This window comes from Symphodus melops, assembly GCF_947650265.1.
Source record: "Symphodus melops genome assembly, chromosome: 20".
Taxonomy (NCBI): domain Eukaryota; kingdom Metazoa; phylum Chordata; class Actinopteri; order Labriformes; family Labridae; genus Symphodus; species Symphodus melops.
In genome coordinates this window covers 16,405,881-16,477,969 of record NC_136710.1, presented here as the reverse complement: position 1 = coordinate 16,477,969, position 72,089 = coordinate 16,405,881, and the positions used below count along the sequence as shown (strand labels likewise).

At 40.8% G+C, this 72,089-nt stretch overlaps 1 protein-coding gene across 1 annotated transcript; it reads right to left on the bottom strand.

The window, feature by feature from the left end:
- Window positions 1-34,219: 34,219 nt before the first annotated feature.
- Window positions 34,220-58,820, bottom strand: LOC306841671 (uncharacterized protein; the record flags this gene model as incomplete). Its single annotated transcript, XM_079371618.1, has 3 exons — window positions 34,220-34,500; window positions 57,686-57,811; window positions 58,268-58,820. The coding sequence occupies 3 exons, from the start codon at window positions 58,818-58,820 to the stop codon at window positions 34,220-34,222; spliced, it is 960 nt and encodes a 319-aa protein (XP_079227744.1).
- Between the last annotated feature and the right edge of the window lie 13,269 nt (window positions 58,821-72,089).

Below are 72,089 nucleotides of genomic sequence, written 5' to 3'. Positions count from 1 at the left end.
GAGTCAGTGACCACAGAAATAATAAACATTGCCTACGACAGCAGTAGATGAGGTGGGGGAATTCAACGAACAAAATGAAAGACGTCGACTTCATGAACTGCGCCACCGTGACTATGCAACATCTGTCTATGGATCTGCAGCTTCCTTGATGAGTCGCAGCACATCCAATCACCACTCCATTGCTTCATCAATAGCAGCCAAGCATGTAGATGCAGCAGCTGATCTTGCAGTGAAAGAAGCAAATTACATGATGCTGCTTGAGGAAGAAAGACAACGGGAATCAATACGGGAGTTGGAGGAACAACAATGGAAAGCCATAGAAGCGCAAAAGCGTGAGTTAAACCGGTTGCAGTGTGTTCGTGCACACATGCTGCAACCGCTCTAACAGTCTAGGGCAGCTCAAGCTAAGCTGAAGGTATACGAGAATGAAACGGAACGCGAAGCTGCTAACTTTGTCAAAAATGAAAGGAGCGAGGAAACAAAAAATGTCCCTGTCACTGCAGTCCCTCTATCGAATGTCACATCTTCCTCTAATGCAGACATCTCTCTCGCCCAAGTCCTTCAAGACAGCCTTACCTTAAATAGACTGCCTGTTCCTGCGCCCTTCGTCTTCAATGGTGATTCTATACGATTCATTGAATGGAAGTTATTGTTTACCTCGCTCATTGACCAACGGGCAATCACTGCAGCTGAAAATCTCTTCTATCTGAAGAAATATGTTGGTGGCCCAGCACGCCAGGTTTTAGACGGTACCTTCTACCGAAATGATAATGAAGCTTACCAAGATGCCTGGAACAAGCTGAATCGTCGCTTTGGCCAGCCTTTCACCATTCAGAGGGCATTCAGAGAGAAGCTCACCAATTGGCCAAGGATTCAACCTAAGGATGCCGAAGGACTCAGAAACTTCTCTGACTTTCTCAATGCCTGTCTCGATGCCATGCCTCATGTCAAGGGTCTCGACATATTAAATGACTGTGAAGAGAACCAGAGCTGTTGACAGATGAAATTCCAAAGTTAACGATCGGAGATCCAGAGGTCTGAAGTGCCCTAACACTTTGCACAAGAGCTGCAGAACGAGTGAGCCTTGTTGATCGTTTGTCTAAACTCTCATCCTGGTCACTGGCTACTCGAGCTGTTGCACGCATTCTAAGGCGCATCAGCAAGAACAAGTCCAACAGCCTTGCCACGGTAACGGAACGAGAAGACGCAGAACACTGCATCATCAAAAACCTGCAGAAAGACGTACAGTATATCAAGACCAACTGAAGCTGTTGAGCAAAGGGATCCCTCTACCATCCCACGATTCACTGTACTCCCTTGATGCCTTTCTCGGCAAAGACGGTGTCCTCAGGGTGGGAGGAAGACTGCACAACTCCTCTCTTCCTGACCCTGTCAAGCACCCTGCAATCATCCCCAAAGATCATCACATCTCAAAGATGTTGATTGCAGGGGCGCCGATAGCTCAGCGGCAGCGACAGCGCGCGTACCATGTTGCGAGGCCTCGCTCCTCGCGCGGGCGGCCCGGGTTCGCGTCCGGCCTGTGGCCACTTTCCCGCATGTCTCTCCCCACTCTCTCCCCCTTTCCGACTCTATCCACTGTCCTCTATCAATAAAGGCAAAAAGGCCAAAAATAAATCTTAAAAAAAAAAAAAAAGATGTTGATTGCACATCACGAAAGGATGAAACATCAAGGTAAAGGTCTCACCATCAATGCGATCAGGTCCAGTGGCTACTGGATACCAGGAATAAACCGGGCAGTAGCATCCTACATTCGTCAATGTGTTACCTGCAGACGGCACCGGAAACCAACGGAAGAGCAAAGGATGGCTGATCTACCCTCTGAACGTGTGGAACCATCGCCCCCTTCACCTTCTGCGGTATGGCCTGCTTCGGCCCGTTCATTACAAAGCAAGGGAGAAAGGAGAACAAGAGGTACGGTCTTCAAAGAGTCTGATGACATTTTCTTTTCCATTCAGCAGCATTTGAACACCACTTTGTCCAAAAACGGCCTGTTATGTGTTGACTTCATGTGACCAGGCCTTTTAGCTTAGGAGTGATTTAGAAACATTCTTAGATCAGCTCTGAGAGAGGAAGAGACACAAACTTTTATTTTTGAGAGGAGGCTTGGTTGACTCCGTTGCGAGGTATAGTAAATTATTTCATAAGCTGTGATTGGTTAATCCCCAAAAATAGAAAAAAAGTGATCTCTTAGTAAGGATGGGAATAGACGGACAGTAAAATCCATTTGACCCAATCACAGAATCGAATCAGACATTGTGTAATTATAGACATAAGTATAACATCTGTGTGATACAAAAAAAAAAAAAAAAGTTTCTGGGCTACAAAATGTTTTAAATTATATGCTCACGAGTGACATTCGGAATAACTCTTTTTTTTTTAAATATCAAAACAAATGTAAAAATAATTTTGTGACATTAAAGGCACGCCATTCAGACAGTTTTCATATTTGGAAAAAGGCTGTAAGAAAGTTTATTTCTGTAGTGAAAACAGACATTGCTGACATGGGTGTGTATGTGACTTCATGGGCTCCTGCAGCCAGCCTCAAGTGGAAACTCGAGGAACTGCAGGTTTTTGCAGTTCTGCATGAGGTTCTAATTCAACACTGAAGGTTGCCACTCATGTCCAGGAGGCCTTGTCCAAGCACAGCCAGGCTCTACAGTGGACCGAGCTCCCCCAACCTTCAGCGAGGTGATCTGGCTTTACTACCTCCCAAGCCACCCAGCCACCACCATCAGTCCCCACAACCACCGCCGTTCTAATACATGCACAGCCTGCTCCAACCTCCACCTCAGCGACAAAGAATTGTGGACAACAGGAACACGAGGAATACAAAGAGAGAATGCATTAAAGCCCCAAAATGTATCTAATTATCTTGATAATGAGATACCAAAAAAATTAGGTAAGTACAGAATAACCCCTATCTTAAAGCATGTACCATTTTTTACATAAAAGAAAAAAAGAAAAATAACTACGCATATTTAAAAAAAACCCTAAACATTCAAAGACATTTGATTCACAAAGTATACCGTAAATTCCGTACTATTGAGCGCACCTGGATATAAGCCGCACCGGCTAAAAATAAGTAAATAAATGTATTTGTACATATATAAGCCGCACTTGATTATAAGCCGCAGGTGTCCACGCTATAACAAGAGCTATTTACACAGACGTAGGCTACCGGTAACATCCGCAAATACTGTAGCGTCCGTACGGACGTTAAAGGACGACGAGAGCGTTCAAATAATAACTTTTAATAACCCGATCACTGTCGGCCGTGACCACGCCGTTTACAGCAGAGAGCAACACATAACTTGCCATAACAATCCAACTCTCTCCCCAGCGTTCTCTCATACAGCCACTCAACGCGTTCTCGCTGGTGCATTCACTGACTCTCCACATAATCGGAATTATGAACACATTATCAACTACTGACTTTACAACATGAACCGTTACAATACGAAGCCTAGCCGACGGTGTCTGTAACACGGCTGATGAAAAAGATGACCGTAATATATTTCACAAGAAAAAGTCCATCCATTCACTGCCTCAGAATGACTTCATTACTCACTTCCTCAGTCTCTGTTGTCGCTGTCAGTGTCATCTTAACGTGCAGCAGCTCCGTTAGCTTCTTTGACAGCCAGGTCAATCGCCTTTAACTTGAAAGCTGCATCATATGTATTTCTCCGTGTGTTTTCCATCATGAGGGTGCGTGCATGAAGCGCAAAATGACTGATATTAAGATCCGACGTGACGAAGTCAAATGTTTTTGCGGCACAAGCTCATTGTCCCCCATAAAAAATCCATGCATTAGCCGCACCGGAGTAGAAGCCGCAGTGCTCGAAGTGTGAGAAAAAAGTAGCGGCTTATAGTCCGGAATTTACGGTACATGTCTTCAAAAATAAAAAACTGAAGGTCAAGCTGAAGACATAATGAAATAATTGACTTCTACTGCCGTACACTGGAGTACACACACTCGTCTTTGGGTGTGTTTCTCTGTCTTCTTGATGTGTTGGGAAGATTAATGTTAAGAGGGGCATAGAAGAGTCCATCTGCATCTCTGTGACCCTGTAGAAATATGGACAATCTGTCACTGCGATGTCAAGAGATGCAAGAAAAATAATTTTGAAAGGTAATTCAACATGCAAAAAACCTCATGGTTTCTGATGGAAGGAGAGGAAAATCTTTGCTGAGCCTCTGATTGTGAAACACAGAAAAACAGTCATAAAGAAAAAATAATATTTAGTAGACACAGAAAGATGTAAGCCATGTGAGCTACCTTACCTTGAGATAGGAGACGGTTTCTTTTGTTCATCTTGTACAGTAAGAAGGCCATGACGACTATCAGGACGGTCGCAAATATCAAAGTGCCATTCAAGAAATACACAATGTTCACCTCATCTGTCAGTAAATCAGACATAACAAACAGACCTTTGAGTTTTATATCAGTGTTCATGTTTGGTTTGATTAGACAGTTATCATGAATCAAATGAAATATAAAACTGGTGGTTAGTTTGCATCACATGTACGGAGGCTGTGTTCCTCTATAGGTGGACAGCCCGAGCTCGAGTCCGACCTGTGGCTCCTTTATCGCATTCCATTCCCCAATCTCTCTCCCATGAGTTCCTACTATATCAACTGTCCTATTGAATAAAGGCAATAAGACCCCCTGATAAAACTAAATAAAAAAAAAAAAAGATTTTGGGCGATCAGTATTGTAATCACTGATCCTGGATAGATGTTAGTCAATAACTACATGAGAACATTGACAACTTTCAACACAGTCATTGAACATTATTGTACTTCCTGGTCACTTTTTAAATTAACTTTTTTTCTATACATTGTATCAAGCAGTATATACTTCTATTTTCTCTAGTACTTGTAGCATTTTACAATGTAGTTTTTTTAACGTTGTGTTGTCAGTTGTGCTTTTTGTTGAGTGTGGTTTTATTGTGCAGGGTGTCTAGCTTCACTTTTATTTCAGACTACAGATGGAAATCTGCGACTTGCTAAATCTGGGTCAACTATCTTTTCTTTGTATAAATGTTCAATATCGTTGCACACTGTTCCCCTGATTAATAAAGCAAATGATGCATCAATTTATCACCTTTTTTACAGATAATACGACTTGTGATAAAGAGAAACATACCTTCAAAGTCCAGCTTGGTCCCTTTTCCAAACAGAATGTGTCCACATGAGGCGACAGCGCAGTAGTACGTCCCAACATGAGAAACATTCAGGTTCTTCATTGTCAAGTTGTAGGCACAGGTGTGTGTTTGTGAGTCAGGTTTCCTCACACACTGATCATTCCTGCCTCCATGGGTGTAAATGAGTCCTGGATGAGATTCATCAAAGTCTCTGAACCAGTAAACCCTGTGTTCTCCATCACAGGTCCCAGTGTGAACTGTACAGTTCAGAGTCACAGAGCCTCCTGGCTGGATGGTCTCAGATTCTGACTGATGGATCACAGCTGGGATGGTCGATCCTGGACCTTCTACACTGACAATCACAGTTTCCAGAATTTCTAGTGAGCAGACACTGCAACTTATGCAGTAATAGGTAGCTGAGTCTGACGTGTTCAAATCTGAAATGGTTAGGTGATTTATATCATTTTCAGCCTCCAGTGTGAAGCGTGGATTGTTTATAAATTCATCATGAAAAGGATCCTCTACTTTGTGTTTGTAGAATTCAGAGACAAGCCTTAGTTTCTCTCCAATTGTTTGCTTGTACCAATAAACTCGTTGAACAAAAGGACCTTTGACGAAACATGTTAAAGTCAAGCTCTCTCCAACTTCCCGTCTCTCGTGACGAACTGTTGGAGACAACTTTGGAGAAACCGTCAATGCTGAAATGAAATGAGAAAAGATGCAATGATGTAATAAAAATATATTGAATTTCACATTGAACTCATTATATGTAAGAAAGAAAAAAAACATTTCAAATGAAAATTCAACTCACCCATTTCCCCCAGGATCAAACATGTCAGGTAGACAACTGTTGGAGATGTCATCTTGATCAAACTGTCGTTCTGAATGAAAGAGTACTGACAGTTTCTCCCCTCTTCACAGACCACGCTGCGTTTGATTGGCCGGAAAGAAACATCTTACGATAAAGGAAATATACTCACATGCTCACTGGTTGTTGTGTGTTCGCTCTCTCTCTCTTTTCTATGTGCAGCCAAATGCTGCCCCCTCACCCAGTGATGGCAGCTGATAGAGCTTGCCTGTTTAAATGCCAAACAAGGGTGAGAGAGTATATAAAAATATATAATATATATGGCAACACAAAAGTGCGATACAATGAACTTAATTGAAAGGTACTATATTAGTAACATCAACAACTAATAGTGACATTATGTAACACGGATGACAGTGGACAGAAGACACAGTTGACACTGTCCCCACTCCGTTTCTTCAACATTTCCTCAGATATAAAAGTGGTAGACTTGTTTACATTCAGTTTTAAAGTTTATTCAGAAATGAAACTTGTTGACAGCTACTGTCAGAGACAGGTTTGTCATGTTGTAGTGGTCATGACACATCCTACACATGTGGATAACTGCAGATTTGGTTCATCAGTTCGTCACCTTTGTGGTCCCTGCTGCTGTGTTAAACCTGTCACATATCCTTGGCGTCAATCCTGTCTACTGTTCATGTGAATCTTTAAAATGGCTAGCTTGTTGACTTCAGGTGCACAGGCCTGGTTCAAAAACAAGATGGCATAGGCAGCATCTCAAACTGGCAGCAATGCAATAGCGTGGGTGTAATGGGTCCTGCATGTGGTCCCTGTTGAACAGACAGGTTACATGCATGTGTCCTGTTAACAAGGATTATGGATGTACAAAACACAACCTGATTCACCTCTAAAACCTTGATCAGTTCATGAAAACAAAATGATAAATGTTTTTCATCCTTTCAATTGAGGGTGCATCATTTTGCACCCTGAACTTCTGTTTTGTTATTTCTCTGTCCTGGTTTTAAGTTTTTACTTTACTTGTCCACGCTCATAACTTTTAATCCTCCCATTTTGCTCCACCCACAGTCTGTGATTAGAGCTACGTCGCTAACAACCATCTGCTTTTCTTATACCTTCTTCTACAATTCACGAAGCAGATGCTTTTTTAAAGCAAAAGTTATATTTAAATCAAATGTACTGCAATCACCGGTCACCCAGTTAGCTGTCAGTATTTCAAATAGACAAAAGGAGAAAAATAAATGTACACTTTGTTTCCATCTTAGACATCAAAATCACACAAATTCAACTTATTTAAGAAAAAAAAAATTGTGTCCACCTTTAATGTCAAAATTCAGGAAACGCTTTCATAGTTGCCAGGGAAACAACACAAAAAAATCGTGTTATGCAAAAATATCCTCTAAAAGGGAAAAAGGTATCCACTGCTGAGGCACTCACTGGTCCTGCAGCATAGATCCTCTCCTTACCTTAAAATACTGGATTGTCCCTCTCCCATGGTCTCCCACGGTCTCCCACAGTCTCCCATGGTCTCCCACGGTCTCTCACGGTCCTCTGAAACAGATGCATTTTGGTCATGTGGAGAAGAAAACACTGCACAAAAGAAGACAAGCTCCTCCATTCTCCTCCAGGTATCTTTGAATCCAATTCTCCTCCGGCCTCTTTTCCAGTCCAACCAAAAAAACATTCTCACAAACATTTCCCCATCTTCCTTTGTTCTCTCCAGGCCACGCCCCCTACACACCTGTGTCTACCTTGCTGAGCAGGTCACATGACCGGGCTGAATGCAGAAAAACACATGACCACAGGGTAACACATAATATATACATACAGAGACATTACAAAGGGAATTAACCTCCTTAAAGACTGTGGCCATGTCACATGTTTCTGGACAGGAACTCGTGAAACTTGATTAAAGACTGTGTCATTCTTTATGATGATTTATCCAGAGATCTAATTAATTAACCAATTGGAATAGAGTATTTAACACAGTGGTTATAATCCTAGCTTTCTTGCCAATTACCAACGTCAATCAAAATTCTGTATAATGCTTCTTACTTTACAATCTTATTTTGCATGCTGTATTTTTGCAGATTCTGTGCATTATGGGATGGCTAAATTAGGGCCCTAAACAGAATCCCCCCCCCATTACAAAATGACTGTATCATGAGGCAGGATCAACAAGTTGTGCAGATAAAGTAGTGAGAGTAGCATCTGAAGTTTAAGAGTTTTGCTTGAGGGCCTTGGTGAAATATGGGCACTGCCTAACAAACTTTAGCATTGACCCTGTTGTGACAAGAAATGCATCATACAAGCAGACATGTTGTACTGAGGTTTCATATTGCTACACTGCTGCTTTAATTTTCTCTATTATGGGTCAAATAAAGGATTATGTTAATTAAATTCATTATCTAATTTCATCTGATCTTATATAACTGTTGTGAATTTAATTCACCAAGTGATGGCGAAATTTTACCTCCATAAAAATAACCTTAAACATCTATTGATAGCATGGATTGATGGGCTAAAATCATGTCAATGTCAATGATTGGATGTGTTTTTCTATTGTTTTGATTTATTGACGGTGGTGAATCAGAATTTTAGGCCAAGACCATCCTTTCCTCTGGGGACAATAAAGTTTATCGTATAGTAATTTGGGCAGTGCGAACATTCACTGCCACCTAAGTCCAATCAGTGAGATGATTCACAGGAGGAGAAAGAAGACAACAGTATTGTGGCAGTGAGAAATTACCTGAACATAGTTGTGTTTTTTCACATCATTTTTTACACACAGCAGGATTTAGTTAAATGCATGGGTATAAGCCGGTTCCTCACTATCATTCGTAAATAGCTGAAGTCTAGAAAGCAGTATTTTATAATCACTCCACTCTAACACTCCATTGGAGACACAGAATCACTCTTGCTAACATTTGTCCATTTCTGACCTATTCACAGACTAAACTCGGCCGTGCAGGTCACCAAGTGGAGGTCTTTTAGCCTGACCTGAAGAGGCTCCATTTTGCACATGTTCATCTAGTCCAGCATTGTATGTTGACATTCAGTTAAACATGACTTACAAATGTAACTCTTCATTTCTCACATGTTGTATTAGTTGGGATGTTTAAGTTAAATCATATATATATATATATATATATATAATACTTACTCTTACCTTTTATATTTTGTACATCTATCTTCCATCACAAAGCTCTGTATTTTTTATTTTATTTTTTACACTTTTTATTTATTCATTTCTTGCAATAAACAACAACAACAACAAAAAATAAGCATGTGAGGTCTGGGGGGGGGAAAAATTACCGTAAGTCAAGGTAAGAGGGTACAGGTACAAGGCACATTTTTTAAATAGTATTACAGGTTTCACCAAGAGAACTAAAGACATGATTGTTAAGAGTCCAAATGGTTGTGGCAGTCCCATTTCTCCCAGTATTTCTCCCCCTTCTCTTTCTGGAGACGAAGTGAGAATGTCATCTTTTCCATTGAGCGAATGGAGTTGATTATATTTATAAGAAGGGCAGTGGTGGGGGGTGTCCTCTGAAGCCAGCACTTCGTTATCGCTTTCTTGCTTGCAGCCAAAAAGATCTTCAGGAGGTATTTGTCACTTTTACAGAGATCACTGGGGATTTTACCCAGGTAGAGGAAAGTAAAAGAAAAATCTAGTTCCTGGTCTAGAGTCTCTGATATTAAATGTCCCACTCCTCTCCAGAATGGCTGAATATGTGGGCATGACCAAAAGATATGAGCATGGTCCGCTGAAGTCAATCCACACTCCCTCCAGCAATAACACAGGGACCCAGTTGATTTGGATTTTTGGGAAGGAGTTATAAAAAAGCGGATCAGATTTTTCCAACAAAAATCTCTCCAAAAGAAGGAGTTAGTGGTGGAACACTGAGTTAACCATGCTTGATGCCACTCTTCTTCTGATAATACTATGTTAATATCTTTTTCCCAACGTTGTTTATGTAGACAGTTGAATTTTTGTTCATTGAAGTGAGACCCTTATATAGTTTGCCTACGATGACTTTAGAGTTTTCTGAATTATATGCTTCAATAAGTATCTGTGTTATTTTTGAGGGTTCAACTGAGTCTGTGCTCCCTATTTCCTGTAGAAAGAAGTGGCAAATCTGTAAGTACCGGTAAAAATCCTCCTTGCCTAACTCAAATGATTGGCATAAACCCTCAAAAGTATTACATTTTCCCTTTGTAGTCATTCGGCATAGGGATGTGATACCGCGTTGAGCCCATTGTTTAAATCTATGGTCCTGTGATGCTGGGAGGAAGTGTGGATCATACGCCGGCCAGCTCAACAACCTGATCTCCCTCTGCAGCCCAAATCTCTTTACCACCTGTAACCATGTCCTCACTGAGAAAACAACAAATTGATTATGTAATTGAAATACCTCATTCATTCTGTTAAGGCATCCCAGTACTGACTGTATAGGTATATCCATTAAAGATAGTTCAATGTCTTTCCATTTTACCACATAGGCTGGGTTGCACCAACATACCAGGGGTCTCAACTGGGCCGACAGGTAGTAGTCTCTAAAACAAGGCAGGGACACGCCCCCCCTCTCACCAGGCAGCTGTAGTGTTGAATATCTCACTCTGGGTCTTTTATTATTCCAAATGAATCTAGACAAGTGTTTATCCCAATTTCTAAATTGTTTAAGAGGCACCTCTACTGGGAGTGCAGTAAATAAGTATAATAGTCTGGGGAGAATATTCATTTTAATTGTCCTTATTCTGCTGCCTAGGTCAAGGGGGAGCAAGTCCCATCTATCCAGGTCCTCGTATATCTTCAAATTAATGTGCTTATAGTTGGCATCATACAACTGTGACGGGTCCTTTGTTAAAAAAACACCCAGGTACCTAATGTGTCGCTGAAGCCAGTCAAATTTATGCTTATCCATAAGTTCCTGCGAGGGGGCGTAATTAAAAGTTAAAACTTGGGTTTTCTGGACATTAACTGCATAACCAGAGTATCTTCCATACATCTCCAAAATGTTCATAAGCAGTGGGACACCAGATTCAGGCTTTTGGAGTGTTATCAATACGTCGTCCGCATATAGGCAAATTTTGTTCTCTACGCTTCCTATATGTATGCCCTCTAGGGCATTATCTTCTCTAATAGTTTGGGCCAGTTGTTCTATGAAAAGATTGAAAAGTGATGGGCTGAGTGGACAGCCCTGTCTACATCCTCGTTGCAATCTTATTGGATTTGTAAGGCTTCCATTAATTTTAATCCTTACTGTTGGGGAGGAATAGATTGTTCTTATACTTTGTATGAATGGTTTACAAAATCCAAATCTGGTCATTACTTGAAATAAGAAATCCCAGCCGACCAAATCAAATGCCTTCTCAGCATCAAGGCTGAGAAGGACCGCACCAATTTTCTCTTTAGAGATATAGTCAATTATATGGAGGGCTCTTCTTATATTATCATGTGTCTGCCTGTTCCTTGTAAAGCCAGTCTGGTCTTCGTCTATCAGGGAGGGCATTACTGTTTCCAGTCGCTTAGCTAATATGGCTGCGTATATTTTGTAATCAGTGTTTAGGACGCTAATTGGCCTGTAGCTTTTACAGTCCATTCTATCTTTGCCCTCCTTGGGTATCACTGAAATAAACGCCTCTTTCCATGATGGTGGGGGGGCCCCATCTTTCAGGGTATAATTGAATGAGGCTTTCAGTAAAGGGAGTAATGGTTCTCTCAAGTTCTTATACCATTCAGAGGGGAATCCATCACAACCTGTGGATTTGTTTGTTCTGAGACCTGAAATTACATTGTCTATTTCCTCTGTTGAGATTTCAGATATAAGTTTTTCATTTTGATTTTTACCAATACAAGGGAGGTCTAATGAGTCAAGAAAGTCTTGGATTGTTAGATCATCTGCCTTATCTGGTTGTGTATATAATGATTTGTAGTACGATACAAAGGCTTCCTGGATTCCTTCCAGTCTGGCAGTTATCTTATTTGTTAAAGGGTCTCTAATTTTATGAATAGAAGATTCGGCTTGTTGTTTCCTAAGTCTCCATGCAAGTAATTTGGATGCTTTGGGTCCTGCTTCATAATACCTCTGTTTCATATGTCTAAGTTGTTTTTCAATTTCTTCACTATAGATTTTGTCAAGCTCCTGTTTGACTGGTCTCATTTGTTCAAGTATAGTAGGGTCGCTATTAATGCTATGAGCTTGCTCCAGTTTCTTTAGTTGTTCTTGCAAATCTAGCAGCTTTTTAGCTTTTATCTTTTTCAAACTTGCGGATTTGGCTATGATTTCCCCTCTAAGGTATGCCTTGGCCGCATCCCATAGGATGGCAGGACTGACTTCTCCATTATCATTGTATTCCAAATATATTTTCAGTTTGTCCCTCATTTCTTTTTTAAACGTGTCACTGTTCAGTAGACCTGTGTTCAATCTCCAGAGTGTAATTTTTGGTCTCCCCTCCAGATGTAATTTCAGGTTTATTCCAGAATGATCAGAGATGTCCCTCTGTCCAATTTTGCAGCCCTTCACTTTATGATAATCTTTTTTAAACATGAGGAAATAATCAATTCTTGAGTGAATATTATGTCTTGCAGAGTAAAAAGTGAATTCTCTATCAGATCGGTGAAAATGCCGCCATATGTCTATTAGTCCTAATTCCTCCAGTAGCCTATTTACTTGTTTTTCAAGAGGATTCCCCTTTCTCAGTCTGTTAGTTGAGTCTAGTTTAGAGTTCAAAAGTATGTTAAGGTCCCCTGCACATATAAGGGTACCATAAGTTTCAGTGGCAATCAAACTGAATATTTTCCTAAAAAAGGTAAAATTGCTGCCTGGGGGGGCGTATATGTTGCATAGAGTGACCTCTTTGTGTTCTAATTTCCCCTTTACTAACACATATCTACCCTCTTTGTCTTTGTGTTCAGAAATAAGTTCAAAACAAACAGAATTTGAGATCAAAATAGCAGTTCCTCTTTTCTTTCCTGTTCTATCAGAAGAGAAAAAGGAATTTCTAAAGCCCATTTTCTTCAACTTCTCATGTTCTGCACTGGACAAATGTGTTTCTTGCCAGAAGGCCACATTTATTTTTTCCCGTTTCAGCTTGGCAATTAGCTTACTTCTTTTAATGGGACTGTTAACACCATTGACATTCAATGACTGTATATTATAGTTCTGCATATGTAATACATTTTTTGAGCATTTCTCCCTGTACCAATAAAATCAAAAAACCCAGACCTCAGATAACAAAAACAACAGGACAGAACTTTCACAGAGCCTAGAACAAGAACAACAAGAAAACATAACAGAGCTTCCAGATCAGAGAGTTCCCTGTAACCTCTCTGTGTGGAGGGGGAGATAGCCACAAGGTGGGGCCCCTCAGTAGTCCAAAAGAAAAAAATGAAAAAAGAGGTGGTAGATTGTTAGCATCGGCTCGTTATTGTATCAGTATATGGGGGGGAGTAGGGGTCTTATGGTGAGCCATTATGTTTATGTTAAGTCAGAAAAGAGGAAAGCAATGACAGATTCCCATAAGTACGGGAGATGAAAAACACTACTCATCCATCACTCTGCGTCCTCTCCGGTGGGCCTCTGGAATCCTCGGAGCTTCTCCCGAATGCTTTCCTGGTAGTCGTGCGCGTTCCCGGTGCGTCGCTTACTCACTGTGTTCCAAGGCAGGAGTTTGTTGATGGTTTCCACGGTGATGTCTTTGGATCTGCTCGCCGGTACGGGTCCCACGGTGAAGCCCCGCTTCTTTAAATCTGCCGCTGCTTCCTCTGGGCTGTTGTACGTGACTGTACCCGAGTCGAAGTGCACGCGCATTCGGGTCAGAGGGGTCTGAAAGCGGATCCCTTTTCCTTTAAGTGCTTGTTTAATCGGAATATATTCCTTTCTCTTCCGCTGTACAGCTTCAGCATAGTCGTGATCAAAAAACACTCGCCTCTCCTGAACGTGGATCTTTTTCTTCCAAGCTGCTTGCAGGATTTTCTCTTTAACTGTAAACCGTGAGAACCGTACCACCGTCGAGCGCGGGGGGGCACCGGGAGGTGGCGGTGGGGCCAGGGCCCTATGTGCTCTCTCAATTCCCAGGCTCTTCTCCGCGCTAGAACTCAAAATGTCCCCCAGCTCTGACTGGATCAAGTTTTCCACAAAGCACAACATGGAGGTGCCCTCCGCGTTTTCCGGGATACCATAAATCCGTATGTTGTTTCGTCGGGAGCGCCCTTCCAAATCGGTGACCTTGGCCTGAAGTGACTTTTGGTTATTAAGCAGCTGGATGAGAGTGTCCCTCACTCCATTATCCCATTTCTCTCTCCCTGCCATGCTCTCCTCCACTCCTCCCAAACGTTCGGCGACCTCTTCTATCTTGTCCGTGGCGACTTTGACTTTTTGGTTGATTTCGTTAGTTAGCTCATCCATGTGGGCTTTCATGTCATCTCGTAAACTGAGTCGAACCTGCGCCAGTTCTTTTTTCATTTCTAATTTAAGGTCCAGCATACTCTCAGCCATTACCTCACCCACCACCTGGCGAAGAGAGGCGAGAGAAGCAAGCGAAGGTCCATCCATTGCGCCGTCGCCATTTTCACCCGTGCTAGCTTTAGTCGGGTCGCCGTCTTTTTGTGTTTCTGGCTCCTCATTACTCCGAGACAAGACTTTTGTCTTCTTTTTTATTTTATCCCCGCTCATTATAAGTTGTCTCAATCACTTTCACCGTGTTAAGAAGTCGAGTTAAAGAATTTTATTTCTGCCGATGCGGGAGCAACTTTCTATGCTGCCATCTTGGTCGCCGAGCCACCGGAAGCCCCCAAAAGCTCTGTATTTTTAAAGCTCAAAACCAATTCTCCCAATCATTCTTAGATCAGTCGTTCACGTAATTACTCTTCATGTGTTTGTGGGATCACTTGCATGCTAATTGACTTTTAATTGTTTTATTCCTATTTTTTTAACCTCTGTGTAAAGCATATTGAGCATACCTGTAATGGAATGTGTCTAATAAATAAAATGTATATTGCTATTATGAACTGCATTGAAAAGCCACATCTTCATAAATAGATGCATCATAAAGATAATTATGTAATGTACATATCTATACACAGCATTCTGTTGTCCTGATTACCAAACACCCATCCTTTTAAGTTCAGTAGCATGATAGAACAAGTCACTCACAAATTACTGCATAAACAGACAACAAACAGACTTCAAATCTTTACATTTTTTAGACATTATTTTGAATATTTTTTCTTCCTTTGTGGATTTTTTTAAATGGGATTGGCTGAATTATAATTAGTACTGATGAGCTGATGAAAAAATTGTGTTATCAAAACCCAACTGCTGGATTAAATATGCACAAAAATATAGAAAATTCACAGTGATTTAGTTTTGATCAATTTTATTGAATGATTGAAGAAATAACTTATATACAAACAAATACGAATAATAGAGAAAACTGGAAATATTACACTCACAGTAATTATTTTCTAGATTGTATAAACCAGATTGTATAATCCGTCGTATAAACCAAACATGATTTATACGACGGAGGATGAGGGCCACGTGAAAAGAACATTTTGAGATAATAGTTGTACATGTCCGAGAATGAAGTCATACATTTACAGGAATAATGTTATTTAAGTCTGAGCAGCAGCCGCCTGCTCTAAAATGAGAAAAACGGAACAACTTGTTTTACTTCAGTAAAAGTTTCACAAAGAAGGAAGTCGACTACTTCCTGTCTGTAAAAAACTCTTAAACATTTAAAATAGTTGTGTTGGGTATTTACTTATGCAGATATTATAAAACAAATACCTTTGGCACATCATCATCATCATCACATTGTCATAAAATATCAGGACCCTGAAAAGATACGGCAATAAAACTGTGTTTTTTCCGAAGACAGAAGCGTGCGGACTTGCAGGAAAATCTGTATGCAGAGGAAAAAGCCTTAAAGAGTCTTTTTCATGCAGACTAGTCTCATAAATTTACGAGTTAAATCTTTTAATTTTTGTTTTGTTTACCCCTAAAGATTACCTTCAAACTCTATACACTGTTTGACCTGCTTCATTTCAGAACAATCGACAACATTTCACACAGATCTATATTTACAGTAAGTCTTCAAATGGGCGGTTAGAAAATCTGTCTCACTGTGGAGTTAAGCACAAATGTAACAGGTGCAGTTTTTTACTTTCTAAAGCCGTGGTACACACATTCAGTCCATGTTGGATCCCTCTGTCCTCTTGATCTTGTCAGGTTGACAGCAGCATAATAAAGGTGGTGTGTGTTTTGGTAACTCTAGTGACAAAACAGGGAACAATGCAACATGCAGTAAATGTTCAGCTGGAATTCAATAGTCATTTAAATGTGAGGTATTTTTGTTCACCTCTGATGGGACAGTGGATGAAGCTCGATCACTTTTTTTAGACTCTGGTCGGGGCACAAAGAAGATCGCGTCTTAGTGAAGAGATGTGCACAGACAACATGAGCTTTCAAAACTAAACAGTCCTACCTGGAGATTGGTTGCTGTTCCTCTTGATCATCATGCAGAGTGTGAAGGCCAGTAAAGCAGAGAGCATGGAAGTCAATGTCACAGCTCCCTTCCAGACGAAAGAAGAGTCTGCATAATCTGTACAGACAAGAGGAACAGAGATGTTGCATGTGTTCACTTTTCCTTGACAAGTTTTTTAAGGCACTAATAAAGAGTTCCTTTCATTTGCATTGCACACAGTCACGTAATAGGAAAATGAATTGTGCATCAAGTTATCACCACTCTTTTCAGATAATATGACTTGTGATAAAGAGTAACATACCTCCAAAGTCCAGCTTGGTCCCTTTTCCAAACAGAATGTGTCCACATGAAGCGACAGCGCAGTAGTACGTCCCAATATGAGAAACATCCAGGTTCTTCATTGTCAAGTTGTAGGCACAGGTGTGTGTTTGTGAGTTAGGTTTCCTCACACACTGATCATTCCTGCCTCCATGGGTGTAAATGAGTCCTGGATGAGAGTCATCAAAGTCTCTGAACCAGTAAACACTGTGTTCTCCATCACAGGTCCCAGTGTGGACTGTACAGTTCAGAGTCACAGAGCCTCCTGGCTGGATGGTCTCAGATTCTGACTGATGGATCACAGCTGGGATGGTCGATCCTGGACCTTCTACACTGACAATCACAGTTTCCAGAATTTCTAATGTGCAGCTTTTACAACTTATGCAGTGATAGGTAGCTGAGTCTGACATGGTCAAATCTGAGATGGTTAGGTGATTTTTACCATTTTGCGCCTCCAGTGTGAAGCGTGGATTATTTATAAATTCACCATGATTACTTTCAGGTAAATGTACGTAGAAGTCAGAAACAAGTCTTAGTTTCTCTCCGATTGTTTGCTTGTACCAATAAACTCGCGTAGCTCGCCGATCTTTGAAGAAACATGTTAAAGTCAAGCTCTCTCCAACTTCCCTTCTCTCGTGCTGAACTGTTGTAGACAACTTTGAAGAAAAGGTCCAGGCTGAAATGAAAAGACAAAAGTAGCCAGTTTAAAAAAAAATATTGAATTTTACATGAAGAATATAATACATTATATACAAGAAAAAAAACTATAAAACCTTAACTGACCCATTTCCCCCAGGATCAAACATGTCAGGTAGACAACTGTTGGAGATGTCATCTTGATCAAAATGTCGTTCTGAATGAAAGAGTACTGACAGCTTCTCCCCTCTTCACAGACCACGCTGCGTTTGATTGGCCAAACAGAAACATCTTACGAAAAAGGAAATATACTCACATGCTCACTGGTTGTTGTGATGTGTGTTCACTCTCTCTCTTTTTTATTAGCAGCCAGATGCTGCCCCCTCCCCCAGTGATGGCAGCTGATAGAGCTTATCTCTGTTTAATTGCCAACCAAGGGTGTGAAAGTATATACAAATATATTACATGCATGGAAACACAAAAGAGGGATACTTCAACATCAATAACTAACAGTGACATTACATAAGACGGGGTGACTGATGACTGTGGACAGAAATCATGGTTGATACTGTACCAACAGATGAAACAGTGGTAGACTTGTTTACATTCAGTTTTGCAGGCGTAATGTTGACAGCAGGTTTGCCACTTTGCAGTGGTAATGACACATCCTACACATGTAACTGCAGACTGGATCTATCAGTTCATCTTTCAAACTGTCTGTCTGCATATTTTAACTGTGCAGGGGTCTAAAGCTCACAATACATTATCCTGCTTATTACACCACTACTTACTACTACTTATTTATGAATAAATAATATGAACCCATTGATTTGGAATTTGATATGAGATTTAAAAGTGATTCATTTCTGCAGCTTAACAAATAGTCATGTGGAAACTGCATTGAAAGCTGCAGGAGTTAGACTTTTTAAATTTATTGATAAAGGGACTTGAGCTTGTAGAGCATTTTTTTCTAGTTCACCTGTTCACGAACACTCATTCACACACAGATGGCAGAGGCTTCCATGTAATGTGTATAGTTTCATTCATACACATTCATTCGTTGCTGCCAACGATGCAGCAGGAACAACTTGAGGTTCAGTGTCTTACCCAAGGACAGGATGAACTCAACATCTCTGTGATAAATTGGAAGATGGACTTTGAAAGTATTATGCTTTCAAAATGTTCAAAATCACATGCTCACTTGTGACATTATGAAAAACTTGTATGTTTCTACAATAAAAATGTAGGCTACAAGTCACATAAAGAATTGTGTGAAATTAAAAATAAGACAGGCTGTAAACATGCTTATTTCTGCAGTAAAAACAGACCTCATGGGCTCCAGCATCCAGCCTCAAGTGGAAACTTGATGAACAGCAGTTTTTTGCAGTTCAGCACTAATCCAACACTGAAGGTTGCTACTCATTGCCTAGGAGGCCTTGCCCTAGCAGCAGCAGCAACACCAAGCCACGACCATCGGACTACGACGTCCCAACCACCGAGAAGGGTCTGTCTGCAGGCTGCAAGAGGGGGGGCATGTGTGAAGAGAAAGGCGTAACTCATACCAGGCGAGGGGGCAAAACTCATCCCTGTCCAAATCTCAGAGAATTACACGAGATGTAAAATAACTGGGATTGATGATTTTTTCACTACCATTATGCTTCATTAATCTAATCAACGATTTTGACAAGCAAGCAAAATCGTAGCATAAGTTTTTTTATTCATCTAAGCAAGAGCACTAAAAAACATGACTAGACGCTGTAAGGAGGATTAGTGAGAGAGTTCCCGGCCTGATGACGTTTAATGTCCACGACAACCACTGTAGTCTCATTTAATTCAATTAAACTCTATTTTATTTCTATAGCAAAATTCATACAAATGTAAACCCAATGTACTTTATAGAAGACAAAGAAAAACACACAAACACAAAGTTAACTCGATCAAAATAATACACAAAACAAATCAAAACAGACAAAGATAAACTAGCAGCCAAAGGCCAAGGGAAAAAGCATGTTTTAAGACCCCTTTTTTAAAAATGTTAATTTACAGTCACTTTCTATGTTGATTTCAATATGTCAAATACTAGTTAAAAACAATGCTGCACCACATTGGTAAATGTATTAGGGGTCCAGGTCTGAGTCTTCTACACCCTGTACTGTTCTTACAGTGGGGATTAGGACCCCCTGGGGGCTTCAGAGACACTGAGGGGGGGTCGTGAGATGCTTTCCATCACCAAATACAAAAGTTTAAAGATCTAAAATTGCGTATCTTATCCATTATAGTGGAAAAAAAAACACTCAAACATAAATTGAATTTTATTTGATGGCAATAACTAGTGCTGTGGTTTGCTCTTTAACATGATTGGTACATATTTTGAAGGGCTAGGTGATTGTGTAATCGTTTGTAGACAACCTTTTCAAAAATGTTACCGATCACAGTAAGTTTGAGATGGGTCTATAGTTAGTGATGAGTGAAGGATTAAGTTTGATATTAGTAAAGGGTTAACAATTGCCTGTTTCAGATAATTGGGGAAAACTCCAGACTGAAGAGAAACATTTACAATATGAATTAAGTCATGTAACAGACAGTGAGCCCGAAAATGTACATGATAAACTTAATAACAAAGAGATACCAACAAACATGTACACAATGACCACAATCTTAACACATAAGCAATTCATACAAAACACAGTTCAGGGCAAACAGACTCAGAGTTATTTGATACACAAAGTTTCCGACTTCAAAAATTTCAAGTGAATCTGAAGAAGTAAAAATGAAACAATGAACTTCTACTGCCGTACACTGGAGTAGACACACTCGTCTTTGGGTGTGTTTCTCTGTCTTCTTGATGTGTTGGGCATATTAATGTTAAGAGGGGCATAGAAGAGTCCATCTGCATCTCTGTGACCCTGTAGAAATATGAACAATCTGTCACTGGGATGACAAGAGATGCAATAAAAATTATTTTGAAAGGTAATTCAACATGCAAAAAAAAAGTCACCTCATGGTTTCTTATGGAAGGAGAGGAAAATCTTTGCTGAGCCTCTGATTGTGAAACACAGAAAAACAGTCATAAAGAAAAAATATTTAGTGGACACAGAAAGATGTAAGCCATGTTAGCTACCTTACCTTGAGATAGGAAATGGTTTCTTTTGTTCATCTTGTACAGTAAGAAGGCCATGACGACTATCAGGATGGTCGCAAATATCAAAGTGCCACTCAAGAAATACACCAAGGCAGGAGAGTTCAGCTCATCTGTCAGTAAATCAGACAAAACAAACAGACCTTTGAATTCTATATCAGTGTTCATGTTAGTTTGATTAGACAGTTATCATGAATCAAATGATATTTGATATAAAACAATCTGGTGGTTTGTTTGCGTCACATGTACAGAGGCTGTGGTCCTCTATAGGTGGACAGCCCGAGCTCGAGTCCGGCCTGTGGCTCCTTTAACTTCCTACTATATCAACTGTCCTATTTAATAAAGGCAAACAGCCCGTCCAATAAAACTAAATTAAAAAAAGGTTTTGAGCGATCAGTATTGTCATCACTGATCCTGGATAGATGTTAGTCAATAACTACATGAGAACCTTGGCAACTTTAAATACAGTCATTAAACATTATTGTACTTCCTCGTCACTTTTTAAATGAACTTTTTTTCTATACATTGTATCAAGCAGGATATACTTCTATTTTCTCGAGTATTTGTAGCATTTTATAATGTAGTTTTTTGACGTCATGTTGTCAGTTGTGCTTTTTGTTGAGTGTAGTTTTATTGTACACGGTGTCTTGCTTCACTTTTATTTCAGACTACAGATGGAAATCTGCGACTTGCTAAATCTGGTGCAACAATCTTTTCTTTGTATAAATGTTTAATATTGTTGCACACTGTTCCCCTGATTAATAAAACAAATGATGCATAAAGTTATCACAACTTTTTGTCAGATAAAACGACTTCTGATAAAGAGTAACATACCTTCAAAGTCCAGCTTGGTCCCTTTTCCAAACAGAATGTGTCCACATGAAGCGACAGCGCAGTAGTACGTGCCAATATGAGAAACATCCAGGTTCTTCATTGTCAAGTTGTAGGTACAGGTGTGTGTTTGTGAGTTAGGTTTCCTCACACACTGATCATTCCTGCCTCCATGGGTGTAAATGAGTCCTGGATGAGATTGATCAAAGTCTCTGAACCAGTAAACACTGTGTTCTCCATCACAGGTCCCAGTGTGGACTGTACAGTTCAGAGTCACAGAGCCTCCTGGCTGGATGGTCTCAGATTCTGACTGATGGATCACAGCTGGGATGGTCGATCCTGGACCTTCTACACTGACAATCACAGTTTCCAGAATTTCTAATGAGCAGAGACTACAACTTATGCAGTAATAGGTAGCTGAGTCTGACATGGTCAAATCTGAGATGGTTAGGTGATTTATACCATTTTGCGCCTCCAGAGTGAAGCGTGGATTGTTTCTAAATTCATTATGAAAAGGATCGTCTACTTTGTGTTTGTGGAATTGAGAGACAAGCATTAGTTTCTCTCCGATTGTTTGCTTGTACCAATAAACTCTCTTAGCTGGCTCATCTTTGAAGAAACATGTTAAATTCAAGCTCTCCCCACCTTCCCGTCTCTCGTGCTGAACTGTTGGAGACAACTTTGAAGAAACTGTCCAGGCTGAAATGAAAAGACAAAAGTTGTCAGTTTAAAAAGATATATTGAATTTTACATGAATATAATACATTATATACAAGAAATAAAACAGTAAAACCTCAACTGACCCATTTCCCCCAGGATCAAACATGTCAAGTAGACAACTGTTGGAGATGTCATCTTGATCAAATTGTCGTTCTGAATGAGAGTACTGACAGTTTCTCCCCTCTTCACAGACCACGCTGCGTTTGATTGGCCAAACAGAAACAGCATCTTGAGATAAAGGAAATATAATCACATGCTCACTGGTTGTGTGTTCGCTCTCTCTCTTTTCTATGTGCAGCCAGATGCTGACCCCTCCCCCAGTGATGGCAGCTGATAGAGCTTATCTCTGTTTAATTGCCAACCAAGGGTGTGAAAGTATTTACACATATATTACATGCATGGAAACACAAAAGAGGGATACTTTGAGGATAACATCAATGACTAATAGTGACATAAAACGGGGTGACTGATGACTGTGGACAGAAATCATGGTTGATACTGTACCAACAGATGAAACAGTGGTAGACTTGTTTACATTCAGTTTTGCAGGCGTATTGTGTCATTACCACTTTGCAGTGGTATTGACACATCCTACACATGTAACTGCAGACTGGATCTATCAGTTCATCTTTCAAACTGTCTGTCTGCATATTTTAACTGTGCAGGGGTCTAAAGCTCACAATACATTATCCTGCTTATTACACCACTACTTACTGCTACTTGTTTATGAATAAATAATATGAACCCATTGATTTGGAATTTGATATGAGATTTAAAAGTGATTCATTTCTGCAGCTTAACAAACAGTCATTTGGAAACTACAGTTAAAGTTGAAGGAGTTAGACTTTTTAATTGTATTGATAAATGGACTTGAGCTTGTAGAGCATTTTTCTAGTCTTCTGACTACTCAAAGCACTTTTACACCTCATGTCGAACCTGTTCACGAACACTCATTTACACACAGATGGCAGAGGCTTCCATGTAAAGTGACCATCAGAAGTCACTAATTTCATTCATACACATTCATTCATCGCTGCCAACGATGCAGCAGGAACAACTTGAGGTTCAGTGTCTTACCCAAGGACAGGATTAACCAAACCTCTGTGATAAATTGTTATACAGACTTTGAAAGTATTATGCTTTCAAAATGTTCCAAATCACATGCTCACTTGTGATATTATGAAAAACTCTTGTTTGATAAAATCAAAACATACAAGTCACAAAAAGAATTGCGTGAAATTAAAAATAAGCCATTCAGACCAACAGGCTGTAAACATGCTTATTTTAGTAGTAAAAACAGACATTGTGGACATGTCACCTCATGGGCTCCTGCATCAGGCCTCAAGTGGAATCTTGAGGAACAGCAGTTTTTGTTGTTCACCACTGGCTCCTAATCCAACACTGAAGGTTGCTACTCATTGTCTAGGAGGCCGTCCCCTAGCAGCAGCAGCAGCATCCAGCTGTTCTCGAGTGGATGGAGCTCCCCCAACCATCAGCGAGGTGCTCTGGCTCTACTACCTTCCGACATCCCTGAGACCCAGCCACGACCATCGGACTAAGACGTCCCAACCACCGAGAAGGGTCTGTCTGCAGGCTGCAAGAGGGGGGGCAGGACTCATGTGTGAAGAGACAGGCGTAACTCATACCAAGCTAGGGGGCAAAACTCATCCCTGTCCAAATCTCACAGTCTTACACGAGATGTGCAAGCAAAATCTTAGCTTAATAAGTTTTTTTATTAAACATGTGTAAGAGCACTAAAAAAAGATGACTAGAGGCTGTAAGAATGATTAGTGAGAGTTCCCGGCCTGATGACGTTTAATGTCCCCGACAACCACTGTAGTCTCCTTTAATTCAATTAAACTCTATTTTATTTGGATTGCAAAATTCAAACAAACGTAAACCCAATCTGCTTTACAGAAGACAAAGAAAAACACAAACAGTTACTGTTCAATCAAAATGATACACACAACAAATCAAAACAGACAAAGATAAACTAGCAGCCAAATGCCAAGGGGGAAAGCACGTTTTAAGACCCCTTTTTAAAGAATTTAAAGTTTCCACAGACCTCAGATCAGCAGGTAGTTTATTTAATAAAACTGCCCCATGGTGACTAAATGCACCTTCACCAGATGTCGTCTTGGCTGTAGGTATATTCAGCAGACCCATACCTATTTTGTTTAGGATTGATGTTACATGTTCTATTTTCTTTGTCCCATCGAGCACTCTGGCTGCTGCGTTTTGGAATAGCCTTTTTTTTTTTTTATTGATTTTTTGGGAAGCCCAACATAGAGGGTGTAGGGACCTCCCACGGTGGCACCATTAAGTTGGGGTTTTCAGGAGTGAATACTTGACCAACAGTTAGGTTGGGTTTTGGAACGTAAAATTTGATTGTCAAAATAATTTTAATAAGTTTATTTTATTATTAATACAAATCAATAATTGTTATTAAACTGAGTTTAATAAGACCTCGGAGCACCACCCTGTACACAGGGAACAACCAAAATATTACAAATATCAGTCTCAAATTGATTATTTAAATACTAATATCATTAATAATTAATAATCTGTATTTAATTGAAGGTGTGAAATCCGAACACAAAGCCCTTTCACCCAGTCTAAGTCACAATGCAGATACACAGTAATCACAAACAACTGCTCTTTAAATTATAACAGGATTTATTTAACAAAGAAACATCAAGATAATCAATGAAACTCAATCAAACAAACAACTATTTTAAACTAAACTACAGGTAACAAACATAAACAAACAAGCATGGCACGTGTGTGTGAGTGTTTCTCTGAGAGTGAGTGAGAGAGAGAGAGAGAGAAAGAAAGATCAAAATGGCAGCGTGACCACGCAGACACAGAACACAGGTCTCCTAACCTGGTCTATTGTCTAGAGACGGAGTCAAACTCTGTCTCTACCTGATCTACGTTTCTGCAGCGTCTGGAAAGCCACAGATATCTATGTGTGTGCTTCTGCCGAAAGGTGCGTGTGTGAGTGCGTAAAAGGTGGGGAGAGAGAGAGAAAAGAGCACACCTCAGAAGCTCAATCGCAGCCTGGAACTCACGCACAACTCAGAGCATAGTTAACTTCACTACCAGAAGCCAGTGGCCGGATTTGTATCAGACGGCGTTCACACTAGTCTTTCTGATAATGAGTCTATTACCCGGTTATGACGTGAGAGTTCACAGAGAAACACACGGGACGCAGCAGCACAAATAAAGAAAACAAAAGAGGTTTTACTCTGGTAAAACCCAAGACACAGTGGTCAAACACCAAGCAAATATTATCACCGTTTCACAATAATAACTCAGTTATTAAACACACTCTCTATATCTAACTGCCCAGACCTAGCTAAGCCTCACTTGTAACCGTTTGTCCGCGGTTGATGAAGGAAGAAAAGGGGTCCTTGGAACGGCCTTTAGCCGTCTCCCTGCAGTTGTATGGTGATGGCGGCGCGTCCAAGGGGTTGAGCAGGGCCGTGGTGTCCTCCGTCGAGCGAGGTGATCTCCGTGGATGTCTTTTCTTTATAGGACGGAACAAGACGTAATCCTTACGATCTCTCTCAATACCGTTTTAATATGGGAGAAATAAGACGGTCTTCTTAGAGATGCGTTCAAATGGATGATCTGAGCTCGGAATTCAGGATGTCGGTATGCTTCAAGGTCTTGGTTTAGCTGCGCGCCAAAACCTTTAAAGAAAGAAAATCGTGCTGTGTAACAGGAAGCAGAGGGCTATCCTCGGACATCGCCAGACAACGTGTGAAAGAGCTTGAACAATGGGGCCAACCGGTTTTATCCCTCCCAAACTTCACACCTATATGTTAGGTGTGGCATAGCATTCTGGGAGTACCTGCAAGGTCTGCTGGGATAAAGAGTCTTTTGTCATGGTTCTCCAAAGGGACGCAGCTTGAACTTTGTCATCCTGGCTGGACCCAACAAGGGCATTACAATAATCTAGTCTGCTGGATATGAATGCATGGATCAATTGTTCGCAGTCGGATTGTGTCATGAAGCACCTGAGTTTGGATATGTTCTTAAGATGATAAAAGCTTGTCTTTGTAAAAGCTGTAAATGTACTTCTGAAAGTTTAGATCTGAATCAGTGATGACACCGAGGTTTTTTGACATTATCAGTGTACTGATGAGAAACAGATGAAGTGGATATGAGCTCCTGTCTTTGTCTTTCTGGACCTACAATCTGAATTTCTTTGTTAAGCTGTAGAGAAATGTATCAACCAGCAACTGATTTTTTTAATGCGTTTGGACATTTCATTTGTGGGGCCGTGGTTACCTGGGGAACGTGAAACATAGAGTTGTGTTTTATCAGCATAGGAGTGATAGGAGATATTGTGTTTCTGTTTAATGGAACCAAGAGGGAGCATGTAAAGACTAAATAGTATATGACTGAGAACTGAACCTTGTTGCACCCCATAGTGAATGCGGAAATTGTTTGATTAGTACGGGAATATTGCAAAAATCGGGAATACATTTTTTACCAATATATTTCTTCTCAGATATGTTCATGAAGGTGTCTTATAACACAAAAACATTTAAATCCAACTCCTGTAGGAAAGTCAGTGAAAGCGGCTCAAAGTCGGAGTAACTGGAATAGTTCCTTATTGGTATTGAACTGTATACTTCTTGGTGAAAGTGTGAAAATGTTAACCGTTGCTTTTGGCATCTTGTGAGAGGTCAAACTAAGGGTTCTTTACGATTCTAATTCCATTGCAAACATTTGTTTTGCAAAATATCAACTCTTTGGTGGAAAAATGGCCACGCCCACTTTTACATGTAAATTTGCAGTCACTATATGTGGATTTTAATATCTCAAATACTAGTTAAAAACGATGCTGCACCACATTGGTAAATGTATTAGGGGTCCAGGTCTGAGTCTTCTCCACACTGTACTGTTCTTAAAGTGGGGATTGGGACCCCCTGGGGGCTTCAGAGACACTGAGAGGGGGGGTCGTGAGATGCTTTCCATCACCAAATACAAAAGTTTAAAGATCTAAAATTGCGTATCTTATCCATTATAGTGAAAATAAAACCCATTCAAACATACGTTGAATTTTATCTAATGGCAATAACTAGTGCTGTGATTTGCTCTTTCACCTGATTGGTACAGATTTTGAAGGGTTAGGTGATTGTGTAATCGTTTGTAGACAACCTTTTCAAAAACATTACTGATCACATTAAGTTTGAGATGGGTTTATAGTTAGTGATGAGTGAAGGAATAAGTTTGATATTTATTGGTAAAGGGGTAACAATAGCATGTTTCAGATAATTGGGGAAAACTCCAGACTGAAGAGAAACATTTACAATATGAAGTAAGTCGTGTGAAAGACAGTGAGCCCGAAAATGTACATAATAAACTTAATAACAAAGAGATACCAACAAACATGTACACAATGACCACAATCTTAACACATAAGCAATGTATACAAAACACATACAGTTCAGGGCAAACAGACTCAGAGTTATTTGATTCACAAAGTTTCCGACCTCAAAAATTTCAAGTGAATCTTGAAGTAAAAATGAAACAATTAACTTCTACTGCCGAACACTGGAGTACACACACTGGTCTTTGGGTGTGTTTCTCTGTCTTCTTGATGTGTTGGGCAGATTAATGTTAAGAGGGGCATAGAAGAGTCCATCTGCATCTCTGTGACCCTGTAGAAATATGAACAATCTGTCACTGTCTTGAGAAAAGAAACCATGTGAAGAGATGCAATAAAAAAAGAATTTGAACTGTAATTTAACAGGTAAAAACTAAATTCTCACCTCCTGGTTTCTGATAGAAGAAGAGGACAATTTGGTTTGAGCCTCTGATTGTGAAATACAGAAAAACGATCATGAGAAACACGCAGACAGAGACAGATGTAAGCAGTGTTAGCTACCTTACCTTGAGATAGGAGACGGTTTCTTTTGTTCATCTTGTACAGTAAGAAGGCCATGACGACTATCAGGATGGTCGCAAATATCAAAGCTCCACTCAAGAAATACACCAAGGCAGGAGAGTTAACTTCATCTGTCAGTAAATCAGACATAACAAACAGAGCTTTGAGTCAGTGGAAATGTTTGCATTGATTACGCAGTTGTTTATTATATGAGATAACAATGAATAGAAAGATAATGTAAAGATAATGATTAAAATGTACGTTCATAATATAAAACAGTCTTTAGTTAGTTCGACTCCGGCCTTTTGAAACACTTCGTTCAATTATGTTCATAGTATCGCTCTTATGTGTTGCCATTTATATGATATATATATATATATATTTTGTGTTTTCTCGAGTGTTTGTAGCATTTTATAATGTAGTTTATTAAAGTTATGTTGTCGGTTGTGCTTTTTGTTGAGTGTGGTTTTATTGTACGAGGTGTCTTTTTTCATCATGCGGGACGACAGATGGAAATTAGCGACTTGCTAAATCTGGTGCAACTGTCTTTTCTTTGGATAAATGTTTAATGCCATTAGACACTGTCCGCCTGATTAATAAAACAAATGATGCATCAAGTTATCACAACTTTTTGTCAGATAAAACGACTTGTGTTAAAGAGTAACTTACCTTCAAAGTCCAGCTTGGTCCCTTTTCCAAACAGAATGTGTCCACATGAAGCGACAGCGCAGTAGTACGTCCCAACATGAGAAACATTCAGGTTCTTCATTGGTAAGTTGTAGGCACAGGTGTGTGTTTGTGAGTTAGGTTTCCTCACACACTGATCATTCCTGCCTCCATGGGTGTAAATGAGTCCTGGATGAGATTGATCAAAGTCTCTGAACCAGTAAACACTGTGTTCTCCATCACAGGTCCCAGTGTGGACTGTACAGTTCAGAGTCACAGAGCCTCCTGGCTGGATGGTCTCAGATTCTGACTGATGGATCACAGCTGGGATGGTCGATCCTGGACCTTCTACACTGACAATCACACTTTCCAGAAATTCTAATGAGCAGAGAATACAACTTATGCAGTGATAGGTAGCTGAGTCTGACATGTTCAAATCTGAGATGGTTAGGTGATTTTTACCATTTTGCGCCTCCAGAGTGAAGCGTGGATTGTTTCTAAATTCACCATGAAAAGGATCAGCTTCATTGTATTTGTAGAATTCAGAGACAAGCCTTAGTTTCTCTCCGATTGTTTGCTTGTACCAATTCTCAACTCAACTCAACTCAACTTTATTTATAAAGCGCTTTTAAACAGCCATGGCTGTGACAAAGTGCTGTACATACATGAGCACAAACATAAAACATAAGTAAAACACTAACAGGGTTAACACAATAAAAACAATAAAAACAATAAAACACTAAAACAAGAACAGAGTCTCATGCTGGGTTAAAAGCCAAAGAATAAAAATGTGTTTTAAGATGAGTTTTAAAAATGGACAGTGAGGGGGCGTGTCTTATATGGAGAGGGAGGTCGTTCCAGAGTTTGGGACCGGCAAAAGAAAAAGCCCTATCCCCTCTGAGCTTCCGCTTGCACCTCGGTACCTCCAGGAGCAGCTGGTCAGCTGACCTGAGGCACCGGGCAGGAGCGTAGGGATGGAGCAGCTCAGAGAGGTAAGGTGGGGCGAGGCCATTTAAAGATTTAAAAACAAATAAAAGAATCTTAAAATGAACTCTAAAATGCACAGGCAGCCAGTGGAGGGAGGCCAGAATTGGGGTAATGTGCTCCCTCTTTCGTGCTCCGGTTAGGAGGCGAGCAGCAGCATTCTGGACTAACTGGAGCCGAGCGAGGGAGGACTGGCTGACTCCGAAGTACAGTGCGTTGCAGTAATCCAGCCGAGATGTGACGAAGGCGTGGATTACCGTTTCAAAGTTCTTTTGTGAAATAAAAGGCTTCACCTTTGCCAGCCGCCTTAAGTGAAAGAAGCTGGACTTAACAGCTGCACCAATTTGCCGATCCAATTTAAAATCGTTGTCCATTTTAAAACCCAGGTTTGAGACCGTCGGCTTCAAAAAGTGTGCCAAAGGGCCCAAGTCAACAGTGGGGGTTTTAACAGAGCCACTCGGGCCAAACACCATCACTTCCGTTTTGTTGTCGTTAAATTTTAAAAAGTTCAACGACATCCAGGACTTGATGTCTTCAAGACATGACAGCGGATCCAGACAAAAGGCATCTTTCTTTTTCAGTGGCACATAAATCTGACTATCGTCAGCAAAACAATGAAAACAGATACCATGCTTTCTCAGGATGGAACCCAGGGGAAGCAGATACAAAGAGAAAAGCAGGGGTCCTAGAATTGAACCCTGTGGGACCCCATATGACAGCGGAGCAGAGCGGGACTCAGAAGCACCAAGGCTTACGCACATTGTTCTATCTGCAAGATAAGATTTAAACCAGTCCAGGGCGCTACCACAAACGCCCACTAGGTGCTGCAACCTGGACACTAAGATCTTGTGGTCCACAGTATCAAATGCCGCAGTTAGATCCAGCAAGACAAGGATCACATAGTCTCCGGAATCATTCGCCAAGAGGATGTCATTGAACACTTTTAATAAAGCTGACTCCGTGCTATGTCGTGTTTTAAAACCAGACTGAAAGACCTCCAGGACATCATGCTCATCCAGGAAGGACTTCAGCTGAGCATGGACAACTTTCTCCAGGATTTTGGAAATAAAAGGCAGCTTTGAGATAGGTCTGTAATTGGCTAAAACACTACGATCAAGGCCAGGTTTCTTAAGCAGGGGCTGCACCACAGCGTGTTTAAAACTTTGGGGGACAACACCAGAAGACAGACTGCTGTTAATAATGGTCAGAACCGACTGCCCTATACTAGGGAAAACCTCTTTAAAAAAGTGAGGCGGGACAGTGTCATCGGGAGAGCCTGATGGCTTAATCTGGCCAACCACATCCTCTAAAGCCTTCAGAGACACAGGCTCAAACAACTCAAACACAGCAGAGCAAGGAACAGGATCAGATGGGTCAGAAGCAGGAGGAGCAATGAGAGCCCTTGCAGTAGCAACCTTATCAATGAAAAAATAAAGGAAGTTATTGCACATTTCTGGGGTTTCCTCTGTGCACACAGGCTGAGGGGGATCAAGAACAGATTCAATGGTTTTAAATAACACACGTGGGTTGTGAGAATTTGACTCAATAATGTTAGACAGGTGCTCTCTTCTGGCCTCTTTAACAGTGCTCTGGTAGAAGTGCCAGCAGTCCTTTAGGATTTGATGAGAAACCTGCAGCCTGTCCTTCCTCCACCTGCGTTCAGCTTTGCGGCACTCCTGTCTAGCTGCGCGAGTTCTCACATTGAACCACGGCTCAGGTTTAGCTTTGGGCTGCACAGTTTTTAATGGAGCCACAGAGTCCAGTATGGTTCGGCAGGAGGAGTGAAACCAAGAACTGAGCTCATCCGTGTCTGCAGATGTCAAGGAAGAGGGGACACAGAGGTGGTTGAAGGCAGCAGAGAACTGACCGGCAGTGACAGGGTTAAAAATCCGACGGCTGCGAGCAGGAGCGCCAGATTTAACTGTAGTACAGGAGAAAGCAGCTTCAAACAAAACAGGCAAATGATCGGAAAACACATTGTCACAGATTTCCACGTTTGACACAGGCAAGCCATGACAGAGGAGGAGGTCTAACGTGTGTCCATGATCGTGTGTGGGACCAGACACGCACTGCTCCAAATTAAAAGAGTCAATAAGGCTTAAAAAGTCCTTCACCAACGGTTTATCAGGACAGCACACGTGAATATTAAAATCCCCCACAAGGAGGACATGGTCATACTTCGGCATAATTTCAGCCAGAAGATCGGAGAAGTCGCTTAAAAAGTCTTTATTGTATTTGGGCGGTCGGTAGATGACGGCACACAGCACCGGATCGGAACGACCCACCTCGAATAAATGTGCTTCAAAGCTGGAAGATGAGGATGAAACAGTGCGCTGCTTACATTTAAAGTCATTTTTATAAACAGTCGCCGTTCCTCCACCACGACCCGACGACCGCGGGGAGTTAAAATAAGAACAGCCGGGAGGGAGAAGTTCGATCAGAGGGCTGCACTCACCGGCACCGATCCAAGTCTCTGTCACACAGAGGAAATCCAGACCATTCGAGTTAAAGAAATCCTTTCCTATAGTTTTGTTCACCAGTGATCTGGCGTTCACCAGGCCAAACCTGGCGGGAGCCGGGGACTTAGATTCGGCGGATCGGGGAGCCCGTGGCAGCGTCTTCAGGAGCCGGGGGTTCACACCGCGCCTAGAGAGCCGGGGAGGGCACGGGCGGCGGGGCCGGAGTCCCTCAAACGAGCCAGCGACAGGTACAAGGCAGGCGTCAATGGGATCCAGGAAACGACGGGGCACAACGAAATGATCGATTAATCCACGTCCTGTCCGGGAAATGGATGAAGATCGTGCCAGCCGGACTTTCAGCTTCACCAGCCGGCCGCCGCGTTTGCCGCGGCGACGGGAACGCTTCCGCCGAGCAGGTGGAGCCAAGGCCCGGTACAGGTGAGTCGGGATCCCCGCCAGTAGCGGGGGCACAGTTCTCTGTCCACTATGCTCAAATGCACCTAAATCTCCGATATTATGTCGAAGATCCAAAAGAGACTGGCGATCATACACCAGCAGAGACTCTATCTGAGTAGTGCCGAGGGTTAGAAACAACAGAGACATCAAACATTGTAGGGGCAGCAGCAGCAGGCAGCCAGCAACACACAGCAGCGCCATACGGAAGTCCTACGTTAACTTCTTACGTTTCCTATCAAGCTGCAGTGTTTTAAATAAACTCTCTTAGCTGGCTCATCTTTGAAGAAACATGTTAAAGTCAAGCTCTCCCCAGCTTCCCGTCTCTTGTGCTGAACTGTTGGAGACAACTTTGAAGAAAAGGTACATGCTGAAATAAAAAGACAAAAGTTGCCAGTTAAAAAAAATACATGTTACATGAATATAATACATTATATACAAGAAAAAAAACAGTAAAACCTCAACTGACCCATTTCCCCCAGGATCAAACATGTCATGTAGACCACTGTTGGAGATGTCATCTTGATCAAATTGTCGTTCTGAATGGAAGAGTACTGACAGTTTCTCCCCTCTTCACAGACCACGCTGCGTTTGATTGGCCAAACAGAAACAACATCTTGCGATAAAGGAAATATACTCACATGCTCACTGGTTGTTGTGATGTGTGTTCACTCTCTCTCTCTCTTTCCCATGTGCAGCCAAATGCTGCCCCCTCACCCAGCTGATAGAGCTTATTTCTGATTAATTGCCAACCAAGGGTGAGAGTATATAAAAATATATTACATATCTGTCAACATATAACGGTTTACTATAAACTTAATTCAGAGCTAATATATTAGTTACATCAATAATTCATAGTGACGTTACATTAGACTGAACAGAAAACACGGTTGACGCTGTACCTACTCTGTTTCTTCAACATTTTCTCAGATGTGAGCTTTGTGGGTTCGTTGGACCTACGACCCTTCAAATAAAATAAATAAATAAACGTAGACAAGGAGCTTCTTCAGTCACAGCTTCCACTATATTTTTCCACACGAGGAGAGCCAAGTAGAATCACAACACTTTTTACCGCTTTACGGCAGCTATGGTAACTCACTAAGAATACTGCACTCTAAAGGCGATTGGATATACAATATAAATAACCACACAACAAATGTCCCCCCCTCAACTAGACATGTCTCCGTTCTAAACAGTGCAGATATACATGAACCACCTCAAAACAGTCCCTGAACAGAACTACACTTGAGAAAGAGGAGGGGGAAAAAAATGCCAACACCCAAACAGAGTTAACAGAGGAGACGTCGTCGGGCGTCTATTGGACCGCCGAGGAGACTGCATCAGGCATTGGCTGGACGGCCGAGGAGACGACGTGAGGTGTCGGCCAGACCGCCAAGGATGAGATGTCAGGTGTAAGCCGGACCACTGATGAGGCGTCGTGAGGTGTCGGCTGGACCACCGAGGAGAAGATGTCAGATGTCGGCTGGACCGCCGAGGAGACGTCAACTGGATGCAGACGGTGCTTTGTAGGACCAGAATCAGGAAACACTGAGTGCTCAGTGGGATCAGGATCAGGTACAGGAAGCAGGGGGCGCTCTGCAGAATCAGGAACAGGAAGCAGGGGGCGCTCTACGGGGTCAGGAACAGGTACAGGAAGTAGGGGGAGCTCTGCCAAAGCTGGTGGCAGACGGCGCTCTGCAGGAACGGGGACAGAAGGCAGACAGCGCTCTGCAGGATCAGGAACAGGTACAGGAAGCATGGGCTCCAATGCACCAGGAGGCCAAAGCCTGGACTGAGGCTTGAGCTGTACTTTGGGTTGAGGCCTTGGTTGAGGCCTGGACTGAGGCTTGAGTTGAGTATTGGGCGGAGGCCCAGACTGTTGTGGCCAACCCGACTTTGAGGCACAAACTCTGCCATTAAAAAAATGTTTGTCTAATCGGGAAGCATGTGCTTCAGCCAAGGTTTAGAGTCCATCTCCCTTAGGGCCTCAGCAAGGGCTGCCTCCCTTTCCTCATTACAGCAAGCCATTCTTAATGCATTTGAGATCACCTCACGCAATTCAAACGAAAAAAATCGTGCTGGGTCCATAATTGGTCGGTATATTCTGTCAGGACTCAGGCAGAAACACAGGGGAGGAAGAACCAAATGCGGTAAAAGATTTGTTTTAAACAAGAGACTAAATGAAAGAGGAAAAAATACAAAACTTACTCAAAAACTAAATCCAGAACGTCTCGAAAACCGAGTGCGAAAAAACAAAGTAAATCCAGGGAACAATCAATCAATCAATCTTTATTTGTTCTTTACAAGGAACAGTCGACAGGCAATGACAGACACTCATCACAGACTAACACTGGGAAAGACAATAAACCGACAAGGGACTGAGGAAAAACACAGACTAAATAGACAGGGTTAGTTGGACACAGGTGAGACTAATGAGACAGGTGAGGACAATCAGGGTATTCACACAGGCGGGAAACAAACAAAAAAGAACCCAAGACCAGAACACTAGAGGACAAGTACCAAGTAAAACCCAACACTGACACCACCAAAACCAGATATACAAAATAAAACCGGAAACACCAAAGACTAGACTTAACACACAAAACAGGAAATAAACTTACAGGCAACAGATTAACACACTTAAGACTAGCGTACACAAGACTATGAAACATTACAACACACAAGGGAAACAAACAGAAAACTGAGGAAAACATGAAAACTAAAACAAGACAAAATACAGAAACAAAACAAAACCATGACATTAACTTGAGCAGTAAAATAAAACCATTCAGAACCTCACAACATCTTCAAGGTATGCAGGTGTCTATGCAAGAGGTAAAAGGGGGGTTTATCAGGTGCTGGCGTGCCTAGAGGTGTTGCCCTGACACAAAGCGTGGTGGCCTTGCTCCCCTGAAAGCTCACAATACATTATCCTGCTTATTACACGACTACTTACTACTAATGTACTTACTTAAGAATCAATAATGTGAACACAAATATGCGATTTGAGATTAAAAAAGTGATTTAATTCTGCAGCTTGACCAATAGTCAGTTGGAATCTGCAGTTAAAGCTTCAACAGTGAGACTTTTTAAATGTTTTGGTAAATGGACTTTAGCTTGTAGATCATTTTTCTGGTCTTCTGACTACTCAAAACACTTTTACACCTCAAGTCACACCTACTCATCTACACCCATTCACACACTGATGGCAGAGGATTCTATTTAAAGTGACCATCAAAAGTTACTAATATCAATCATACAAATTCATTAGCAGCTGCAGACGAAGCAGCAGGAACAACTTGAGGTTCAGAGTCTTGCTATAGGACACATCACACATGTAGCTGCAGATCAAACCCCCAACCTTCTGGTTGAGAGATGACCAACTAAGTGAACCACAGCTGCCCCACATTACTCACATTGATCTGCATGAATAAGGAAGGTTTGTTTTTCTTCCTCATCATGTCAGAGTCTGATGACATTTTCTTTTCCATTCAGCAGCATTTGAACACCACTTTGTCCAAAAACATCCCGTTATGTGTTGACTTCATGTGACCAGGCCTTTTAGCTTAGGAGTGATTTAGAAACATTCTCAGCTCAACTCTGAGAGAAGGAGAGAGAGAAACTTTTATTTTTGAGAGGAGGCGTGGTTGACCCCGTTGCGAGGTATAGTAAATTATTTCGTAAACTGTGTTTGGTTAATCCCCAAAAATAGAAAACAAGTGCTCTCTTTGTGGAAAGACGGACAGTAAAATCCATTTGACCCAATCACAGAATGGAATCAGACGCTGTGTAATTATAGACAATATAAATATAACTGTGACACTAAAAAAAAATTTTTCTGGGCTACAACAAAATGCTTTAAATCACATGCTCACGAGTGACATTCGGAATAACTCTTATCTTCATCATCAAAACAGATGTTAAAACAGTAATTTTGTGACATTAAAGACACACCATTCAGACAATTTTCATATTTGGAAAAAGGCTGTAAAAATGTTTATTTCTGTAGTAAAAACAGACTTTGTTGACATGGGTGCGTATGTGACTTCATGGGCTCCTGCAGCCAGCCTCAAGTGGAAATTCGAGGAACTGCAGGTTTTTGCAGTTCTGCATGAGGTTCGAATTCAACACTGAAGGTTGCCACTCATGTCCAGGAGGCCTTGTTCAAGCACAGCCAGGCTCTACAGTGGACCGAGCTCCCCCAACCTTCAGCGAGGTGATCAGGCTCTACTACCTCCCAACGTCCCTGACACCCAGCCACTACCATCAGACTGTTGTCCCACCGCTGTCCTAATACATGCACGGCCTGCTCCGACCTCCACCTCAGCGACAAAGAATTGTGGACAACAGGAACACGAGGAATACAAAGAGAGAATGCATTAAAGCCCAAAAATGTACCTAATTATCTTTATAATGAGATACCAAAAAATGTAGGTACATACAGAATGACCCCAATCTTAAAGCATGTACAATTTTTACAAAAAAACGTAAACGCAAAATACCTAAGCATATTCAAAAAAACTAAACATATTCAAAAATAAAAAACTGAAGGTCAAGCTGAAGACAAACAATGAACTTCTACTGCCGAACACTGGAGTACACACACTCGTCTTTGGGTGTGTTTCTCTGTCTTCCTGATGTGTTGGGCAGATTAATGTTAAGAGGGGCATAGAAGAGTCCATCTGCATCTCTGTGACGCTGCAGAAATATGAACAATCTGTCACTGCGATGTCAACAGATGCAAGAAAAATGATTTTGAAAGGTAATTCAACATGCAAAAAAAAAAAAAAGTCACCTCATGGTTTCTTATTGAAGGAGAGGAAAATCTTTGCTGAGCCTCTGATTGTGAAACACAGAAAAACAGTCATAAAGAACAAATATTTAGTGGACACAGAAAGATGTAAGCCATGTTAGCTACCTTACCTTGAGATAGGAGACGGTTTCTTTTGTTCATCTTGTACAGTAAGAAGGCCATGACGACTATCAGGACGGTCGCAAATATCAAAGCTCCACTCAAGAAATACACCAAGGCAGGAGAGATCAACCCATCTGTCAGTAAATCAGACATAAATAGAGCTTTGAATTCCATATCAGTGTTCATGTTAGTTTGATTAGACAGTTATCATGAATCAAATGAGATAAAACAATCTGGTGGTTAGTTTGTGTCACATGTACAGAGTCTGTGTTCCTCTATAGGTGGACAGCCCGAGCTTGAGTCCGGCCTGTGGCTCCTTTAACTTCCTACTATATCAACTGTCCTATTGAATAAAGGCAAACAGCCCCCCTGATAAAACAAAAAAAAAAAAAAAAAAACTGCATGAGAGCTTTAAATACAGTCATTAAACATTGTATTTCCTGGTCACTTTTAAATTCAACTTTTTTTAATAAACTTTGTACTGAACAAGATATACTTGTGTTTTCTCGAGTGTTTGTAGCATTTTATAATGTAGTTTATGAACATTGTGTTGTCAGTTGTGCTTTTTGTTGAGTGTGGTTTTATTGTACAGGGTGTCTTGCTTCACTTTTATTTCAGATGACTACAACTTACTAAATCTGGTGCAACTATCTTTTCTTTGTATAAATGTTTAATATTGTTGCACACTGTCCGCCTGATTAATAAAGCAAATGATGCATCAATTTATCACCCTTTTTACAGATAATACGACTTGTGATAAAGAGTAACATACCTTCAAAGTCCAGCTTGGTCCCTTTTCCAAACAGAATGTGTCCACATGAAGCGACAGCGCAGTAGTACGTCCCAATATGAGAAACATCCAGGTTCTTCATTGTTAAGTTATAGGCACAGGTGTGTGTTTGAGGTTTCCTCACACACTGATCATTCCTGCCTCCATGGGTGTAGATGAGTCCTGGATGAGATTCATCAAAGTCTCTGAACCAGTAAACACTGTGTTCTCCATCACAGGTCCCAGTGTGGACTGTACAGTTCAGAGTCACAGAGCCTCCTAGCTGGATGGTCTCAGATTCTGACTGATGGATCACAGCTGGGATGGTCGATCCTGGACCTTCTACACTGACAATCACACTTTCCAGAATTTCTAGTGAGCAGACACTACAACTTATGCAGTAATAGGTAGCTGAGTCTGACGTGTTCAAATCTGAGATGGTTAGGTGATTTATATCATTTTGAGCCTCCAGTGTGAAACGTGGATTGTTTATAAATTCATCATGAAAAGGATCGCCTACTTTGTATTTGTAGAATTCAGAAACAAGTCTTAGTTTCTCTCCAATTGTTTGCTTGTACCAATAAACTCTTTGAACAAAAGGATCTTTGACGAAGCATGTTAAAGTCAAGCTCTCTCCTGCTTCCCGTCTCTCGTGACGAACTGATGCAGACAACTTTGGAGAAACCGTCCATGCTGAAATGAAATGAGAAAAGTTGCCATTTTATAAAAATGTATTGAATTTCACATTAAACTCATTATAAGTCAGAAAAAAAAAGTCAAATGAAAATTCAACTCACCCATTTCCCCCAGGATCAAACATGTCAGGTAGACAACTGTTGGAGATGTCATCTTGCTCAAACTGTCGTTCTGAATGAAAGAGTACTGGCAGTTTCTCCCCTCTTCACAGACCACGCTGCGTTTGATTGGCCGGAAAGAAACATCTTACGATAAAGGAAATATACTCACATGCTCACTGGTTGTTGTGTGTTTGCTCTCGCTCTCTTTTCTATGTGCAGCCAAATGCTGCCCCCTCACCCAGTGATGGCAGCTGATAGAGCTGACCTGTTTAAATGCCAAACAAGTGTGAGAGAGTATATACAAATACATAATTTATATGGCAACACAAAAGAGCGATACTATGAACTTAATTGAAAGGTACTATATTAGTAACATCAACAACTAATAGTGACATTATGTAAGACGGATGACAGTGGACAGAAGACACAGCTGACACTGTCCCCACTCCGTTTCTTCAACATTTCCTCAGATGTAACAGTGGTAGACTCGTTTACATTCAGTTTTAAGGTTTATTCAGAAATGAAACTTGTTGACAGCTACTGTCAGAGACAGGTTTGTCATGTTGTAGTGGTCATGACACATCCTACACATGTGGATTACTGCAGATTTGGTTTATCAGCTTGTCACCTTTGTGGTCCCTGCTGCTGTGTTAAACCTGTCACATATCCTTGGCATCAATTCTGTCTCTACTGTTCATGTGAATCTTTAAAATGGCTAGCTTGTTGACTTCAGGTGCACATGCCTGGTTCAAAAACAAGATGGCATAGGCAGCATCTGAAACTGGCAGCAATGCAATAGCGTGGGTGGAATGGGTCCTGCATGTGCTCCCTGTTGAACTGACAGGTTACATGCATGTGTCATGTCAATACGGATTATGGATGTACTAAACACAACCTGATTCACCTCTAAAACCTTGATCAGTTCACGAAAAAAAAACAATAAATGTTTTTCATCCTTTCAATTGAGGGTGCATCATTTTGCACCCTGAGCTTCTGTTTTTTATTTCTCTGTCCTGGTTTTAAGTTTTTACTTTACTTGTCCACCCCATCAACTTTTAATCCTCCCATTTTGCTCCACCCACAGTCTGTGATTAGAGCTACGTCGCTAACAACCATCTGCTTTTCTTATACCTTCTTCTACAATTCACGAAGCAGATGCTTTTTTAAAGCAAAAGTTATATTTAAATCAAATGTACCGCAATCACCGGTCACCCAGTTAGACGTCAGTATTTCAAATAGACAAAAGGAGAAAAATAAATGTACACTTTGTTGCCATCTTAGACATCAAAATCACAAATTAAACTTATTTAAGAAAAAAAAAATGTCCACCTTTAATGTCAAAATTCAGGAAACGCTTTCATAGTTGCCAGGGTAACAACTCAAATCCTTCGAAAAAGTTATGCAAAAATATCCTCTAAAAGGGAAAAAGGTATCCACTGCTGAGGCACTCACTGGTCCTGCAGCATAGATCCTCTCCTTAACTTGAAATGCTGAATAGTCCCTCTCCCACAGTCTCCCACAGTCTCTCACGGTCCTATGAAACAGATGCATTTTGATCATGTGGAGAAGAAAACACTGCACAAAAAAAGACTAGCTCCTCCATTCTCCTCCAGGAATCTTTGAATCCAATTCTCCTCTGGCCTCTTTTCCAGTCCAACCAAAAAAACATTCTCACAAACATTTTCCCATCTTCCTTTGTTCTCCCCAGGCCACGCCCCCTACACACCTGTGTCTACCTGGCTGAGCAGGTCACATGACCGGGCTGAACGCAGAAAAACACATGACCACAGGGTAACACATAATATATACATACAGAGACATTACAAAGGGAATTAACCTCCTTAAAGATAGTGGCCATGTCACATGTTTCTGGACAGGAACTCATAAGACTTGATTAAAGACTGTGTCATTATTTATGATGATGTATCCAGAGATCTAATTAATTAACCAATTGGAATCAAGTATTTAACACAGTGTTTTTTTTATAATCCTAGCTTTCTTTCCAAATACTAACATCAATCAAAATTCTGTATAATGTTTCTTACTTTACAATCTTATCTTGCATGCTGTAAGATTGTACAGATTCTGTGCATTATGGGATGGCTAAATTAGGGCCCTAAACAGAATCCCCCCCCCCATTTCAAAATGACTGTATCATGAGGCAGGATCAACAAGTTGTGCAGATGAAGTAATCAGAGTAGCATCTGAAGCTTAAGAGTTTTGCTTGAGGGCCTTGGTGAAATATGGGCACTGGCTAACAAACTTTAGCATTGACCCTGTTGTGACAAGAAATGCATCATACAAGCAGACATGTTGTACTGAGGTTTCATATTGCTACACTGCTGTTTGCTGCTGCAATGCTTTAATTTTCTCCATTATGGGTCAAATAAAGGATTATCTTAATTAAATTCATTATCTAATTTTATCTGATCTTATATGACTGTTGTGAATTTAATTCACCACGTGATGGTGAAATTTTACCCCCATAAAAATAACCTTAAACTTCTGTTGATAGCATGGATTGATGGGCTAAAAACCTGAGCCATCAAACGACCACCAGAGGTGAATGTACATGCAGTTAACAAGACATTTAATAAATGATCATCAGGGCCGCTGGAAAATGTAATCTCCAGTCCACATCTAGACAGAATGATCCTCTCTTCTGTCTCATTATATCAGAGGAGCAGCTGGGGAGTTTATAACACTAAGTTTCAACAACATACCTCCTCTTGCTTTGACTGTTTCTTTATGCTTGCTCCCAATTCATGTTGCCGTTTGCACGCTGTCTCTCTATCTGCATCCAACTGTGCATTTGCAGAGAATGATATATAGCTTGATACTTTATTGATCCTGAGAGAAATTCAAGTCACTTGCGCAAAATGAGGCTTCCCATGGATCTGGGGCGGCACTGATTATGGCTAATGTGCAATATACTGTATGTTGTATTGGTTTGCATTGCTATGTGCCTCTCTGTCAATGATTGGATGTGTTTTTCTATTGTTTTGATCTATTGACGGTGGTGAATCAGAACTTTAGGCCAAGACAATCCTTTCCTCTGGGGACAATAAAGTGTGTCGTATAGTAATTTGGGCAATGCGAACATTCACTGCCACCTAAGTCCAGTCAGTGAGATGATTCACAGGAGGAGAAAGAAGACAACAGTATTGTGGCAGTGAGAAATTACCTGAACATAGTTGTGTTTTTTCACATCATTTTTTACACACAGCAGGATTTAGTTAAATGCATGGGTATAAGCCGGTTCCTCACTATCATTCGTAAATAGCTGAAGTCTAGAAAGCAGTATTTTACAATCACTCCACTCTAACACTCCATTGGAGACACAGAATCACTCTTGCTAACATTTTTCCATTTCTGACCTATTCACAGACTAAACTCGGCCCTTCAGGTCACCAAGTGGAGGTCTTTTAGCCTGACCTGAAGAGACATAATTTTGCACATGTTCATCTAGTCCAGCATTGTATGTTGACATTCAGTTAAACATGATTTACAAATGTAACTCTTCATTTCTCACATGTTGTATTAGTTGGGATGTTTAAGTTAAATCCTATATATATATATATATATATATATATAATACTTACTCTTACCTTTTATATTTTGTACATCTATCTTCCATCACAAAGCTCTGTATTTTTAAAGCCCAAACCAATTCTCCCAATCATTCTTAGATCAGTCGTTCACGTAATTACTCTTCATGTGTTTGTGGGATCACTTGCATGCTAATTGACTTTTAATTGTTTTATTCCTATTTTTTTAACCTCTGTGTAAAGCATATTGGGCATACCTGTAATGGATTGTGTCTAATAAATAAAATGTATATTGCTATTATGAACTGCATTGAAAAGCCACATCTTCATAAATAGATGCATCATAAAGATAATTATGTAATGTACATATCTATACACAGCATTATGTTGTCCATTACCAAACACCCATCCTTTTAAGTTCAGTAGCATGATAGAACAAGTCACTCACAAATAACTGCATAAACAGACAACAAACAGACTTCAAATCTTGCACAAAAATATAGAAAATTCACAGTGATTTAGTTTTGATCAATTTTATTGAATGATTGAAGAAACAACTTATATACAAACAAATACGAATAATAGAGAAAACTGGAAATCATTCACAGTAATTATTTTCTAGATTGTATAAACCAGATTGTATAATCCGTTGTATAAACCAAACATGATTTATACAACGGAGGATTCGGGCCACGTGAAAAGAACATTTTGAGATAATAGTTGTACATGTCCGAGAATGAAGTCATACATTTACAGGAATAATGTTATTTAAGTCTGAGCAGCAGCCGCCTGCTCTAAAATGAGAAACACGGAGCAACTTGTTTTACTTCAGTAAAAGTTTCACAAAGAAGGAAATCGACTACTTCCTGTCTGTAAAAAACTCTTAAACATTTAAAATAGTTGTGTTGGGTATTTACTTATGCAGATATTATAAAACAAATACCTTTGGCACATCATCATCACCATCACATTGTCATAAAATATCAGGACCCTGAAAAGATGCTGCAATAAAACTGTGTTTTTTCCGAAGACAGAAGCGTGCGGACTTGCAGGAAAATCTGTCTGCAGAGGAAAAAGCCTTAAAGGGTCTTTTTCATGCGGATTGGTCGAGTAAATTTACGAGTTAAATCTTTTAAATTTTCTGTTGTTTCCCCCTTAAGATTACCTTCAAACTCTATACACTATGTTTGACCTGCTTCATTTCAGAACAATCGACAACATTTCACACAGATCTATATTTACAGTAAGTCTTCAAATGGGCGGTTAGAAAATCTGTCTCACTGTGGAGTTAAGCACAAATGTAACAGGTGCAGATTTTACTTTCTAAAGCCGTGGTACACACACTCAGTCCATGTTGGATCCCTCTGTCCTCTTGATCTTGTCAGGTTGACAGCAGCATAATCAAGGTGGTGTGTGTTTTGGTAACTCTAGTGACAAAACAGGGAACAATGCAACATGCAGTAAATGTTCAGCTGGAATTCAATAGTCATTTAAATGTGAGGTATTTTTGTTCACCTTTGACGGGACAGTGGATGAAGCTCGATCACTTTTTTTAGACTCTGGTCGGGGCACAAAGAAGATCGCGTCTTAGTGAAGAGATGTGCACAGACAACATGAGCTTTCAAAACTAAACAGTCCTACCTGGAGATTGGCTGCTGTTCCTCTTGTTCATCATGCAGAGTGTGAAGGCCAGTAAAGCAGAGAGCATGGAAGTCAATGTCACAGCTCCCTTCCAGAAGAAAGAAGAGTCTGCAGAATCTGTACAGACAAGAGGAACAGAGATGTTGCATGTGTTCACTTTTCCTTGACAAGTTTTTTAAGGCACTAATAAAGAGTTCCTTTCATTTGCATTGCACACAGTCACGTAATAGAAAAATGAATTATGCATCAAGTTATCACCACTCTTTTCAGATAATACGACTTGTGATAAAGAGTAACATACCTCCAAAGTCCAGCTTGGTCCCTTTTCCAAACAGAATGTGTCCACATGAAGCGACAGCGCAGTAGTACGTCCCAATATGAGAAACATCCAGGTTCTTCATTGTCAAGTTGTAGGCACAGGTGTGTGTTTGTGAGTTAGGTTTCCTCACACACTGATCATTCCTGCCTCCATGGGTGTAAATGAGTCCTGGATGAGATTCATCAAAGTCTCTGAACCAGTAAACACTGTGTTCTCCATCACAGGTCCCAGTGTGGACTGTACAGTTCAGAGTCACAGAGCCTCCTGGCTGGATGGTCTCAGATTCTGACTGATGGATCACAGCTGGGATGGTCGATCCTGGACCTTCTACACTGACAATCACAGTTTCCAGAATTTCTAATGAGCAGCGATTACAACTTATGCAGTAATAGGTAGCTGAGTCTGACATGGTCAAATCTGAGATGGTTAGGTGATTTTTACCATTTTGCACCTCCAGTGTGAAGCGTGGATTATTTATCAATTCACCATGATTACTTTCAGGTGCATGTACGTAGAAGTCAGAAACAAGCCTTAGTTTCTCTCCGATTGTTTGCTTGTACCAATAAACTCGCGTAGCTCGCCGATCTTTGAAGAAACATGTTAAAGTCAAGCGCTCTCCAACTTCCCGTCTCTCGTGCTGAACTGTTGTAGACAACTCTGAAGAAAAGGTCCAGGCTGAAATGAAAAGACAAAAGTTGCCAGTTTAAAAGAATATACTGAATTTTACATGAAGAATATAATACATTATATACAAGAAAAAAAACTATAAAACCTTAACTGACCCATTTCCCCCAGGATCAAACATGTCAGGTAGACAACAACTGTTGGAGATGTCATCTTGATCAAATTGTCGTTCTGAATGAAAGACTTCTGGCAGTTTCTCCTCTCTTCACAGACCACGCTGCGTTTGATTGGCCAAACAGAAACATCTTACGAAAAAGGAAATATACTCACATGCTCACTGGTTGTTGTGATGTGTGTTCGCTCTCTCTCTTTTTTTTTAGCAGCCAGATGCTGCCCCCTCCCCCAGTGATAGCAGCTGATAGAGCTTATCTCTGTTTAATTGCCAACCAAGGGTGTGAAAGTATTTACACATATATTACATGCATGGAAACACAAAAGAGGGATACTTTGAGGATATCATCAATAACTAATAGTGAAATTACATAAGACGGGGTGACTGATGACTGTGGACAGAAATCATGGTTGACACTGTACCAACAGATGAAACAGTGGTAGACTTGTTTACATTCAGTTTTGCAGGCGTAATGTTGACAGCAGGTTTGCCACTTTGCAGTGGTAATGACACATCCTACACATGTAACTGCAGACTGGATCTATCAGTTCATCTTTCAAACTGTCTGTCTGCATATTTTAATTGTGCAGGGGTCTAAAGCTCACAATACATTATCCTGCTTATTACACCACTACTTACTACTACTTAGTTATGAATAAATAATATGAACCCATTGATTTGGAATTTGATATGAGATTTAAAAGTGATTCATTTCTGCAGCTTAACAAACAGTCATATGGAAACTACAGTTAAAGTTGAAGGAGTTAGACTTTTTAATTGTATTGATAAATGGACTTGAGCTTGTAGAGCATTTTTCTAGTCTTCTGACTACTCAAAGCACTTTTACACCTCATGTCGAACCTGTTCACGAACACTCATTCACACACAGATGGCAGAGGCTTCCATGTAATGTGTATAGTTTCATTCATACACATTCATTCGTTGCTGCCAACGATGCAGCAGGAACAACTTGAGGTTCAGTGTCTTACCCAAGGACAGGATGAATTAAACATCTCTGTGATAAATTGGAAGATGGACTTTGAAAGTATTATGCTTTCAAAATGTTCAAAATCACATGCTCACTTGTGACATTATGAAAAACTTGTATGTTTCTACAATAAAAATGTAGGCTACAAGTCACAAAAAGAATTGTGTGAAATTAAAAATAAGACAGGCTGTAAACATGCTTATTTCTGCAGTAAGTACAGACCTCATGGGCTCCAGCATCCAGCCTCAAGTGGAAACTTGATGAACAGCAGTTTTTTGCAGTTCAGCACTAATCCAACACTGAAGGTTGCTACTCATTACCTAGGAGGCCTTGCCCTAGCAGCAGCAGCAACACCTAGCCACGACCATCGGACTAAGACGTCCCAACCACCGAGAAGGGTCTGTCTGCAGGCTGCAAGAGAGGGGGGCAGGACTCATGTGTGAAGAGAAAGGCGTAACTCATACCAGGCAAGGGGGCAAAACTCATCCCTGTCCAAATCTCAGAGAATTACACGAGATGTAAAATAACTGGGATTGATGATTTTTTCACTACCATTATGCTTCATTAATCTAATCAACGATTTTGACAAGCAAGCAAAATCGTAGCATAATTTTTTAATTCATCTAAGCAAGAGCACTAAAAAACATGACTAGAAGCTGTAAGGAGGATTAGTGAGAGAGTTCCCGGCGTGATGACGTTTAATGTCCACGACAACCACTGTAGTCTCATTTAATTCAATTAAACTCTATTTTATTTGTATAGCAAAATTCATACAAATGTAAACCCAATGTACTTTATAGAAGACAAAGAAAAACACACAAACACAAAGTTAACTCGATCAAAATAATACACAAAACAAATCACAACAGACAAAGATAAACTAGCAGCCAAAGGCCAAGGGAAAAAGCACGTTTTAAGACCCCTTTTTTAAAAATGTAAATTTACAGTCACTTTGTATGTTGATTTCAATATGTCAAATACTAGTTAAAAACAATGCTGCACCACATTGGTAAATGTATTAGGGGTCCAGGTCTGAGTCTTCTACACCCTGTACTGTTCTTAAAGTGGGGATTAGGACCCCCTGGGGGCTTCAGAGACACTGAGGGGGGGGGGGGTCGTGAGATGCTTTCCATCACCAAATACAAAAGTTTAAAGATCTAAAATTGCGTATCTTATCCATTATAGTGGGAAAAAAAACACTCAAACTAAAATTGAATTTTATCTGATGGCAATAACTAGTGCTGTGATTTGCTCTTTCACCTGATTGGCACAGATTTTGAAGGGTTAGGCGATTGTGTAATCGTTTGTAGACAACCTTTTCAAAAACGTTACTGATCACAGTAAGTTTGAGATGGGTTTATAGTTAGTGATGAGTGAAGGAATAAGTTTGTTATTTATTAGCAAAGGGGTAACAATTGCCTGTTTCAGATAATTGGGGAAAACTCCAGACTGAAGAGAAACATTTACAATATGAATTAAGTCATGTAACAGACAGTGAGCCCGAAAATGTCCATAATAAACTTAATAACAAAGAGATACCAACAAATATGTACACAATGACCACAATCTTAACACATAAGCAATTTATACAAAACACACACAGTTCAGGGCAAACAGACTCAGAGTAATTTGATTCACAAAGTTTCCGACTTCAAAAATTTCAAGTGAATCTGAAGAAGTAAAAATGAAACAATGAACTTCTACTGCCGTACACTGGAGTACACACACTCGTCTTTGGGTGTGTGTCTCTGTCTTCTTGATGTGTTGGGTATATTAATGTTAAGAGGGGCATAGAAGAGTCCATCTGCATCTCTGTGACCCTGTAGAAATATGAACAATCTGTCACTGTTAGGTTCTTGAGAACAGTTAAAACCATGTCAAGAAATGCAATAAGAATGATTTTAAATGGTATTTTAACAGGCAAAAAAAAAAAAAAAGTCACCTCATGGTTTCTCGTTGAAGGAGCAGAAAATCTTGCCTGAGCCTCTGATTGTAAAATCACAGAAAAACAATCTTAAAGAAAAAATCATATTTAGTGGACACAGAAAGATGTAAGCCATGTTAGCTACCTTACCTTGAGATAGGAGACGGTTTCTTTTGTTCATCTTGTACAGTAAGAAGGCCATGATGACTATCAGGATGGTCGCAAATATCAAAGCTCCACTCAAGAAATACACCAAGGCAGGAGAGTTCACCTCATCTGTCAGTAAATCAGACATAACAAACACAGCTTTGAATTATCTTATCATATGAGATAACCTTAGATGGACAGATTTCCCTTCCATTCTCCTCCCACATTTTAATTTTTTGACTTTTTATAATATAAAACAGTCGGATAGTTTGCGCCTCATCGAGTCCGGCTTGTGGCTCCTTAATCGCATTTCATTCCCCAATCTCTCTCCCATGAGTTCCTACTATATCAACTGTCCTATTGAATAAAGGCAAACAGCCCCCAATAAAACTAAATTAAACAAGTCTTTGAGCGATCAGTATTGTCATCACTGATCCTGGATAGATGTTAGTCAATAACTACATGAGAACCTTGACAACTTTAAATAGTCATTAAACATTGTATTTCCTGGTCACTTTTAAAATGAACTTTGTTTATAGACTTCTGACTGAACAGGATATACTTGTTTTCTCGAGTGTTTGTAGCATTTTATAATGTAGTTTATGAACATCATGTTGTTAGTTGTGCTTTTTGTTGAGTGTAGTTTTATTGTACGAGGTGTCTTGCTTCAATTTTATTTCAGACTACAGAGGGAAACGAGTGATTGCTAAATCTGGTGCAACTATCTTTTCTTTGTATACATGTTGAATATCGTTGCACACTGTACCCCTGATTAATAAAGCAAATGATGCATCGATTTATCACCTTTTTTACAGATAATACGACTTGTGATAAAGAGAAACATACCTCCAAAGTCCAGCTTCGTCCCATTTCCAAACAGAATGTGTCCACATGAAGCGACAGCGCAGTAGTACGTCCCAATATGAGAAACATTCAGGTTCTTCATTGGTAAGTTGTAGGCACAGGTGTGTGTTTGTGAGCCAGGTTTCCTCACACACTGATCATTCCTGCCTCCATGGGTGTAAATGAGACCTGGATGAGATTCATCAAAGTCTCTGAACCAGTAAACACTGTGTTCTCCATCACAGGTCCCAGTGTGGACTGTACATTTCAGAGTCACAGAGCCTCCTGGCTGGATGGTCTCAGATTCTGACTGATGGACCACAGCCGGGATGTTCGATCCTGGACCTTCTACACTGACAATCACCGTTTCCAGAATTTCTAATGAGCAGCGATTACAACTTATGCAGTAATAGGTAGCTGAGTCTGACATGGTCAAATCTGAGATGGTTAGGTGATTTTTACCATTTTGCGCCTCCAGAGTGAAGCGTGGATTATTTATAAATTCACCATGATTACTTTCAGGTAAATGTACGTAGAAGTCAGAAACAAGTCTTAGTTTCTCTCCGATTGTTTGCTTGTACCAATAAACTCTCTGAGCTGGCCGATCTTTGAAGAAACATGTTAAAGTCAAGCGCTCTCCAACTTCCCGTCTCTCGTGCTGAACTGATGGAGACAACTTTGAAGAAACCGTCCATGCTGAAATGAAATGTCAAAAGTTTCCAGTTTAAAAAAATATTTTCAATTTTACATGAAGAATATAATACATTATATACAAGAAAAAAAAACTATAAAACCTCAACTGACCCATTTCCCCCAGGATCAAACATGTCAGGTAGACCACTGTTGGAGATGTCATCTTGATCAAATTGTCGTTCTGAATGAAAGACTTCTGGCAGTTTCTCCCCTCTTCACAGACCACGCTGCGTTTGATTGGCCAAACAGAAACAGCATCTTGCGATAAAGGAAATATAATCACATGCTCACTGGTTGTTGTGATGTGTGTTCGCTCTCTCTCTTTTCTCTGTGCAGCCAGATACTGCCCCCTCCCCCAGCTGATAGAGCTTATCTGTTTAATTGCCAACCAAGGGTGTGAAAGTATTTACACATATATTACATGCATGGCAACACAAAAGAGGGATACTTTGAGGATAACATCAATAACTAATAGTGACATTACATAAGACGGGGCGACTGATGACTGTGGACAGAAATCATGGTTGATACTGTACCAACAGATGAAACAGTGGTAGACTTGTTTACATTCAGTTTTGCAGGCGTAATGTTGACAGCAGGTTTGCCACTTTGCAGTGGTAATGACACATCCTACACATGTAACTGCAGACTGGATCTATCAGTTCATCTTTCAAACTGTCTGTCTGCATATTTTAACTGTGCAGGGGTCTAAAGCTCACAATACATTATCCTGCTTATTACACCACTACTTACTACTACTTAGTTATGAATAAATGATGTGAACACCTTGATTTGGAATTTGATATATTTAAAAGTGATTCATTTCTGCAGCTTAACAAATAGTCATGTGGAATCTGCAGTTAAAGCTTCAACAGTGAGACTTTTTAAATGTATTGGTAAATGGACTTTAGCTTGTAGAGCATTTTTCTAGTCTTCTGACTAATCAAAGCACTTTTACACCTCAAGTCACACCTACTCATTTACACTCATTCACACACTGATGGCAGAGGATTCTCTTTAAAGTGACCATCAAAAGTTACTAATTCCAATCATACAAATTCATTCACAGCTGCAGACGAAGCAGCAGGAACAACTTCAGGTTTAGTGTCTTGCTGAAGGACACATCAGAGATGTAGCTGCAGATCAAACCCCCAACCTTCTGGTTGAGAGATGACCAACTAACTGAACCACAGCTGTCCCACATTACTCACATTGATCTGCATGAATAAGTAAGGTTTGTTTTTCTTCCTCATCATGTCAGAGTCTGATGACATTTTCTTTTCCATTCAGCAGCATTTGAACACCACTTTGTCCAAAAACGTCCTGTTATGTGTTGACTTCATGTGACCAGGCCTTTTAGCTTAGCAGTGATTTAGAAACATTCTCAGATCAGCTCTGAGAGAAGGAGAGAGAGAAACTTTTATTTTTGAGAGGAGGCGTGGTTGACCCCGTTGCGAGGTATAGTAAATTATTTCGTAAACTGTGATTGGTTAATCCCCAAAAATAGAAAAAAAATGCTCTCTTTGTAAGGATGGGCAGAGACGGATAGTAAAATCCATTTGACCCAATCACAGAATGGAATCAGACGCTGTGTAATTATAGACAATATAAATATAACTGTGTGACACAAAAAAATGTTTCTGGGCTACAACAAAATGCTTTAAATCACATGCTCACGAGTGACATTCGGAATAACTCCTATCTTCATCATCAAAACAGATGTTATAACAATAATTGTGTGACATTAACACGCCATTCGGACAGTTTTCATTTTTGGAAAAAGGCTGTAAAAATGTTCTGTAGTAAAAATGACATTGTTGACATGGGTGTGTATGTGACTTCATTGGCTCCTGCAGCCAGCCTCAAGTGGAAACTCGAGGAACTGCAGGTTTTTGCAGTTCTGCATGAGGTTCTAATTCAACACTGAAGGTTGCCACTCATATCCAGGAGGCCTTGTTCAAGCACAGCCAGGCTCTACAGTGGACCGAGCTCCCCCAACCTTCAGCGAGGTGATCAGGCTCTACTACCTCCCAACGTCCCTGACACCCAGCCACTACCATCAGTACGGCATACATTTTAGGACATCCTCAGGTCTCAGACGAAGGTGTCAGACCTCAGATGAAAAAGCATCAGTTCTCAGGAAAACCTCCGTCAGGTGTCAGACCTCAGACTGAACAGACTCAGACGAAACGGCCTCAGACGAAACGGCTTCAGACGAAACTCTGCACAGACTAAACGGCCTCAGATGAAACTGTCTCAGACTAAACGGCGTCAGACCTCAGACTAAACGGCCTCAGACGAAACGGCGTCAGTCGGTACGGCCTCAGGCAAAATGGCCTCAGACGAAACGGCTTCAGACGAAACTCTGCTCAGACTGAACGACCTCAGATGAAACGGCCTCACACGTTTATTTTATTTATTTTTAAATTCGAGGGGGTGGGGGGGTGACTAAACGGCCTTAGACATAATTATTTTATTTATTTATATATTTTTAAATAGGGGGGGAGCGGAGCGTTGCCGGGGAACATGAAACGTCATCAAGATGCGACCACAACAACCCTGGCGCGTCTATGGGCGCAGTTTTAGTTAATATATATTAACAATTGCATAAGCAAAAGAAACAGAACGGCGAGCGTTAACTAAAACTTACTGTTGTGTATTTTCATTCCGCATCCATAGACGCGCCAGGGTTGTTGTGGTGGCATCTTGATGACATTTCATGTTCCCCAGCAATGCTCCGCTCCCCCCCCCCAATTTTAGAATATATAAATAAATAAAATAATGTCTGAGGCCGTTTAGTCCCCCCCCCCTCGAATTTAAAAATAAATAAAATATGTGTGAGGCCGTTTCATCTGAGGTCTGACACCTTCGTCTGAGACCTGAGGATGTCCTAAAATGTATGCCGTACATCAGACTGTCGTCCCACCGCTGTCCTAATACATGCACAGCCTGCTCCGACCTCCACCTCAGCGGCAAAGAATTGTGGACAACAGGAACACGAGGAATACAAAGAGAGAATGCATTAAAGCCCCAAAATGTACCTAATTATCTTTATAATGAGATACCAAAAAATGTATGTACATACAGAATAACCCCAATCTTAAAGCATGTAAAATGTTTACAAAAAAATCATAAAAAGCAAAATACCTAAGCATATTCAAAAAAACTAAACATATTCAAAGACATTTGATTCACAAAGTTTACATGTCTTCAAAAATGAAATACTGAAGGTCAAGCTGAAGACAAATAATGAACTTCTACTGCCGTACACTGGAGTATACACTGTTGGGAATTTTCAGGAGCGAATACCTGACCAACGGTTATGTTGGGTTTTATGACGTAAAATTTGATTGTCAAAATAAATTAATAATTAAGTTTATTTAATTATTAATCTAAATCAATAATTGTTATTAAACTGTGTTTAATAAACCTCGGGGCACCACCCTGTAAACAGGGAACAACCAAAATATTACCAATATCAGTCTCAAATTATTTAATTAAATACCAATATCATTAATAATTAATAATCTGTATTTAATTGAAGGTGTGAAATCCGAACACAAAGCCCTTTCACCCAGCCTAAGTCACAAAGCAAATTCACAGTGATCACAAACAACGACTTTTTAAGATATAATAGAATTTATTTAACAAAGCAACATCAAGTTAATCAATGAAACCCAATCAAACAAATAACCATCATGCTAGTCATTTCACTGCTGAGACCTGCTTCCTTATGAAGCTCTTGGGAACTCTGGTTATACCTACCCTTCTGACTTAGGCTTCGGCCATCCCGAGAGTTCCTCTTGGGTCTGTCAGTGATTGACTCCTCAGGCTGGAACCTACCCTATGGCTGGCTCAACCCTTCACCCCCCTGGCTCTGTCGTCTTCTCTGCCGGTGACGTGGTCTCTTGGACTGCTTCATAGCACGAGGCAATTCGTTGCCTTCAAGTGCTACGTCACCTTTGTGACGCTCAGGGTGTATGTGTGGGAACCTGCAGGTAGTAGGAGAGGGCCTGCTGTAATCTCTGCCTGAGGGGGCTGAGATGTCACCCCCCTTCCCATGGGGTGATTCAAACCTGTGAAGGTGTGAAAAGGTGTGACAGCTGTCAATATACTGGAGCGTTTTGTCAAAGGGAGGGGCTCTACAGTCAAAATCTTTCTGTTCAGGATTGACAGGGGGAACAAGACTTTGTTTAGTCATTAGACTAACCTGGCTGCTCGGTTTTCTACTGAGCTTTTTCAGCAGGGGCGTTTGATTTTTTAAGGGGCTTGGTGCACGATCAGAGTCGTATCCTGACGACGTGGCTCCCTGAATTAATTCAAACGTGTCTAACACCTTCTGCTTGGCAGTTTGTCGGTGCTGACAAAGAGATTTGTTCTCTTTCGGCAGGGATTGGACCTCTGGCTGGAGTGTCTCCATTGAGGCGCTGACACTCTGCCTGGTCCGTAAACCATGAGGAACAGCCTGGTGGGAGTTGCCTGAGTCGTCTGAGGACTCATAAGTCCTCTGGTCGTCCAACATGTCTGTCTCCTTCCTCCAGGGATCTGGTTCAGTATCCCATCCCTTGTGTAGGGCTTCCTCAGCTGGCGCGGGGGCTGCGGTGCGTACCTGCTCCTCCTGAATTCTGGGTACCATGACACTTTCTTTATGTCTGGCTAACCTGCAGCTTTCTTGCAGTATTTTATTCTCCTCCTGCAGGGCCTTGCATTCGACTTGCAAGGTCTTAAGTTTATCCTGCATCCTTTTGAAGCCGTCCTTTAGGATCTGGTTATCTTCTTGCACCTGGGCGAGCTGTGCCTGGTGTCTCTTTTGCTGCAAATATGATTTGCGCTGAAAAGGGAGGAGAAGTTGGCCGAGAACATTCGAAGATGTGTACTGTGGTTTCCCTGTTAGATGAGTCATATACTCAACCGACTCATTTAATTTATCTTCGCCTGTGCTGAGGGTGGAGGTGTTCAGACTGTTGACCTTTAAAGGGACGTGGTTCAAACCTGGGTGGATCGTCTGATCCAGAGGGGGCCTTGGTCCCTGGCTGCTGAATGTCTTTCGCAGACATTCTGTCTTTGTTGGGGGTGATCTTGGCTCGGGGGTTGGCCTGGTCACCTACCTTTCTCAAGGTGTTCTTACAAATGCTAATGAAATAGCTGTTCAGGTTGGCAATCCCCTCTAAGGAGAGCTGCGTCAGACCAGCAACAGTTTCTTTTGGTGATGTGTGGTGGTCTGATCCAAAAGGAGTCTTAGCTCCTGGCTCACAAGAAGTCTTGGTAGACATCTTAATGTGGTAAAACAGAATACCTTAGTGGATTTACTGTTTTCAAAGCTGCAAGGTAAAAGTCAGCAGGAGGCAATTCTGATCTATGGTTCTGAACCGGATCAGTGCAGTCTGTCCTGGCAGCTAGGTGCGAGCATTCACACCTCAAGTCCTTTTGAGGATTGGGGGAAGACACACCTCTCAGGCAGCTGGCTCTGTAACAATTTTAAAGTTACACTCCTGACTGAACAAATGGCTAACTTGTTGTCTCCAACAACAATAAGCACAAAAAAAATTATTAAACTACTCACTCATCAACACCACAGCACAACTAACACACAACTTGATGTTTGCTTTGCTTTAAAAACAACAAAAAGTAATCTCCCAAAGAAAAGAGAATTTCTTTAGAAGAATCACTTCAGGATTAAAAAGTTTGGATCACTGTGAACAAACAATGTAACAAAGCTGGTTTATTAAGGCCCTCACACGGGCTGCATCATTATGTTGGGAATTTTCAGGAGCGAATACCTGACCAACGGTTATGTTGGGTTTTATGACGTAAAATTTGATTGTCAAAATAAATTAATAATTAAGTTTATTTAATTATTAATCTAAATCAATAATTGTTATTAAACTGCGTTTAATAAACCTCGGGGCACCACCCTGTAAACAGGGAACAACCAAAATATTACCAATATCAGTCTCAAATTATTTAATTAAATACCAATATCATTAATAATTAATCTGTATTTAATTGAAGGTGTGAAATCCGAACACAAAGCCCTTTCACCCAGCCTAAGTCACAAAGCAAATTCACAGTGATCACAAACAATGACTTTTTAAGATATAATAGAATTTATTTAACAAAGCAACATCAAGTTAATCAATGAAACCCAATCAAACAAATAACCATCATAAGCCAAACTACAAGTAACAAACAAGCGTGGCACGTGTGTGTGTGTGTGTGTGTGTGTGTGTGTGTGTGTGTGTGTGTGTGTGTGTGTGTGTGAGAGAGAGAGGGGGAGGGACAGACAGACAGAGACAGACGGGGACAGATCAAAATGGCGACGACCACGCGTGGTCACGTGATGGCGGACACAGAACGTGATCTACGTTTCAGCAGCGTCTGGAAAGCCACAGGTCTCTATGTGTGTGCGTTTACCGAAAGGTGTGTGTAAAGGCGAGAGAGCGAGAGAAAACAACGCACCTCAACAGCTCAATCTCGGACTGGAGCTCACCACAACTCAGAGCACAGTGTACTTCGCTAACAGAAACCAGCTGCCGGATTTGTATCAGACGGCGTTCACACTAGTCTTTCTGATAGTGAGTCTATTACCCGGTTATGACGCGGGAGCTCACAGATAAACACACGGGACACAGCGGCACAAATAAGGAGAACAAAAGAGATTTTACTCTGGTAAAATCTAAGACACAGTGGTCAAACACCAAGCAAATATTATCACCGTTTCACCATAATAACTCAGTTATTAAACACACTCTCTATATCTAACTGCCCAGACCTAGCTAAGCCTCACTTGAAACCGTTTCGTCCACGGTTGATGAAAGGAAGAAAAGAGGTTCTGGAGCGGCCTTTCTGCAGTTGTAAGGTGATGGCGGTGCGTGTCCAATGGGGTTGAGCAGGGCCGTCGTGTCCTCCGTCGAGCGAGGTGATCTCCGTGGATGTCCTTTCTTTAAAGGACGGAACGAGACGTACTCCTTCCAGTCTCTCTCAATACCGTTTCAATACGGGAGAAATAGAACGCTATACTTCTGAGATGCGTTCAAGTGGATGATCTAGGCTCGGAATTTCGGACGTCGGTGTGCTTCAAGGCCTTGGATCAGCTGCGCGCCAAAACTTTTAAACAAAGAGAAGCGTGCTGGAAACAGGAACAGAGTTGGGTATCCTCTGACGTCGCCAGACGACGTTTGAAAGAGACAGGTGTGAAGTCTGGGAGGTATAAAGCCGGCCATGCTTCATTGTTCTATGTGTTAGGTGTGGCAAAGCATTCTGGGAGTACCTGCAAGGCATGCTGGGATAAAGAGTATTTTGTTGTAGTTCTCCAAACGACAGCCTGAGATTTGTCATTCTGGCTGGACCCCAACAACACACTCGTCTTTGGGTGTGTTTCTCTGTCATCTTGATGTGTTGGGCAGATTAATGTTAAGAGGGGCATAGAAGAGTCCATCTGCATCTCTGTGAACCTGTAGAAATATGAACAATCTTTCACTGCTAGGTTCTTGAGAAAAGTTAAAACCATGTCAAGAAATGCAATAAGAATGATTCTAAATAGTAATTTAACGTGCAAAAAATAAATAAATTAAGAAGTCACCTCATGGTTTCTCATTGAAGGAGCAGAAAATCTTGCCTGAGCGTCTGATTGTAAGATCACAGAAAAACAGTCTTAAAGAAAAAAATCATATTTAGTGGACACAGAAAGATGTAAGCCATGTTAGCTACCTTACCTTGAGAAAGGAGACGGTTTCTTTTGTTCATCTTGTACAGTAAGAAGGCCATGACGACTATCAGGATGGTCGCAAATATCAAAGCTCCACTCAAGAAATACACCAAGGCAGGAGAGTTCACCTCATCTGTCAGTAAATCAGACAAAACAAACAGACCTTTGAGCATTTTCTTATCACATGAGATAACCTTGGATAGAAAGATTTCCCTCCCATTTCCAACATTTACAAAATGTACTTTAATAATATGAAAAAGTTGGTTGTGAGTTTGCACCACAAACGGAGTCTTTGGTCCTCTCGCTGGAAAACACATCCTGATCACGTGGTCCTCGATAGATGTTAGCCATTAACTACATGAGAATCTTGGCAACTTTAAATGCAGTCATTGAACATGATTGTCCTTCTTGGTCACTTTTAAAATGAAGTTTTTTTCTCTACTTCGTACTGAACAGGATATCAACTATCTTTTCTTTGTATAAATGTTCATTGTCATTGCACACTGTACCCCTGATTAATAAAATAAATGATACATCAAGTTTGCTATTTTTTGTCAGAATAAACAACTTGTGATAAAAAGTAACATACCTCCACTGTCCAGCTTGGTCCCTTTTCCAAACAGAATGTGTCCACATGAAGCGACAGCGCAGTAGTACGTCCCAATATGAGAAACATCCAGGTTCTTCATTGTCAAGTTGTAGGCACAGGTGTGTGTTTGTGAGTCAGGTTTCCTCACACACTGATCATTCCTGCCTCCATGGGTGTAAATGAGTCCTGGATGAGATTCATCAAAGTCTCTGAACCAGTAAACACTGTGTTCTCCATCACAGGTCCCAGTGTGGACTGTACAGTTCAGAGTCACAGAGCCTCCTGGCTGGATGGTCTCAGATTCTGACTGATGGATCACAGCTGGGATGGTCGATCCTGGACCTTCTACACTGACAATCACAGTTTCCAGAATTTCTAATGAGGAGTATTGACAACTTATGCAGTAATAGGTAGCTGAATCTGACATGTTCAAATCTGAGATGGTTAGTTGATTATTACCATTTTGCGCCTCCAGAGTGAAGCGTGGATTGTTTCTAAATTCACCATGAAAAGGATCAGCTTCATTGTATTTGTAGAATTCAGAGACAAGCATTAGTTTCTCTCCGATTGTTTGCTTGTACCAATAAACTCTCGTAGCTGACTGATCTTTGAAGAAACATGTTAAAGTCAAGCTCTCCCCAGCTTCCCGTCTCTCGTGCTGAACTGTTAGAGACAACTTTGAAGAAAAGGTCCATACTGAAATGAAAAGACAAAAGTTGCCAGTTTAAAAATATATATTGAATTTTACATGAAGAATACATTATATACAAGAAAAAGAAACAGTAAAACCTCAACTGACCCATTTCCCCCAGGATCAAACATGTCAGGTAGACAACTGTTGGAGATGTCATCTTGCTCAAACTGTCGTTCTGAATGAAAGAGTACTGACAGTTTCTCTCCTCTTCACAGACCACGCTGGGTTTGATTGGCCAAACAGAAACATCTTACGATAAAGGAAATATACTCACTGGTTGTTGTGATGTGTGTTCACTCTCTCTCTTTTCTATGTGCAGCCAAATGCTGCCCCCTCACCCAATGATGGCAGCTGATAGAGCTTATCTCCGATTAATTTGCCAATGGTGAGAGTATATCAAAATATATTACATATATGTCAACATATAACGGGTTACTATAAACTTAATTCAGAGCTAATATATTAGTTACATCAATAATTCATAGTGACGTTACATTAGACAGTGAACAGAAAACACGGTTGACACTGTACCTACTCTGTTTCTTCAACATTTTCTCAGATGTGAGCTTTGTGGGTTCGTTGGACCTAGTACCCTTTAACTAAAAAAAATAAAATAAACGTAGACAAGGAGCTTCTTCAGTCACAGCTTCCACTTTATTTTTCCACACGAGGAGAGCAAAGTAGAATCACAACACTTTTTACCGCTTTACGGCAGCTATGGTAACTCACTAGGACCACTGCATTCTGAAGGCGATTGGATTTACAATATAAATAACAGGAACAGGTACAGGAAGCAAGGGGCCCTCTTTGGAATCCAGAGCAGGCACAGGAAGTATTCTGCAGGATCAGGTACAGGAAGCAGGGGGCGCTCTGCCGAAGCTGGTGGCAGACGGCGCTCTGCAGGATCAGGAACAGGTACTGGAAGCAGGGGCTCCAATGCACCAGGAGGCCAAAGCCTGGACTGAGGCTTGAGCTGTACTTTAGGTTGAAGTCTTGGTTGAGGCCTGGACTGAAGCTTGAGTTGATGACTGGGCGGAGGCCCAGACTGTTGTGGCCAACCCGACTTTGAGGCACAAACTCTGGCATTAAAAAAACGTTTGTCTAATTGGGGAGCATGTGCTTCAGCCAAGGTTTAGAGTCTATCTCCTTTAGAGCCTCAGCAAGGGCTGCCTCCCTTTCCTCATCACAGCAAACCATTCTTAATGCATGTGAGATCACCTCACGCAATTCAAACGAAAAAAATCCCGCTGGGTCCATAATTGGTCGGTATATTCTGTCACGACTCGGGCAGAAACACAGGGGAGGAAGAACCAAATGCGGTAAAAGATTTGTTTTAAACAAGAGCCACTAAATCAAAAAGGAAAAAATACAAAACTTACTCAAAAACTAAATCCAGAACGTCTCGAAAACCGAGTGTGAATAAACAAAGTAAATCCAGGGAACAAGGAACAGTCGACAGGCACCGACGAACACTCATGACACACTAACACTGGGTAAGACAATAAACCGACAAGGGACTGAGGAAAAACACACACTAAATAGACGAGGTTAATTGGACACAGGTGAGACTAATGAGACAAGTGAGGACAATCAGGGTAATCACACAGGCGGGAAACAAGCAAAAAAGAACCCAAGACCAGAACACTAGAGGACAAGTACCAAGTAAAACCCAACACTGACTCCACCAAAACCAGATATACAAAATAAAAAAGGAAACACCAAAGACTAGACTAAACACAAAACAGGAAATAAACTTACAGGCAACAGATTAACACACTTAAGACTAGCGTAAACAAGACTATGAAACATTACAACACACAAGGGAAACAAACAAAACTGAGGAAAACATGAAAACTAAAACAAGACAAAATACAGAAACAAAACAAAACCATGACATTAACTTGAGCAGTAAAATAAAACCATTCAGAACCTCACAAAATCTTCGAGGTATGCAGGTGTCCATGCAGAGGTAAAAGGGGGGTTTATCGGGTGCTGGCGTGCCTAGAGGTGTTGCCCTGACACAAAGTGTGGTGGCCTTGCTCCCCTGAAAGCTCACAATACATTATCCTGCTTATTACACAACTACTTACTACTAATGTACTTACTTAAGAATCAATAATGTGAACACAAATATTCGATTTGAGATTAAAAAAGTGATTTAATTCTGCAGCTTGACCGACAGTCAGTTGGAATCTGCAGTTAAAGCTTCAACAGTGAGACTTTTTAAATGTTTTGGTAAATGGACTTTAGCTTGTAGAGCATTTTTCTATTTACACTCATTCACACACTGATGGCAGAGGATTCTATTTAAAGTGACCATCAAAAGTTACTAATATCAACCATACAAATTCATTCGCAGCTGCAGATGAAGCAGCAAGAACAACTTCAGGTTTAGTGTCTTGCTAAAGGACACATCACACATGTAGCTGCAGATCAAACCCCCAACCTTCTGGTTGAGAGATGACCAACTAAGTGAACCACAGCTGCCCCACATTACTCACATTGATCTGCATGAATAAGTAAGGTTTGTTTTTCTTCCTCATCATGTCAGAGTCTGATGACATTTTCTTTTCCATTCAGCAGCATTTGAACAACACTTTGTCCAAAAACGTCCTGTTATGTGTTGACTTCATGTGACCAGGCCTTTTAGCTTAGCAGTGATTTAGAAACATTCTCAGATCAGCTCTGAGAGAAGGAGAGAGAGAAACTTTTATTTTTGAGAGGAGGCGTGGTTGACCCCGTTGCGAGGTATAGTAAATTATTTCGTAAGCTGTGTTTGGTTAATCCCCAAAAATAGAAAACAAGTGCTCTCTTTGTGGAAAGACGGACAGTAAAATCCATTTGACCCAATCACAGAATGGAATCAGACGCTGTGTAATTATAGACAATATAAATATAACTGTGACACTAAAAATGTTTTTTTCTGGGCTACAACAAAATGCTTTAAATCACATGCTCACGAGTGACATTCGGAATAACTCTTATCTTCATCATCAAAACAGATGTTATAACAATAATTTTGTGACATTAAAGACACACCATTCAGACAATTTTCATATTTGGAAAAAGGCTGTAAAAATGTTTATTTCTGTAGTAAAAACAAACTTTGTTGACATGGATACGTATGTGACTTCATGGGCTCCTGCAGCCAGCCTCAAGTGGAAACTCGAGGAACTGCAGGTTTTTGCAGTTCTGCATGAGGTTCGAATTCAACACTGAAGGTTGCCACTCATGTCCAGGAGGCCTTGTTCAAGCACAGCCAGGCTCTACAGTGGACCGAGCTCCCCCAACCTTCAGCGAGGTGATCAGGCTCTACTACCTCCCAACGTCCCTGACACCCAGCCACTACCATCAGACTGTTGTCCCACCGCTGTCCTAATACATGCACAGCCTGCTCCGACCTCCACCTCAGCGGCAAAGAATTGTGGACAACAGGAACATGAGGAATACAAAGAGAGAATGCATTAAAGCCCAAAAATGTACCTAATTATCTTTATAATGAGATGCCAAAAAATGTATGTACATACAGAATAACCCCAATCTTAAAGCATTTACAATTTTTACAAAAAAACATAAAAGCAAAATACCTAAGCATATTCAAAAAAACTAAACATATTCAAAAATAAAAAACTGAAGGTCAAGCTGAAGACAAACAATGAACTTCTACTGCCGAACACTGGAGTACACACACTCGTCTTTGGGTGTGTTTCTCTGTCTTCTTGATGTGTTGGGCAGATTAATGTTAAGAGGGGCATAGAAGAGGTCGCCTGCATCTCTGTGACCCTGTAGAAATATGAACAATCTGTCACTGCGATGTCAACAGATGCAAGAAAAATGATTTTGAAAGGTAATTCAACATGCAAAAAAAAAAAAAAAGTCACCTCATGGTTTCTTATTGAAGGAGAGGAAAATTTTTGCTGAGCCTCTGATTGTGAAACACAGAAAAAAAGTCAGAGAAAAAATATTTAGTGGACACAGAAAGATGTAAGCCATGTTAGCTACCTTACCTTGAGATAGGAGACGGTTTCTTTTGTTCATCTTGTACAGTAAGAAGGCCATGATGACTATCAGGACGGTCGCAAATATCAAAGCTCCACTCAAGAAATACACCAAGGCAGGAGAGTTCACCTCATCTGTCAGTAAATCAGACATAACAAACAGACCTTTGAATTCTATATCAGTGTTCATGTTAGTTTGATTAGACAGTTATCATGAATCAAATAAGATATTAAACAATCTGGTGGTTAGTTTGTGTGACATGTACGGAGGCTGTGTTCCTCCATAGGTGGACAGCCCGAGCTCGAGTCCGGCCTGTGGCTCCTTTATCGCATTTATTTCTCAAATCTCTCTCCCATGAGTTCCTACTATATCAACTGTCCAATTGAATAAAGGCAATACGACCCCGTGATGAATCTAAATTAAAAGAAATTAAAAAAAGGTTTTGAGCAATCAGTGTTGTCAGCACTGATCCTGGATAGATTTTCTTGGTCCCTTAAAAAAATATACTTTATATCAAGCAGGATATACTTCTGTTTCCTCTCGCGTTTGTTGCATTTTATAATGTAGTTTTTTGATGTTGTGTTGTCAGTTGTGCTTTTTGTTGAGTGTGGTTGTATTGTACAGGGTGTCTTGCTTCACTTTTATTTCAGACTACAGATGGAAATCTGTGACTTCATAAATCTGGTGCAACTATCTTTTCTTTGTATAAATGTTCAATATCGTTGCACACTGTCCCCCTGATTAATAAAACACATGATGCATTAAGTGTGTTGTTTTTTGTCAGAATGAACGACTTGTGATAAAGAGTAACATACCTCCAAAGTCCAGCTTGGTCCCTTTTCCAAACAGAATGTGTCCACATGAAGCGACAGCACAGTAGTACGTCCCAATATGAGAAACATTCAGGTTCTTCATTGTCAAGCTGTAGGCACAGGTGTGTGTTTGTGAGATAGGTTTCCTCACACACTGATCATTCCTGCCTCCATGGGTGTAAATGAGTCCTGGGTGAGATTCATCAAAGTCTCTGAACCAGTAAACCCTGTGTTCTCCATCACAGGTCCCAGTGTGGACTGTACAGTTCAGAGTCACAGAGCCTCCTGGCTGGATGGTCTCAGATTCTGACTGATGGATCACAGCTGGGATGGTCGATCCTGGACCTTCTACACTGACAATCACACTTTCCAGAATTTCTAATGAGCAGTAATTACAACTTATGCAGTAATAGGTAGCTGAGTCTGACATGTTCAAAAGTGAGATGGTTAGGTGATTTTTACCATTTTCAGCCTCCAGAGTGAAGCGTGGATTATTTATAAATTCACCATAAAAAGGATCAGCTTCTTTGTATTTGTAGAATTCAGAGACAAGTCTTAGTTTCTCTCCAATTGTTTGCTTATACCAATAAACTCGTTGAACAGAAGGATCTTTGAAGAAACATGTTAAAGTCAAGCTCTCTCCAGCTTCCCGTCTCTCGTGACGAACTGATGCAGACAACTTTGGAGAAACCGTCCATGCTGAAATGAAACGAGAAAAGATGCCATTTTATAAAAATGTATTGAATTTCACATTAAACTCATTATATGTAAGAAAAAAAAAAAATATTTCAAATGAAAATTCAACTCACCCATTTCCCCCAGGATCAAACATGTCAGGTAGACCACTGTTGGAGATGTCATCTTGTTCAAACTGTCGTTCTGAATGAAAGAGTACTGACAGCTTCTCCCCTCTTCACAGACCACGCTGCGTTTGATTGGCCGGAAAGAAACATCTTACAATAAAGGAAATATACTCACATGCTCACTGGTTGTTGTGTGTTCGCTCTCTCTCTCTTTTCTATGTGCAGCCAAATGCTGCCCTCTCACCCAGTGATGGCAGCTGATAGAGCTGACCTGTTTAAATGTTAACCAAGGGTGAGAGAGTATATAAAAATATATAATATATATGGCAACACAAGAGCGATACTATGAACTTAATTCAAAGAAAACATATAAAAGATAATATATATATGTAACATCAACAACTAATAGTGACATTATGTAAGATCGATGAGTGGACAGAAGACACAGTTGACACTGTCCCCTCTCCGTTTCTTCAACATTTCCTCAGATGTAACAGTGGTAGACTTGTCTACATTCAGTTTTAAGGTTTATTCAGAAATGAAACTTGTTGACAGCTACTGTCAGAGACAGGTTTGTCATGTTGTAGTGGTCATGACACATCCTACACATGTGGATAACTGCAGATTTGGTTTATCAGCTTGTCACCTTTGTGGTCCCTGCTGCTGTGTTAAACCGGTCACATATCCTTGGTGTTGATCCTGTCTCTACTGTTCATGTGAATCTTTAAAACGGCTAGCTTGTTGACTTCAGGTGCACATGCCTGGTTCAAAAACAAGATGGCATAGGCGGCATCTGAAACTGGCAGCAATGCACTAGCATGGGTGTAATGGGTCCTGCATGTGGTCCCTGTTGAACTGACAGGTTACATGCATGTGTCCTGTTAACAAGGATTATGGATGTACTAAACACGACGTGATTCACCTCTAAAACCTTGATCAGTTCATGAAAATAAAATGATGAATGTTTTTCATCCATTCAATTGGGTGCATCATTTTTCACCTTGAGCTTCTGTTTTTCTGTCCTGGTTTTTACTTTATTTGTCCACTGTTACGTTGCAGGCAGCCTGAGACCACATCTCACCATCTGTTTTCTTTTTTCTCTGTGCAGGTTAATTTAGAAAGGCTGCACCTGATTGCACCTGATTGCAGTTCAGCCTGGGAGAGGCATCTTATAAAGCTCTCTCTGCTGCCAGACAAGAGACACACTCCATGTTATCAGACTATCTCTCTGCTGTGGTCATTATTCTTGAAATTTTTGTGATCACTCTTTTTTTTGTTGTGCTAAAGGTTTGTGGTGAGGTTGGACTAGGTAAGTTGGGGTACTCCTACACTCACATAGTAGTCTTTGTTAAATCACTAGGTAAGAGTGGTTTGTGCCACATCTGTATTTTTTGACTGTTTTAGATAAGGAAGTTAGGCGTTTGTTTTTTGGTTTCCTTTCATTGAGGTAGAAGATTAGTTAGGTCCGGTTTTGTTTTGATAAGTTTGTTTATTTGGCACAACTACATTTGTCCAATTCTCACCCTCTCCTCATTGTTTTTTCTTAGTTGAAAAATAAGAAAATGTTGGTTTACTACGATTACTCTTTGGATTTGTCCTACTTTTGTTTGTTATTTGCAGCTCTGCAGGGATGTAAAATCCACGCTCACAACTTTTAATCCCCCCATTTTGCTCAACCCACAGTCTGTGATTAGAGCTACGTCGCTAACAACCATCTGCTTTTCTTATACCTTCTTCTACAATTCACAAAGCAGATGCTTTATGAAAGCAAAAGTTACATTTATATCAAATGTACCGCAATCACCGGTCACCCAGTTAGCTGTCAGTATTTCAAATATATAAAAGGAGAAAATTAAATGTACACTTTGTTGCCATCTTAGACATCAAAATCACAGAAATTAAACTTATTGAAAAAAATAATAATACTGTCCACCTTTAATGTCAAAGTTCAGGAGAGGCTTTCATAGTTGCCAGGGTAACAACTCAAAACCTCCTAAAAGTTAATCCGCATAGAAAAAAAAAAAAAAACATGTTACGCAAAAATATCCTCAAAAAGGGAAAAAGGTATCCACAGCTGAGGCACTCACTGGTCCTGCAGCATAGATCGTCTCCTTACCTTAAAATACTGAATAGTCCCTCTCCCATGGTCTCCCACAGTCTCTCACGGTCCTCTGAAACAGATGCATTTTGGTCATGTGGAGAAGAAAACACTGCACAAAAAAAGACAAGCTCCTCCATTCTCCTCCAGGAATCTTTGAATCCAATTCTCCTCCGGCCTCTTTTCCAGTCCAACCAAAAAAACATTCTCACAAACATTTTCCCATCTTCCTTTGTTCTCCCCAGGCCACGCCCCCTACACACCTATGTCTACCTGGCTGAGCAGGTCACCTGACCAGGCTGAATGCAGAAAAACACATGACCACAGGGTAACACATAATATATACATACAGAGACATTACAAAGGGAATTAACCTCCTTAAAGATAGTGGCCATGTCACATGTTTCTGGACAGGAACTCAAAAGACTTGATTAAAAACTGTCATTCTTAACAATGATGACCTATCCAGAAATACAATTAATTAACCAATTGGATTTTAGGTATTTAACACAGTGGCTTTTTAAACTCCTAGCTTCCTTGCCAAATACCAACGACAAACAAAATTCTGTATAATGTTTTTATGTTTCTTAATTTACAATCTCATCTTGCATGCTGTGATTTTGCAGATTCCCTTTGCACATTATGAGCAGGGCCGATAATGTGCCCTGGCCAAATAAGGGTCCTGATCAGAATTTTGTTTTGTCCCTCACTTTACAGTGGTAATGACGCATCCTGCACATGTGGATAACTGCAGATTTGATCAATCAGCTCATCTTTAAAACTCTCTGCCATTGTGGTCCATGCTGCTTTGTTAAACCTGTCACATCCCCTCGGCCTCTTTACTGTCTCTACTGTTCATGTGCATCCTAATAAACATCTGGTGTACATTTTTGAGGACCTGCAAAGCGGAGCGCCCAATTGCAGGGAGCAGCCATCATGCTCACACGTAGTAAAAAGCAAGTATATGTCCTGTCATTGCTCACTAATAAATGTCTATGATTTTCTAAAACTGTCTTCACCTATTTTCCCCCTTGGTATTATAATGACATAATGTATAGTGAGTTTAAGTTATCGTGGAATATAACCCTAACAGGGTGATCAGGACCCTGACACAAAGCAGAGTGGTCTTGCTCCCCCTAAAGCTCACAATACATTATCCTGCTTATGACACGACTACTTAATACTACTTACTAATGAATCAATAATATGAACACAAATATTGATTTGGAATTTGATATGAGGGTTAAAAGTGATTTGTTTGTGCAGCTTAAAAAATAGTCAGTTGGAAACTGCAGTTAAAGCTTCAACAGTGAGACTTTTTAAATGTATTGGTAAATGGACTTGAGCTTGTTGAGCATTTTTCTGGTCTTCTGACTACTCAAAGCACACCTACTCATTAACACCCATTCACACACTGATGGCAGAGGATTCTATTTAAAGTGACCATCAGAAGCCACTAATCCCATTCATACACATTCATTCGCTGCTGCCAACCAAGCAGCAGGAACAACTTGTGGTTTTAGTGTCTTGCCCAAGGACACATCAGACATGTAGCTGCAGGAGCTGGGAATCAAACCCCAGACCTTTCGGTTGAGAGATGACCAATGTGGAAAATATATAATCCATAGTAAACATATTACACTTAGATGCTTGACATATATTATCATCCTGATATGTTTTGCTTATATTAGCCTTAGATGCTTTAAGATGAGTAAGCTTTCCTCTACAAAAAGAACATCATATTTTGCATATGGTGGGATTGCTGATTGCTATGACAATGTGACTTTTATGCAACATGCTTGGAGTTCTGTGTGAGGATCTGGGACAGCAACATGTGTTTTGTTGTGACGATCTCGGCTCCACTGTTAATATAAACACGGTAGGGTTCTCCAACATATTCAAAGATATTTGGTTCACATAGTTTACAAGTCTTCAAAAATGCAATACAAAAGGTCAAGCAGAAAACGTAAAAATGAAAAAATTGACTTCTACTGCCGTACACTGGAGTACACACACTGGTCTTTGGGTGTGTTTCTCTGTCTTCTTGATGTGTTGGGCATGTTAATGTTAAGAGGGGCATAGAAGAGTCCATCTGCATCTCTGTGAACCTGTAGAAATATGAACAATCTTTCACTGTTAGGTTCTTGAGAAAAGTTAAAACCATGTCAAGAAATGATTCTAAATAGTAATTTAACGTGCAAAAAATAAATAAATTAAGAAGTCACCTCATGGTTTCTCATTGAAGTAGCAGAAAATCTTGCCTGAGCCTCTGATTGTAAAATCACAGAAAAACAGCCATGAAGAAAAAATTATATTTAGTGGACACAGAAAGATGTAAGCCATGTTAGCTACCTTACCTTGAGATAGGAGACAGTTTCTTTTTTTCATCTTGTACAGTAAGAAGGCCATGACGACTATCAGGATGTTCGCAAATATCAAAGCTCCACTCAAGAAATACACCAAGGTAGGAGAGTTCACCTCATCTGTCAGTAAATGAGACATAACAAGCAGACCTTTGAGCATTTTCTTATCACATGAGATAACCTTGGATAGAAAGATTTCCCTCCCATTTCCAACATTTACAAAATGTACTTTTATTATATGAAAAAGTTGGTCGTGAGTTTGCACCACATACACACTTTGGTCCTCTCGCTGGACAACACAAGCTCAAGTCCCCCTGGTTTCTTACTGTATTGTCAGCACTGATCCTCGATAGATGTTAGCCATTAACCACCTGAGAGTCTTGGCAACTTTAAACGCAGTCGTTTAATATTATTGTACTTCTTGGTCACTTTTAAAATGAAGTTTTTTTCTCTACTTTGTACTGAACAGGATATCAACTATCTTTTCTTTGTATAAATGTTCATTGTCATTGCACACTGTCCCCCCTGATTAATAAAATAAATGATGCATCAAGTTTGCTATTTTTTTGTCAGAATAAACAACTTGTGATAAAGAGTAACATACCTCCACTGTCCAGCTTGGTCCCTTTTCCAAACAGAATGTGTCCACATGAAGCGACAGCGCAGTAGTACGTCCCAATATGAGAAACATCCAGGTTCTTCATTGTCAAGCTGTAGGCACAGGTGTGTGTTTGTGAGTTAGGTTTCCTCACACACTGATCATTCCTGCCTCCATGGGTGTAAATGAGTCCTGGATGAGATTCATCAAAGTCTCTGAACCAGTAAACACTGTGTTCTCCATCACAGGTCCCAGTGTGGACTGTACAGTTCAGAGTCACAGAGCCTCCTGGCTGGATGGTCTCAGATTCTGACTGATGGATCACAGCTGGGATGGTCGATCCTGGACCTTCTACACTGACAATCACAGTTTCCAGAATTTCTAATGAGGAGTAATTACAACTTATGCAGTAATTGGTAGCTGAGTCTGACATGGTCAAATCTGAGATGGTAAGGTGATTTTGACCATTTTGCGCCTCCAGTTTGAAGTGTGGATTGTTCATAAATTCACCATGATTACTTTCCGATGAATATACGTAGAAGTCAGAGACAAGCATTAGTTTCTCTCCGATTGTTTGCTTGTACCAATAAACTCGCGTAGCTCGCCGATCTTTGAAAAAACATGTTAAAGTCAAGCTCTCTCCAACTTCCCGTCTCTCGTGACGAACTGATGGAGACAACTTTGAAGAAAAGGTCCATGCTGAAATGAAAAGACAAAAGTTGCCAGTTTAAATTTTTTTTTGAATTTTACATGAAGAATATAATACATTATATACAAGAAAAAAACAGTAAAACGTCAACTGACCCATTTCCCCCAGGATCAAACATGTCAGGTAGACAACAACTGTTGGAGATGTCATCTTGATCAAATAGTTGTTCTGAATGAAAGAGTACTGACAGTTTCTCCCCTCTTCACAGACCACGCTGCGTTTGATTGGCCAAACAGAAACAACATCTTACGATAAAGGAAATATACTCACATGCTCACTGCTTGTTGTGATGTGTGTTTACTCTCTCTCTTTCCCATGTGCAGCCAAATGCTGCCCCCTCACCCAGCTGATAGAGCTTATTTCTGATTAATTGCCAACCAAGGGTGAGAGTATATAAAAATATATTACATATCTGTCAACATATAACGGTTTACTATAAACTTAATTCAGAGCTAATGTATTAGTTACATCAATAATTCATAGTGACGTTACATTAGACTGAACAGAAAACACGGTTGACGCTGTACCTACTCCGTTTCTTCAACATTTTCTCAGATGTGAGCTTTGTGGGTTCGTTGGACCTAGTACCCTTCAAATAAAAAAAATAATAAACATAGACAGGGAGCTTCTTCAGTCACAGCTTCCACTATATTTTTCCACACGAGGAGAGCCAAGTAGAATCACAACACTTTTTACCGCTTTACGGCAGCTATGGTAACTCACTAAGAATACTGCACTCTAAAGGCGATTGGATATACAATATAAATAACCACACAACAAATGTCCCCCCCTCAACTAGAAATGTCTCCGTTCTAAACAGTGCAGATATACATGAATCACCTCAAAACAGTCCCTGAACAGAACTACACTTGAGAAAGAGGAGGGGGAAAAAAATGTCAACACCCAAACAGAGTTAACAGAGGAGACGTCGTCGGGCGTCTATTGGACCGCAGAGGAGACTGCATCAGGCATTGGCTGGACAGCCGAGGAGACGACGTGAGGTGTCGGCCGGACCGCCGAGGATGAGATGTCAGGTGTAAGCCGGACCACCGATGAGGCGTCGTGAGGTGTCGGCTGGACCACCGAGGAGAAGATGTCAGATGTCGGCTTGACCGCCGAGGAGACGTCAACTGGATGCAGACGGCGCTTTGTAGGACCAGAATCAGGAAACACTGAGTGCTCAGTGGGATCAGGATCAGGTACAGGAAGCAGGGGGCGCTCTGCAGAATCAGGAACAGGAAGCAGGGGGCGCTCTACGGGGTCAGGAACAGGTACAGGAAGTAGGGGGAGCTCTGCCAAAGCTGGTGGCAGACGGCGCTCTGCAGGAACGGGGACAGGAAGCAGGGGGAGCTCTGCCGAAGCTGGTGGCAGACGGCACTCTGCAAGAACGGGGACAGAAGGCAGACAGCGCTCTGCAGGATCAGGAACAGGTACAGGAAGCAGGGGCTCCAATGCACCAGGAGGCCAAAACCTGGACTGAGGCTTGAGCTGTACTTTGGGTTGAGGCCTTGGTTGAGGCCTGGACTGAGGCTTGAGTTGAGTAATGGGCGGAGGCCCAGACTGTTGTGGCCAACCCGACTTTGAGGCACAAACTCTGGCATTAAAAAAATGTTTGTCTAATCGGGGAGCATGTGCTTCAGCCAAGGTTTAGAGTCTATCTCCCTTAGGGCCTCAGCAAGGGCTGCCTCCCTTTCCTCATCACAGCAAACCATTCTTAATGCATGTGAGATCACCTCACGCAATTCA